Source organism: Hylobates moloch, unplaced genomic scaffold (genome assembly GCF_009828535.3).
Source record: "Hylobates moloch isolate HMO894 unplaced genomic scaffold, HMol_V3 SCAFFOLD_17, whole genome shotgun sequence".
Taxonomy (NCBI): Eukaryota; Metazoa; Chordata; class Mammalia; order Primates; family Hylobatidae; genus Hylobates; species Hylobates moloch.
In genome coordinates, this window is record NW_026652292.1 from 83155861 (window position 1) to 83221761 (window position 65901).

At 62.4% G+C, this 65901-nt stretch overlaps 5 protein-coding genes across 8 annotated transcripts in view; 2 read left to right on the plus strand and 3 right to left on the minus strand.

Moving 5' to 3' along the window:
• Positions 1–645: 645 nt before the first annotated feature.
• On the minus strand, positions 646–15080 carry FGFRL1 (fibroblast growth factor receptor like 1). Of its 2 annotated transcripts, XM_032135263.2 has the most exons (7): positions 14847–15080; positions 14237–14334; positions 4723–4995; positions 3478–3558; positions 3098–3382; positions 2490–2843; positions 646–2255 (listed from the first exon to the last, which is right to left on the minus strand). In XM_032135263.2, exons 2-7 carry the CDS (start codon positions 14316–14318, stop codon positions 1816–1818), a joined length of 1515 nt encoding a protein of 504 aa, XP_031991154.1. In that variant the 5' UTR covers positions 14319–14334; positions 14847–15080; the 3' UTR covers positions 646–1815. The 2 variants fall into 2 exon arrangements, with proteins under 2 accessions (XP_031991154.1, XP_031991155.1); XM_032135264.2 differs by lacking the exons at positions 14237–14334; positions 14847–15080 and adding an exon at positions 11553–11629.
• Positions 15081–15332: 252 nt separating this feature from the next.
• Positions 15333–18126, minus strand: LOC116456780 (basic proline-rich protein-like). Its single transcript, XM_058430109.1, has 4 exons — positions 18103–18126; positions 17461–17512; positions 16604–17299; positions 15333–15849 (listed from the first exon to the last, which is right to left on the minus strand). Exons 1-4 carry the CDS (start codon positions 18124–18126, stop codon positions 15608–15610), a joined length of 1014 nt encoding a protein of 337 aa, XP_058286092.1. The 3' UTR covers positions 15333–15607.
• A 1345-nt stretch (positions 18127–19471) lies between these two features.
• Positions 19472–40669, minus strand: IDUA (alpha-L-iduronidase). Of its 2 annotated transcripts, XM_032135266.2 has the most exons (14): positions 40446–40669; positions 39743–39883; positions 27653–27738; positions 27370–27477; positions 26814–26909; positions 26495–26697; positions 26215–26394; positions 25891–26107; positions 25435–25647; positions 25206–25327; positions 24897–25022; positions 24742–24818; positions 24255–24355; positions 19472–24107 (listed from the first exon to the last, which is right to left on the minus strand). In XM_032135266.2, exons 1-14 carry the CDS (start codon positions 40601–40603, stop codon positions 23974–23976), a joined length of 1962 nt encoding a protein of 653 aa, XP_031991157.1. In that variant the 5' UTR covers positions 40604–40669; the 3' UTR covers positions 19472–23973. The 2 variants fall into 2 exon arrangements, with proteins under 2 accessions (XP_031991157.1, XP_058286320.1); XM_058430337.1 differs by lacking the exons at positions 24897–25022; positions 39743–39883; positions 40446–40669 and adding an exon at positions 35743–35929.
• Positions 35952–49019, plus strand: SLC26A1 (solute carrier family 26 member 1). Of its 2 annotated transcripts, none has more exons than XM_032135265.2 (2): positions 35952–36554; positions 37327–40035. In XM_032135265.2, exons 1-2 carry the CDS (start codon positions 35979–35981, stop codon positions 38854–38856), a joined length of 2106 nt encoding a protein of 701 aa, XP_031991156.1. In that variant the 5' UTR covers positions 35952–35978; the 3' UTR covers positions 38857–40035. The 2 variants fall into 2 exon arrangements, with proteins under 2 accessions (XP_031991156.1, XP_058286319.1); XM_058430336.1 differs by lacking the exon at positions 37327–40035 and adding an exon at positions 48484–49019 and having other exon boundaries at positions 35974–36554.
• Positions 49020–53173: 4154 nt separating this feature from the next.
• DGKQ (diacylglycerol kinase theta) overlaps positions 53174–65901 on the plus strand; it is a 14388-nt gene continuing 1660 nt past the window's right edge. Inside the window, 24 exon segments of the mRNA XM_032135284.2 lie at positions 53174–53374; positions 53376–53521; positions 55599–55678; positions 57689–57788; positions 58040–58125; positions 58197–58322; positions 58574–58721; positions 58799–58873; positions 58952–59052; positions 59241–59473; positions 59548–59638; positions 59800–59854; positions 60074–60135; positions 60524–60674; positions 61074–61109; positions 61308–61423; positions 63215–63366; positions 63590–63738; positions 63897–64075; positions 64446–64546; positions 64815–64961; positions 65071–65182; positions 65266–65418; positions 65746–65901. The exon segment at positions 65746–65901 is cut by the window's right edge and continues 1660 nt beyond it. Of these exon segments, the coding sequence (XP_031991175.1) occupies positions 53265–53374; positions 53376–53521; positions 55599–55678; positions 57689–57788; positions 58040–58125; positions 58197–58322; positions 58574–58721; positions 58799–58873; positions 58952–59052; positions 59241–59473; positions 59548–59638; positions 59800–59854; positions 60074–60135; positions 60524–60674; positions 61074–61109; positions 61308–61423; positions 63215–63366; positions 63590–63738; positions 63897–64075; positions 64446–64546; positions 64815–64961; positions 65071–65182; positions 65266–65418; positions 65746–65847 (2811 nt within the window). The 5' untranslated portion in view covers positions 53174–53264 and the 3' untranslated portion in view covers positions 65848–65901.

Here is a 65901-nt window from a genome sequence, read left to right on the forward strand (position 1 = left end):
AGCGAGGGGACATCAGGAGGGTTAGGCTGCTGCTTCTGGAGACCAGGCCTGACACACAGACACAAATGTGAGCACACACGAGCATGCACACGTGCATGCAGACATGGGCAGAAACACCAGCCTGGAGGGAAAGGATGCACTTTCATGTTTAACAAAATAAATTAAATATACGGGGCTTCAGCTCAAACTCTACACAAAATTACAGAGATCTGGGGCCACCACGACAGTGGGGTGGGGGGTGGTGTCTGGCCTGGATGGGGTGCGGGCATCAGCGTGGCTGAAAGACCAGGCAGGTCCCGGGCCCCAGGACAGTCCACAGTCCCTGCAACCCAGCCCTCCTTCCATCATTATTAATATTATCTTCATTTCTTAAATATAAATACCAAGGCCCCTTCTCTCTGTTGGAGGGAGAATGCAGTGTGGGTGAGCCACTTGCCATGGGCTCCAGCCTCTCAGGCTTGGGGCTGCTGTGTCCCCAGCCCCAGGCCACAGCAGTAGGGGACTCCTGGGCACCCAAGGCAGGTGGCAAAAATAGCCACCAAGGCCAGGCGGGGACAGAGGCGGGCAGGGTTGGGGGAGTGACGGTGGAGCAGGGAGAGTCCCTCATCAACTATGAGCCTCACTGCACATGCACTGCAGGCCTCACGGCACACCCTCCCAAAAGCACCTCAGTCCACGTGTCCAGGCAGCATATCAGCGTGTGTGTGTGTCCGGATAGCATATCTGCACGTGTGTGTTTCCAGGCAGCATATCTGTGCGCGTGTATGTGTGTGTCCGGACAGCATATCTGATCTGCGTGTGTGTGCGTCTGTGACTAGACAACGTATCTGCATGTGTGTGTGTCCAGGCAGCATATCTGCACGTGTGCGCGTGTGTCCAGGCAGCATATCTGCGCGTGTGTATGTGTGTGTCCAGACAGCATATCTGATCTGCACGTGTGTGTGTCTGTGACTAGACAACGTATCTGCGTGTGTCCGGGCAGCATATCTGCGCGTGTGTGTGCGTGTGTCCGGACAGCATATATGCAAGTGTGTGTGTGTGTGTGTGTCCGGACAGCACATCTGTGCACGTGTGTGCGTGTGTCCAGACAGCATATCTGCATGTGTGTGTGTCCAGGCAGCATATCTGTGCATGTGTGTGCATGTGTCAAGGCAGCATTCTTTGTGTGTGTGTGTGTGTGTGTGTGTGTGTGTGTATCCAGGCAGCATATCTGCATGTGCGTGTGTACGGACAGCATATCTGCGCACGTGTGTGTGTGTCTGTCAAGGCAGCATATCTGCATGTGTGTGTCCAGGCAGCATATCTGCGCGCGTGTGTGTGCGTCTGGACAGCATATCTGCGTGTGTGTGCATGTGTGCGGACAGCATATCTGCGTGTGGGTCCAGGCAGCATATCTGCGCATGTGTGTGCATGTCCAGGAAGCATATCTGTGTGTGTGTGTGTGTTCAGGCAGCATGTCCTTGTATGTTCTGGCACGTCTATGTGCATGTGCATGTGTTTGGGCAGCTTATCTGTGTGTCCAGGCAGCATATCTGCACATGTGTATGCATGCATATGCGTTCAGGGAGCATGTCTGCATGTGCCTGTGTTCAGGCAGTGTGTGTGTGTGCATGTGTGTGCATACATGCATCCAGGCAGCGTGTGTGTGTGTGTGTGTGTGTGTGTGTGTCCAGGGGCTATGCCTCACACAGAGTGCCCGGGGTGCTGGCCATTCCTCCTCGCCATGAGTCCCCCGCCTTCATCTGCAGCCCCGTCCCCCATTCTCCCAGTTTGCCTGTCTGGCCGGCCCCGTGCCCACCACAGAGGCGGTGCCCTCTAGCACTGATAGTGGATGTGCTGGTGGACCTTGCCCTCCACGTGTGAGTGTGTGTGTGAGTGTGTGTGTGTGTGCGTGTGGATGTCTGTGTAGAGTTTGGGGTACAACTTAGGGCCAGCAACTGGGCCTGGGCCCAGCAAGTGCTGGGGGGCTGCCGGAGACCCATGCTCCTCACACAGCCCCACACCAGGGCCAGCGCTGAGGGCGGCCAACGAGGGAAGGTCCTTGTCTCCATTGCGGTCGCGGGCTGTCCCTGGCTGGCGGTGCCCAGGCACGGGAGGGGCAGGAGCGGGGGTGCACGGCTTCTTGGCCTGGCAAAGCCACAGGAGCACGGTGCCCAGGATGAAGACGGCGCCAGCTGGGATGCCGATGACCACAGGCCACGGCAGGCTAGTGGCTGAGGACGAGGCGGCCACGGGTGGCCCTGGCGGTTTTGGGTCTGCAAGAGCGAGAGGAAAGGAGGTAGGGAGGGGAACGCCGGCACAAAGACCAGGAGAGCACCCCAGACCCATCCCGGGGGCTGTGGAGACGGTGCCCCTGGGCTGCCCTCCCTCGGCAGATGACCTGGCCCCACGGCCCGGGAGGGAAGGGTGAGGCCCCACCCAGTGGGTGGGACGCTGGGCCCAGGGGGCGGGTCCGGGCACCAGCATGGTGTGGCGTGGCGGCCGCGCACCTGGCAGCACGGTTAGGAAGGCGCTGCGGAAGCTGTAGCCCATGGTGTTGGCGCCGAGGCAGATGTACATGCCCGCATCGTCCTGGCGGGCGCGGGTGATGAGCAGCTTATTGAGGTAGGAGCCGTCGGGCCGCGACCACACATCGCCCGTGGGCAGCACCACGAACTTCTGGCCGCCCACGTCGATGGTGGAGTTGTGGCGGCCCTCGGCGCCGTACTCCACGCGCTTCAGCCACTGGATCACCGGCTTCACGTCGCTGCGCACCTTGCACTGGAAGGATGTGGTCCCCCCGAAGTCCACTGTCGTGTTCACGGGGTGCGTGCCTGTGAGCACGGGCTTGGAGCGGGTCCGCTCTGTGGGAACGTGGCACGCGGGCATGGCTCCCGGGCTGTGCGGACTCTACCCCACCAGCACCCCCCTGGCCCACCAGCACCCCAGCCCACCAGCACCCCCCTGGCCCACCAGCACCCCCCTGGCCCACCAGCACCCCGGCCCACCAGCACCCCCCTGGCCCACCAGCACCCCCCGGCCCACCAGCACCCCCGGCCCACCAGCACCCCCGGCCCACCAGCACCCCCCGCCTGCCAGTGCCCGGGGCCACACTCACGGATCACATCCACCTTGTACGTGGCGTTGATGGCGCCTGCGCGGTTCGACACGCGGCAGGTGTATTTGCCGCTGTCCTCTGGCCGCAGGTTCTTCAGGCTCAGCGTCCACTTCTTCTTCCTGGGCTCGGCGGCCTCTGGGTGCATCAAGGCCTGGTCGTCCTTCATCCACGTGATGTCGGGCCGAGGGTGCCCACTGGCCACACACTTGAGCCGCACGGAGCTGCCCACAGGCCGTGCGATCACCCGGCGCCTCATCTTGGAGGGCTGTGTGAAGCGTGGTCGTGCTGTGGGGTGGGGTGGCGTGGAGGTCAGACGACGGGGAAGCAGCCGAGGGGCCAGGACAGACGGACGCCCCCCACCCCCGGCACCCCCTGCTCACCCCACTGCTGGCCAGCGGGGTCCTCTTGACCCCCAGAGGAGCTATCGGGCCCCAGGCTCTCCTTCCCTGGGCTAATGTCATCTGCAGAGAAACGGAGGTGCACAGGGAAGGAAGGTGAGGGGGTCCCTGAGGAGCTCCCCCAACTCCCCCGTGGTCTCTAGCGCCCCCAGCCCCATCCGGGACAGCCCTGGACACCCAGGCAGGGGGCCGTGCCACACACCCACAGCCCAGAATCCCAGGGACAGCTGGGCAAGGGCCGCTGGCCCACACTGGGCGCAGGTGACCCTGATGGGCATGGGTGGGGCTGGAGGGCCGGCCCCCACTCTGGCTCCGGGGGGTCTGCAGGCCCCGGGGGAGGAGGGAGCCGGGCCCAGCCAGCAGCTGCAGTAACCCTAGCCCACATCAAGGGGCCGAGGGCTGGTGAACAGACGAGACTCTCATACCACCCGGTCATCGTCCCCTTTGAAAGGACTGTGGGGTGGGGGTGGGGGGACAGCCAGTTTTCCCATTCCACACAATGCCGAGGGGCAGGGCGTGCTGTGGAATGTCCCCTCCATCCACCCTGTGACAGCCGCGCCTCCACTGAGCCCAGGACCAGGCTGTCTCAGGCCGCACCCCTAGACCCTGCGGGGGCCTGGGCCAGGCTCCTGTATTCAGAAAACGGGCACATGTATCCTAAAACTTAAAGTATAATTAAAAAAAAAAAAAGAAAAAGAAATGGGCCAGCCTAGCTCCCAGGAGCTCCACCCGAGGGCCCCACACCCAGGAGCCCAGCGGAGCAGGCGGGGTGCCGGGTCCCTAGGTATGGAGGGTGTGTCTCTGGACACCTGTCCAAGCCCAGCACCCGGGCCCCAGGCGCAGAAGAGAACAGAAAGGCCACGCATCCCGGCGGCTCCTCTGAACCACGAAACCCGAGCCTCAAAGTCACAGCCGACGGCCGGCACACCCTGCCAAGGCCTCGGGCCCCAGCCCTTCTGTGGGACCACTGCCTGCGGCTCCCGCCCTCCGCCCTCCGCCGGGAGGAAGGCCCCGAGGCTGGAGCCTGACGGGGACAGGAATGGGACAGGACACCTGGGGGATGGTGGCAGAGGTGCAGCCAGCTGAGGTTGGGCAGGGCACCGAAGGAAGGCTTTCTGCTGGGGGCTGGCTGACTCTCAGGCCCCAGGTGTGTCCCCGTCCGCCCTCCTGCATGCCCCTGCCTGGCTCCAACCCAGCCCATGACCTCTGACTGCAGCAGCGACGAACCCAGCACGACGAGGGTGTAGTTGACGCTCAGGCTGCCGAAGCCATTGGTGGCCTTGCACACGTACACGCCGGCATCCTCCTGCTCCACCTGCTTCACCTTCAGCCCCTGGGGCAGCACGCGGAAGCGGCTCCAGCCGCTGTGGATGGTTCGGCCGTCCTTGGTCCACATGGTCAGTGGCGGTGGGTCCCCCTCCACCGGGCACTGCAGCCGCACAGTACGGCCCAGCCGGGCCACCTGCCGCGGGACCACCTTGTCCGCCATCCTTGGGGGGCCTGCGGGTGGAAGAGGAACAGACAGTGAGGAGGGGCTTGGGGTCCGGAGCCGAGGGGGGTCAAAAGGGGACCCACGGCCCAGCACAGACCTCAGGCCTGAGCTCCACCTGGGTCGCCTGCCCAAGACGAGCAGAGGGGCTGAGGCGCAGTGCCCCCGACCCAGGCCTCAGCTGCCCACATGCACCAAAGCCCTGAGCGCTGGCCCACCAAACACCACGCCAGCAGCCTCTCATGGCTGGGGCGGCCCCGTGGCCCCAGAGGCTGGCTCTTTGAGACACGACAGGGGAGCAGGGTCCCCAGAGGATGCAAAACAGCTGTGCTTGGTAGCCCTCGAAAACCACCAACCAAAAGGGCAGGGTCTCCTTCTGGTCATACAGGAAGCAGCCGTACACCCTAGGTCAGAGGGAACAGTGGCCCCCCAAGGACAAGGGCAGCAGGGGGATGGGGGGCCTGGTGGGTCCCAAAGAGGCCCCAGGCCCCTCACCTAACTCCCACCCAACCATCAGCCCAGGGCCCAGCCGGGCCTGGGCATGGGCCAGCGACCCCACAGCTATCCACACGCAACCGAGCACGGCGGGCGGCCTGAGCATGTGCAATGTGTGGATGAGAGTCTGTGCGGCACCCATGTCTCTGTCAGCATCAGACCTGAGTTCAGGGACCACAGATGCTCAGGTCTGTTTGCCCACCCCCAAGGGCCGTACCCTGCCAGGCACCTTAGCCTTGAGGGGGCATGACCCCAAGGCCCTGGGGTCAGAGGGCAAGCCTCTGGAGAGACGTAGCTCGGGCTGGCCGTGGGCACTGCCGGCTCCTGTCTGGGGGGCAGCCCCAAGGCTGCACCTGGCAGCTAGTATGTCCTCCCACCGCCTGTGAAACCCACAGGAGCAGAAAGGCTGCAGCTCCACATGGCCACCTGCACTGTCCCACCCTACGTGGAGAAACCAATGCCTCCTTTCCTGGCAGAAAGGAACCCACCCCGTCCCCTGCCTGGGTCCCTACCCCGCCCCCTGCCTGGGTCCCCACCCCGCCCCCTGCCTGGGTCCCCACCCCGCCCCCTGCCCGCTCCGGGTCCCCTCCCCACCCCATCCCCTGCCTGGGTCCCCACCACACCCCGTCCCCTGCCTGGGTCCCCACCACACCCCCTGCCTGGGTCCCCACCACACTCCGCCCCCTGCCTGGGTCCCCACCACACCCCGTCCCCTGCCTGGGTGCCTCTGGGCTGGAAGGCAGGGCCGGGGTCCTGTGTGTGTGACCAGCCCCAGTGGGCAGTGCCTAGCCGGCCGGGAAGATGAACCTAGAACACACAGACCCTGCAGGCCTCAGAAACTCGGGGCACCGCAGGGCCTGCACCTGGATGGAGCTCCTGGGAAAGGAAGGCCCTGCGTGCCCCACTCCCCACGTGCTGCTCTCAAGTCCTGCCGCGGCAACTGCAGCCCACTCACTGCTCTCCACATCTGAGAGGCGGCCGCGGGCACCCCACAGTTCCCAGGGCATCTCTCGCCAGCCCATGGGTGACAGTGTCCATCCCTCACGGCAGCCACTGCTGTCTGGGAGCGTCCAGGCTGCGTGCAGACACACCAAGAGGTAGCAGCTGCTCCAAGCCATCTCGACGGGGCCTGGGGCCGCGTGTTCCTCTAACACGCAGTTAACAATGGCCCCGTGACGTCTCCCACCGGCGTCTTCAGACACTCAGGGAGCAGGTCCCATTCTGACCCCCAACTCTGGGGACAGGGACCCTCACAGAGAATCCCTATCACCTCTCTGGAGGCCTCCCAATCGGTGCTGATAGCACAGGGGGTGTGGCCCAGGGCCTCTGGGTTCTGAGCCCACAGGCATCATCGGCCACTGGGGCTGGGAGTGGAGACAGGGCACCTCCCTGCTGTGACCAGAAACACAAAGGGTGGGCTGAGGCTCTGGAGGGAGGGATTCTTCCCAGCCCTGGCCCACCCGGCCCACCCCAGTCCCTGGCCTCTCTGAGAAAACATGTGGGGGTCTCTTCTCTGACCCACATCTCTCCCTCAACTCAGGACCCTCCCACCCTGGCCATGGGCCCCAGCCCTGAAGCCCCTCCTTCCCTACCCTCCCTGCAGCTCCCAGGAGGGGAAACGAGACGGCGGCTGTGGGGGGCTGCCAACCCACCTCCCCCCTAGTGTGGTTCTCTAAGCTGCCCAGGGCTGGGGGCAGCTCTGGCGAATTTGTCCCAGGGAGGAAGTGGCTGCAGGGCCCGCAGCACAGGGGCCTCCTGACCCCTTCCCAGCCTGCCCAGGTCCCAGACCCACCCCAGGTTGACCCCACCAGCACCTGTCGCTGCCTGAAATCCCACCACCCACAGGGCCTCCCGGGACCAAGGGGGAGTGGCCAAGGCCCCTGCCCAGCCCCTGTGGCCCACAGCCTGCAGGGGTGCCCGGGCCTCCTGGCTGGCTACCTGGGCGCAGGCCTCACATCTGCATGTTCATGCGTGCACACAAGTGTTCACCCACACGACCGTCCAGAAGAAGCAAGACAGCAAGTGTCTGGCCCTGTCCTGGGTGGGGGCACACTGACCCAGCCCCCGACATCTGGGGAGGGAGCCCACCTCAGAGGGTGAAAGCCCCAGCTGCACTTCGGGAAGGTTTCCCAGCCCCCACCCTGCCCCAGGCAGACACAAACAAGGCTTGGGGAGGTAAGGGTCCCCACAGGCATGCGGGAGGCGCCAGATGACAGCCACAGACAGGGAGGCGGGACCCCTACCCGTGGTCACCGCTGAGAAAAGCGGCAGAGACAAATGACCGCCGGACGGCCGGAAGCGTGGCCCCCAGGGCCGGCCTGCAAGCGCTGTAGGCACGGGCAGAGGCAGCCAAGCCAGAGGAGCCAGCCTTATCCTAAAGCAAACAGCCTCCCTCCCTCCCCCTCGCCAGGCCTATCCCACCCCCACCTGGGCTTCCTGGACCGCCTGCTGTTGGATGCCCAAGACCCCCCGCAGGAGGGCCTGCCCGGGAGGAAGCCCAGCCCCCCAGATTCCTGGGAAATGAGTGCACCAGAACAGCGGCCAGGGTGACATGCCACCTGGACGGTCGTCCAACCCACGCAGCCTATGGGGAAACTGAGGCAGGACCTGAGGGCACAGGCACCTGGTGGGAAGACCGGCCGCCTCGCACCGCAGCCAGGAAGAAACACAGGGAGATGACAGCAGCGCCGTGCCACCTCCAGGGCCGTGCACTCTGCCAAGACGCCCCCCAGCCTCCTCCTCCAGCACAGCCCCTGCCCTGCACACACACTTAGCCACAGCCAAGAGGCCCCCAGCACAGGCAGGACACCAAGGGCCACATGGGAGCCAGACATGGGGGTAAACTGAGTCTGAGACAGGGCCTCACTGCTGTCAGGTGTGGAGGACTAGACTCGGAGGCGGTGGGCCAAGAAGGGGGATGCCGCCAACCCCGCCCGCCGCCCCCCCTACCCCTGCCCAGCTGTAAAAAACACAACTAGGGAAGGAGGAGGAGCAAGGGCTCCCACAGCAGCAAGGCCCAGAGGCTGCTCTGCCTACACGCTTTGTCACACACACTATCCCCAGACACAGAGGCTCCTCTTTCCCAGGCCCAGGGAGGATGGAGGTGGGCAGGGCCTGGGATAGAGGGGAGGAAGCTGCAGTCTGGAGGTACAGAGGCAGGACCCCCATGCGGCCTGCCCTTCCCCGTCTTCACAGGCCCTCAGATCAGCTCCCCACACCTGCCCTTCTGAAGTGCCCTCTCCAACACCCCTCACCCCGTAGCTCCTCGGGGACTCTGCTATCTCTTCTGGAAGGGCCCATCCTGGCCACGTGGTCTAAACCCACACCCAAGCCCCTCTCCCATGCTCGTGGTGTCCCAAGGCCTGGCATACAGCAGACACTCAGTGGACATTCGTAGGGAGAATGGTGTGGGCGTGGGGGTGGGGGCCGGCCAGGGCAGGTACAGAGGATGCAGGGCCGGGGCTGCCCGGCTTCCCTCCTGTGGCCAGGCGGCTCGTCCCCATGGGGCCTGGCTCCTACAGGGAGCAAGGAGGGGGTGCTTCCCCAGAACACAGCCCTCAGCACAGGGAGAGACGCCCAGGTGGGGACACATGTGCAGCGTCATGACCCCTCTGTCAGGAGAAGACACGAGCTAGGACCTGGAAACGGCCTCCTCCAACTTTCCAGTGCAGCCGGCACCTCCCAGGATGCCTCTACAGCCCAGCCAGCGGTATCCACCCCTCTACAGAGCCCAGGGCAGCGCTGGCCCAGGTTGGACAGGACTCCTGACCCAGTGGGGACGACGTCGGCTTCCCAAGGAAGGAGCACTCACCGCGGCAGGGGCAGATGCTGGCTGACAACACGGCAGGGTGGGGCGTCTGTGGGGACAGACCGAGCCAGTGTGCGCCGAGGAGGGAGGGGCAGATGGAGCTGACTGCTGAGGGGCTGGCCGTGTGGCCCCCTCAACCCCAGCCCTGACCGGACACCCCTGAGTTCCCACATGGAGGGGCTGGACCAAGAGTGGCCTGGCAGCCGAACGGGGCCAGAGTGGAGCGAGGATGCCTGGGAACTGGGGGGCCCTGCACGACCCCGAGTTTCCAGCTGGAGGAATTCTCTGGCCTGGTCCAGGACCTGGCCACGGAGTGGGGGTGGCCAGGCCCCAAGTCCTCCTGGAGAAGCCGAGTGGCCTGGGGGAAGGGGGCTCACCTTGACCAGAAGGGAGGGGAGGGGAATCAGGACACACTGTGCCAAGCCCCTAGGGGGGTGCGGAGCCGATCCAGGTGCTGAGCCTGGGGGGTGCAGAGCCCATCCAGGTGCTGAGCCTTCTGCAGCTGGCAGACCCCCCACCTGGTTACCAAGAGGAGACACAGTGCCCCCACCACAGATGGCCACTATGTGGCTGTGCCAGGCCCCCAGGGGCACCCAGGGCAGGAGTGAGAAGGAAACCCCAGAGTCAGTGCAAGGGTCCGGTCCCCTCCTCAGGAAGCCAAGTGCAAGAGCGGCCGCCCCCAGGAGCCAGAGCACAGGTGACCGCCACACAGCCTGCTGCCCATCAGGTGCCAGGGCCAGGCTCTGCCCCAGCCCCGGGACGCTCAGGCACACACATGTGCACCCACATACACAGTCCCAGGGTACACACAGTCACCGGCTAGCCAGGCGGCCCTCGGGGAGCAGACCCACAGGATGTGCGGGGGAACTGGGGGCCTGCAGCACACGTGGCTACCCCACAGGCTGTGCCCCAGCAAGCTGGACGCAGCATGTGGCCCACCACACTGCCCAGCCCTGGAAGCCTTCAGGGGGAACCTTCTGCAACCCCAGCCCCAGGGCGATGCTCCCCCTTCTCGACACACCAGGGCACACAGCGGGCGCCAGAGCATCATCAGGCAGTGCCACGCCCTGGAGAGAGCCTTGCACGGCACTAAAACAGACAAAGATTCCTCCGCACCCATCCCAGTCCAGACCTCACCAGTCCCACCCAGCTTCATGCGGCCCCCACCCCCACCTCAAAACCCCAGCCTGCCTGGCTGCAGCCCCCAGGCCTCCCCTGCCAGAACTCCCCAGAGGGGCTCTGCCTGCAGACCTTGGCAGCCCTTCCCCACTTCAGAAGCAACAACAAGAATATTTCCTGAGCCCAGAACCCCCGAGGCCAGAGATCGGGGTGAGCTGATGCTCTGTCCCCTGCCAGGGCTCTTGGCCTCCAGGTGGGGCTGCCCCAACCACCGAGCAGCCCAGGCACACCGGGCACCACCACCAGGCCAGGAGCCCTTGCTCCCACTCACATGGCGGACTTCTCAAGGACAGGGCTGGGGACAGGAGGGCACCGGGCCTGTCCACTGCAGCTCCCCAGGCCCCTGCAGGCCACAGGGCACAGCCGCCCAGCCCCTCCGGGACACACAGTGATGCCTGTGTCAGGCACCCTGGGGCGTGGTACTGCGTTCCACACCAAGCCCTGTAGTCCCCACTGGGAACAGGGCAGGAAGGTTACAGGGAGTGTAGAGGGCCTTGAAGCCACTGGCTGGTGGGCCTGGACAAGGAACCCAAGCTCTCCATGGGGTCACCAGGCTGTCCTGGGGCTCACAATCTTAGAAGCCCAGAGGGTGTCACCGTGCCCAGCGGGCCCCACACCGCACACAAGGGCAGCAGCCCGGCTCCCTCTTCCCTGTCACTGTTCAGCCAATGTTCACTCCTCAGCCCCTTAACAGCACCAGGCAAGAAGAAAAGAGACTGGGCTTTCTGCCAAGATGGGCGGCACCCCCCTGCCCCACACAGGGACAATGTCCTGGAGGGAGACCCCCACCCACGCTGACTTGCTCCAAGGGGACTGGTACCCACCTCTCCTGCTAGGTCTGCCCTGGCCCGTGAAGCCCCTCCTCTCCCATCCCCTGCTTCACCCCTACCCCAGCCATCCTGGATCGTGGCTCTGGGGCTGTGGCCCACCTTGGAGCCGCCTGCAGAGGGCAGCCAGGCACCCTGGGGCTTGATCAGCAGCTTCAGGGATGGCTGCCAGGGAGAGTGGCAGGCAGGCAGGGAGCGCAGCCCTGGAGGGGGCCTCTGGGGAGAGGGGTGTGGGCACACTTTTCCCTCCTATGCTGACCCGCTGAGGCTGTCACCTGGACACACCAGGCCTGGAGTCACCGGCGGAGGACCAGATGGGGCAAAGGAGTCCACCCTGGGCCAAGCAGCAAGCCCGGGCTGCACAGAGGGCCAGCATGCAGCAGCCGAGGGTCCAGCCTGCGGGCACAGCCCGCCTCTCCCAGCACGGCCGCGGTTCCTGAGCCAGGGCTGGGCAAGCCAGGGGCTGGAGGCCACGGCTGGGGAAAAACCAACATTTCCCCTCGACAGGGCCGCAGCGCGGGGCCTGCGGCTGAAAGGGAGCCTGGAGGCCCATTGATTCCCGCACAATGGATAAAGGCGTCTGCGGTCGGCGTTTCCAGGCCCAGCCAAAGGCGACTTTGTTCACGGCTCCCTCCCTCCCCCCAAGGGGACAGTGATTTATTTTCCCTTCCAGGAGTGGGGCCCCGAGATGGAAACGGGGCGGCTGGCCCGATTCCCCACCTTGCAGGGGCTGGGCCCAGCTCCCACACGTCCACCTCAGCCCGCTGCACACGGGCCAGCCACTGCCCGGAAGAGCCTGGGGCGAGGGAGGAAGGCCCTGAGGCCTGGTTGGGGGCCGAGGTCAGCACCGTGCACCCACGGCTATTGCTTCCCCGAGTACACCCTTCAGACTCCTGCTCCCACAGGGAGCCGACACTGACCACGCTACCCGCCCAGGCATGGGGCACCCCTGGACAGGCACCCCGCCCACCTGGGTCAGGGCTCAGCTTGCCCACCGCAGCTGGCCGGGCGCAGAGGACAGGGGAATGGCCTCCTAGGCAGGCCGCTCCGAGCTGGTCCCCAAGGCCATGCTTGCAAAAGTTCAAAGGTGGCACTTCTCAGAAACCCCTGCAACGACTTCCTTCAGAGTTATTTGTGAAAGGCATTTCATCCGGAACCTCTCAAGTTCCCACTGTGAGAAATGAAATGGAAAGGGAGACAGCCAATTCCTATCTTTTTTCAAATTGGAAAAAAAAAAAAAGGCAGTTTAAGACAAATCCACCAAGATTGTGAAACTTTGGGAAAAGAGGAACTTTTAAAATATGATCTGAGTCTAGCGATGTGCCGATTCCAGAACTTATGACCCAGCGGGAAATGGCTTTTCAAAAATAACCCAAGCCCTCTGCATGCTGGTCCTTGGCTTAACGAAGGTGCACAGTGGGCTGTTCAGAGCAGGAGAAACACACTTGGATGGACCTCGCACCCTAGTCCACGCTAGAAAAATCAGCACAGTCTGGCAGAACCTCCTCCCCACCTCCACCCACACCACAGAGGCCCCTGCCCTTGGGAAGCGGCTTGATCCCAGCTCCCCAGTGCCGCCAGGGCCTTTGCCACGCAAAGCCAGGGCTGGATATCCTCGGCCCCAAGGCCGCAGCTGAGGAGGACGAAGGCGAAGGGGGTGGCCGCTGGGGCGTCTCCACAAAGAGGCAGGCTCTGCCGCCCACTGCCATGGCTGACCCCGGCCATCCACCAGTCAGCTTCAGCCCCAGCCAAGGACCATGGCAGGACAGAAGCCACCAGAGCCTCCCTGGCCGAGTGGCCAGAGGACAGGCAGGTGTAGGGATGGGGGAGGCCAAACAGATCAAAGAGAATACAAGTCCAGGCCGCTGGCCGCGGTGGGGGCTCGCCCAGTATGGCCTGAGTGCCCACACAGCCCAGGACGCTGCCGGGCCCTCAGAGCAGCCGCCCAGCCAGGCCCATGTGGGCAGGCGGGGGGGTGGGGGGGGGGTGCTGTGGCATAAGGCCCACCTGGCCACCGCCCGCCACCCAGCACCCGAACGTGCCCATATAAGGCCAGGTTGGATGCGGCGCACTTGCTGGGCGGCAGGGGAGGGGTGCGAAGCCTCAGGACTGGTGGACACAGCGCTGACAATCCTGAGTGGTCAACACGCCCAAAGGGCCGGCCTGGCCACAGGTCCCGCCTAGCCATGGGGGCAGCCAGCGCTGTGCCCGGATTCTGGAACATGGCGGGCATGAGTCTGCGGGCACACGTCACCCATCGGCTCCGGATGCCCTTGCTGGGGCTGGGACCCAGGGCATGGCTGCCACTTAGATGTCGGTGGCGTGAGGACGTACCAGGCCAGCACAGTGGGTGCCCAGAGGCACGCAGTCCTGGGGTGCGTCACGGCTCTGAGAACTTGTCCACACAACCGCCCTGCACTGCCTGCCTAGGGCTGGGCAGGCCCAGGGCAGACGGCTAGGTCGGCTGGGGGACTGGGGGTCAGTTTCAGTCCCAGACACCAAGTATATCACCAATATCTCCCATAGCCCATCCTGCCTTCTGTGGGGGTCTCTGCAGGTTCCCAGAGTCCTTATCGGGTCCACTGTGGCCACAAACCGCCCACTCCCCGGGAATCCACAGGTGATTAGCTGCCCTGGACTGCAGGAACCAGTATGAAAGTGTTTGCGAGACCAGGAAGCTGTCCTGTGGGGCCAGGGCTAGAGCCCACCTGGCCAGCAAGCACGCGTGGGAGGAATCCCTCCAGCCAGCTAGGGGAACCCCGGTGGGTGCTGCGGACAGCCCATGGGTGAGGGGGCCCTGGAAGGAAAAGGGCCTGGTGAGCGGGGCGGCAGGGGCGGGGCATGGCGCGTGCCAGGCGGGCACTGTGGCAGGGTTCAGGGCCGGGCGGGAAGGGGGCGGCGCTGGCGGAGGCCAGGCTGGCCGGGCTGGGTGCCAGAACTCACCTCGGGCGGCGGCAGCCCGCGGGAAGGCCCCCAGCAGCAGCGGCGGCAGCAGCAGGAGCAGCAACAAGGGGCTCGGCGTCATCTCGGCCTGTCCGGACCTGGGGACATTGGGGGCGCCGTCAATAACGCGTGGAACTGGGAGATACCGCCCTCCCCGGTCCCGGGCCAGGGGGATCAGGGGTCTGGCCCCCCCTCCCCACAGGCCCTCCCCGCCCGCCCTCCAGGCGGAGGAAGCCGCGGCGGGGAGAAGCTGTGGGTATCAAAGGCAGACAAAGGGTTTACACTAATTACCGAGCTCCCCCGCCGCCCCCCCTCTCCAAACACCGTCTGGATTCCTGGCGCTTGTAACTCCGGCCCTGCCCGCAGGACACACAACACCCAGCGCCCCGCAGATAATCGCCTGCGCCATTAGCAGACAAATTTGCGCTGGGGGGCCCACGTGGGGCGCGGGGGCGGGGGCGGGGCAGGCCGGGGGCCCGCGGGAGCGGCGGCGGCGCGCGTGACCGGTGCCCAGCGGGGGCTCCGAACCCGCCCCTCCTGGCCCCCGCCCCGGACCCCCGCCCTCCCCCGTCTGCCCACCTGGGGTCGCGGCCGCGCGCGGGGGGCTCACCTCGGCAGGGGTCTCAGCGGGCGAGCGGGCGGCGGGGTCAGGGCCGGGCCCGCGGCGTGCACTCCGCGGTCATCGCCGCCCCGGGCGCCGCATCCCGCCGCCCCGCGCCCCCGGGCCCGGCCTCGGGGCGGGGCGGCGCTACCTGGGCGCGGGCGGCTCGGGCCGGGTCGGGGTCCGGGCTCGGGCGCTCGGGGCGCGGGGTCCCGGACCGGGCAGGCGGCGGGGGGCGAGTCCGCGGGGCCGGGGGCCGGGGCCGGGATCCCGGGGCGGCGGGGCGAGGGGCCCGGGGCGCCGCGCCGCGAGGCGTCCTTCCCTGCGGGGCTTTGTCAACTCTCCCGGAGCGAGCGCCGAGCCCGGACCCCGACCCGCCCCCGGCACAACTTCCGGCCAATCCGCGCGCGCCGGCCCGCCCCGTGCCCCGCCCCGCCGCCAAACTTTTCCCCAATCCGCGCGCGCACACCGCCCCCGCCCCGCCGGGCTCCGGGCCTTAACCCTAGCGGTGCGGACGTCCCGGCGGGCGGGCGGCTTCCCCGGGTCCGGCCCCGCCCCCGCCCCGCCCCCGGCCCCGCCCACGCGCCCTTGGTCCCCGCAGGCTCCTAGGACCGGCCAAGAGCCGCCGCGCCCTCCCCACACCTGCGCCCGCGCGCGCCCGGGTCGGGTCCTCAACTCTCGGGGCACCTCCGCGACCCCCAAGGCAGGCTCCGGCCCTGCCCGCGGCAGTCTGACCTCTGCGCAGCCCCGTGTCCAGCCCAGACCGCTCTCTAGTTGCTCAGAAGGGGGCGGACGGGACGGCCGTGGGCGCTTCGAGGCTTCCAGGTCTGCGCCCCGGGGGGTCTTCGGGAACAGAAGGGAGAAGCAGGGCCTCGCCCAGCCGGAGCTGCTGGGGACGGGGTGGGGGGCGACGGCCGCGGCGATGCAGGCAGGGGTCCTCCCCGGGGCGTTCGGGTTACCTGGTGCACTTGGCCAAAGGTATGTTCCCACCTGAGGCCTCCCCGCCTCTCACCTGCTAGTGACGGGAATGACAAGAACATTAATCATCATAATATACTTCAACATGCGATTTAATCTCCGCTACCGGGCAGGCGGCCCCAGAAGCAGATGAAGAAACGGAGGCGTAGAGAAGACAGCGTCCAGCTCTTCGCGGCTCTTCCTCCACACGCCTCGCCTGCCATCCCTGCCCAGGGCCCAGCACGCAGGGCTCCCAGGCCGCACCTCCAGCTGCCCCATGGCCTCCCCTCATCCTGCCTCCCAGTCCTGCAACACAAACCTCACGGCCTGCCCACATCCCGCCTCACACTCTCGACTCCGCGGAGTCACCATCCCAGCACCTCCTCCATCCCCCAGAGCAGCCTCTCCTTCTGGGGCCAGAAGCCCCCTCTTCCAGGAAGCCCTCCCAGGAAAGGCTGAAACTAGAGAGGCCTGGCAGCCGGTGTCCCCAGGCCGAGAGCTAGGCGGGGCGTGGGGGGCGCCAGCTGTCAGGGTGTGGGACTCCTCAAGACCCGAACTACCCGGCCGTCCCAAGCTGCTGGTTCCCAGCCCAGCGTCCTCCACCCCAAATCCCGCGTCTGGGCCAGCGTGGGCGTCGTGAGGGCGGATGGAGGTGCGCTCGGCCCGCCCGTCCTGCCCCCGCTGGCGCAGCCGCCGCTGTGCACCCGGGGAAAGGTCCAAGGACCGCCGCGTGGTCCTCCCCGCGGAAGAACGTCCTGCGCCCCCGCCGCGGCCCTGTCCCACAAGGAGCCAGCAGCGCCGGGGCCCACCTGCCGCCCTCCCGGCCGGCGCTGCGGTCACGGACAGGTGGGTGGGGCGGTCCCACGCCCATGGGAGAGCGAAGCTGAACTTCCCGGACGGCTGGCGAGGAGACAGCGCTCCCACAGGTGTGCGCGCTGCAGGACACAGGTGCTTGGAAAGGGAACAGGTGTGCAGAAAGGTGGCTGCGAGCGTGCAAAGTATAAGAAGGGACCGGACAGGCCGGCAGGTGCCGGCGGCCGAACGAGGCGGGCAGTGGGAGGGGCACGGGCAGCGTCGCGGCCCCTGGCGGGCGGGGCCGGGACGGGGTCGGGACCAGGGGTGGAGCGGCAGACGGGGCGGGGCGGGGCCCGAGGCGGGCGGGGGCGGGGCGGGGGTGGGAGGAGCAGGGCCTGGCCGGGCGGAGGCGGGGCCGGGGTGGGCGGGGCGAGGCGGGGGCGGGGCCGGGCTTCCCGCGCGGGCACGCGCTGCCCTCTGGCGGTGGCGGCGGCGCGGCAGCTCCCGAGGCGTTTTCCCTCCTCTCCTCTCCCCGCCCCGCCCCGCCCGCCACGTCCCAGCCCGCGGCCGGCCCGGGCCCCGTCCCCCGGAAGGCCCCCGCCCCTCGCCCACCCCCGGAACAGGGACTGGGCTCTCCCCGCTCCCACGGCCCTTCGGGGGAGGCGGCGCGGAGCGCGGAGCCGAGGGGCCGGCGCAAGCACGTGCTGCCCCTTAAAAGTGAAACCCGGGGCGGTCAGCCACCCTCGGGGTCTCAGGCCCCATCCTCAGCCAACCCCATGGGGTGACCACGGGGAGACAGGCTCTTGTAGCCACCTGCCCAGCCCCGGTGATCCCCACGCTTGCAGGTTCGCTAGCACGGATCCTCGCTTGCCGGATCCTCGCTTGCCGGCGACAGCACCTGCCCCGGGGCAGGAGAGGCGGTACTGGGGGAGAGCAGGGCAGGCCTCACAGAGGCTGCATCTCAGGGACAGCAGGTATAGGGACTGACAGGGACAGGCGAGTGGAGGAGGCTTGGCAGAGAATGGAGATGAAGTAACAGTGACTTATACACTCTCAGTTGCAGCAACCAAAAAAACAAATAGATGTGAAAACAGCACTCAAGGCACTGGGCTCACGAAACCGAGGACCGTGGTGCTGGAGAGAGGGGAAGCGACCCGGCTTGGGTCTGTCGAGGACTGTCCCGCCCACTGCCCAGGCCAGTGCAGAGAGAGGGAACCCAGGCAGCCACCAGCGTCTCCCTCAACTGGGAAGACAGAGGTGGCCAGGCAGAGGCTGGAGTTCACAGGTGCTCCAGAGTGCTGGAGAGGAGGGGGCTGCACTGAGAAGCCCAGACACCCACAGAGGGTCTGCCTGGAGGCTTCAGCTAAGCACAGATCAGTGCAGGAATGTGAAGAAAACACTCAAGGCTAGGGAAAGACCCACCCAGGATCAGAGCCCACGCAGGGCTGGGAATAGTGCCTGTGCCCGGCAGCCAGAGTGGGGAAGCATCATTAGAGCAGGAAGAAGTTCTCACCTTGTAGTAGGGAAGCATCAACATGAGACTAAATACAGTTCAGGTCCCACCAAACAGCACTCAATAACAAGACCCAGGGCCAGAGGTGGGGGCTCACACCTGTAGTCCCAGAACTTTGGGAAGCCAAGGCAGGCAGACCAGTTGAGCCCAGGAGGTCGAGACTAGCCTGGGCAACATGGTGAAACCCCATCTCTACAAAAATCCAAAAAGTCGCCAGATGTGGTGGTGCGTGCCTGTGGCTCTAGCTACTGAGGAGGCTGAGGTGGGAGAATCACTTGAGCCCAGGGGGCCGAGACTGCAGTGAGCCAAGATCACACCACTACACTCCAGCCCGTGCGACAGAGTGAGACCCTGCCTGAAAAAAAAGGACCACAGTTTCCAAGTAACTTAATCACATCCGAGAAACAAATGCAAAGATATGTCTAGGTCTACAAAAATATTCAGCAGCAAACAAGGTAGAATACAAAATGTTGAATATCTGGGAAAAAACAACAACATCTTTGCATTTTTATTAAAAAAACCAGGCATGAAAGAAGCAGGACATTATGACTCATATGGAGAGATGGGAAAAATCAATCAAAATTGACGGGAGGCCAGGCACAGTGGCTCACACCTGTAATCGCAGCACTCTGGGAGGCCGAATCACTTCAGACCAGAAGTTCACAACCAGCCTGGCCAACACGGTGAAAACCCATCTCTACTAAAAATATAAAAACTAGCCGGGCGTGGTGGGGCATGCCTGTAATCCCAGCTACTCGGGAGGCTGAGGCAGGAGAATCGCTTGAATCCGGGAGGCAGAGGTTGCAGTGACTGACCTGGAAATGACAAAGGTGACAGGGCAAGCAGAGGAGAGCACACACATGCTTATGCTGTGACCACGTTCCATATGTTCAAGATGCCAGAGAAAAGGAAAGACAGTATGTCACGTAAAGACGGGAAAAAAAGCCTCAAATCGAACTTCTGGGGACGAAAAGTAGTGTCAGAGAAATAACACACGAGATGGGATTAATGGAACGCTGCAAAAGAAAGGATCAGTGTGGCTGGGCGCCGTGGCTCACACCTATAATCCCAGCACTTTGGGAGACTGAGGCAGGTGGATCACCTGAGGTCAGGAGTTCAAGACCAGTCTGGCCAACATGGTGAAACCCCGTCTCTACTAAAAATACAAAACTTAGCTGGGCGTGGTGGTGTGTTCCTGTAGGCCCAGCTACTGGGGAGGCTGAGGCAGCAGAATCACTTGAACCCGAGAGGCAGAGGTTGCAGTGAGCCCAGATCACACCACTGCACTCCAGCCTGGGTGACAGAGCAAGACTCCGTTTCAAAAAAAGGATCAGTGAACTTGAAAACACAGCAATACAAACTGTCCAAATGAAACGGAGAAAAATGACTAGAAAAATGGAGAGAGCATCAGTGAACTGTGGTTCACCTTCAAGTGGTGAAATATGGGTATAATTGGAGTCCCCAAAGGAGAGGAGACAGAGGTTGGGAAATAATAAAGCTGTTTTTTGATCGAGCAGAGTGAATCACCTGCAGGAGTGTCTAAGGTGTCCCTCAAGCAGAAGGAAGGTCATACCCAATGGGAAACTGAATCTACACAAAGAAATGAGGAACACCAGAAACGGCAACTAAATGAGTGAGTATAAAGAGTGTTTTTCTGAGTCAGAGTCTCACTCTGTCGCCCAGGCTGGACTGCAGTGGCACGATCTCGGCTCACTGCAACCTCCGCCTCCCAGGTTCAAGCGATTCTCCTGCTACAGCCTCCCAAGTAGCTGGGATTACAGGCATGTGCCAGCACACCTGGCTAAGTTTTGTATTTTTAGTAGAGGCGGGGTTTCACCATGTTGGCCAGGCTGGTCTTGAACTCCTGACCTCAGGTGATCCACTTGCCTTGATAATCATCTGATTAACGTAAAAATAATGTATTGTGCGGTTTATAGCATATGAAAAATCAAAATATGTAACAACAATAGCACAATGGCTGAGAGGGAAAAATGGAAATGTAATGTTGTAAGGTTGACTATATATGAGGTTATATGATACCACCTGAAGTTAGTCGCAAGTTAAAAATGTATAGTAGGCGGGGTGCAGTGTCTCACGCCTGTAATCCCAGCACTTTGGGAGGCTGAGGCGGATGGATCATGAGGTCAGGAGTTTGAGACCAGCCTGGACAATATAGTGAAACCCCATCTCTACTAAAAACACAAAAATTAGCCGGGCGTGGTGGCGTACGCCTGTAGTCCCAGCTACTCAGGGGGCTGAGGCAGAAGAATTGCTTGAACCTGGGAGGCAGAGGTTGCAGTGGGCCACTGTACTCTAGCCTGGGTGACAGAGTGAGATTCTGTCTCAAAAAGAAAAAAGAGGCCGGACACAGTGGCTCACGCCTGTAATCCCAGCACTCTGGAGGCTGAGGCGGGCGGATCACGAGGTCAGGAGATCGAGACCATCCTGTCTAACACAGTGAAACACCCGTCTCTACTAAAAATACAAAAAATTAGCTGGGCGTGGTGGCAGGCGCCTGTAGTCCCAGCTACTCGGGAGGCTGAGGCAGGAGAATTGCTTGAATCTGGGAGGCAGAGGTTGCAGTGAGCTGAGATCGCGCCACTGCCCTCCAGCCTGGGCAACAGAGCAAGACTCCATCTCAAAAAAAAAAAAAAAAAAAAAGTATAGTATAAATCTGAAAGCAACCATTAAAATAAAGAATTACAGCTAATAAGACAACAAAGGACACAAATAGAATTTAAAAATTAACCCCCCCAAAAAAGCAGAGAAAGAGGGAGAAGAAAAAATGAGATGAGTCAAAGACAGCTAGCAAGATGGTAGATCTAAACCCCATGACATTGATAATCATATTAAATGCAAACATTCTGAACATCCCACCTAAAAGGTAGAGATTTTCGGATTGGGTAAAAAAGCAATACCCATCTCTACGCTGCCTAGAAGAAACACACATCAAATATAAAGACACAATTATGTTAAAAGGATAGGGAAGGATGTACCACACTGACACTACTCAACAGAAATCTGGCCAGGCGCGGTGGGATGCCCATGTAGTCCCAGCTACTTGGGAGGCTGAGATGGAAGGACCACTTAAGCCCAGAAGTTCATGTCCAGAATGGGCAGCATAGTGACAGACCTTGTCTCTAATAAAAAGACAGAGGAGGCCGGGCGCCATGGCTCACGCCTGCAATCCCAGCACTTTGGGAGACCAAGGCAGGCAGATCACTTGAGGTCAAGAGTTTGAGATCAGCCTGGCCAACATGGGGAAATCCCATTTCTACTAAAAATACAAAAATTAGCCATGTGTGGTGACACACGCCTGTAATCCCAGCGACGCTGGAGACTGAGGCAGGAGAATTGCTTGAATCTGGGAGGCAGAGGGTGCAGTGAGCCGAGATTGCACCACTGCACTCCAGCCTGGGGGACAGAGCAAGACTCAGGCTCAAAAAAAAAAAAACAAAAACGCACACACACACAAAACTACATCATGATCAAGGGAGGTTCATGAAGAGATGCAAAGCTGATTTGTCAATGAGCTGACCTAGGGTTGTTCACCCAGCACAATGAGACCGACGTCCACACCGAGGTTTGCAGCAGGCGGCAGGAGAGTGCTTCCTTGCAGGCGCCAAGGAAGGAGGACCAGGGCAGCTCGTACTTAAGTGCTGGCCTCTCGGATAGCGTGCAGGCAAGGGTTTTTAAAGACAGGTGTAAATTTCAGGAAAATAGAATTCACAGGCAAGATTGTAAACCAAAACACAGAGGTTATACATTGGTTTTGGCCTAAAAGGGAGGGATATCTTGAAGGAGTGAGGGGTATTCCAGGTCATAAGTAGATTCAAAGATTTTCTGGGGCTGGGCATGGCAGCTCACGCCTGTAATCTCAGCACTTTGGGAGGCTGAGGTGGTTGGATCACAACGTCGGGAGTTCGAGACCAGCCTGGCCAATACAGTAGAGCCCTGCTCTACTAAAAATACAAAAATTAGCCAGGTGTTGTGGCGTGCGCCTGTAATCCCAGCTGCTTGGGAGACTGAGGCATGAGAATCACTTGAACCCAGGAGGCGGAGGCTGCAGTGAGCTGAGATTGCACCACTTCAGCCTGGGCAACTGAACGAGACCCTGTCTTACCAAATTAAAAAAAAAAAAGGCCAGGCGCGGTGGCTCACGCCTGTAATCCCAGCACTCTGGGAGGCCGAGGCGGGCGGATCACAAGGTCAGGAGATTGAGACCATCCTGGCTAACACGGTGAAACCCCGTCTCTACTAAAAGTACAAAAAAAAATTACTGGGCGTGGTGGTGGGCACCTGTATTCCCAGCTACTCGGGAGGCTGAGGCAGGAGAATGGCGTGAACCCAGGAGGCGGAGCTTCCAGTGAGCCGAGATCACGCCACTGCACTCCAGCCTGGGCGACGGAGTGAGACTCTTATCTCAGAGGCTGTGTGTGAGCTGATGGCCAGTGCGGGCTTCTCTGGCTCTTGGCACGGCCTCAAGCCTGACCCATTCACAGCGAGGGCCAAAGTGACCCCATGAGCAAGACCGGAGGGTGGGGACGCGTCGGTAAGCTGGTGGGGACGCGTCGGTAAGCTGGTGGCCGCCAGGGAAGGAGATGGCGACGGAACCTCATGGGGAAGGAGACAGATGCAGCTTTGCCGTTCAGCCAAGACTGGTGCCAGCGCCGTGGGGCCTCAGAACCCCCTGCTGTCACCTTGCCTCCAGAGGAGGGTCTGTCGTACCACCCTGGTGACCAGGCTCACACCAGGAATCCCAGCTGAGGGGGATACTTGGAGTATATGTGGCTATTTTTGCCAAAAGCCACAACACCCAAGTCCAGGAGTGAGGGGAGGATCCCTCGTGGGGTCTCTGTCCCACTCCAGCACCTTGGAGGCCCACTTTGGTTGGGGCAGGCAGGGTACATGGGCTTTGGGAGGTGCAGTGAAGCCAGTGGGCTCACCCCCTGCCCCCACCAGAGCCCCTGACAGCCTCCAGGGAAACGTGTGGGGTCTCTGTGCCCCAGCCCTCTGGCTGCCAGCCAAGGGTGGCCCTGGGAGGATGCTGGAGCGAGGGAAGAGACTGGGGCCTTGGTTCCCGGGGTCCTGCGCAGAGCACCTACAGGCTGGCCACACCCCTGGGTAGAAGGTCCCTGCTCCTTGCCAGGACGCCCAGCCCTGCCTGGACTGCTGAGTGCCCTGGGGGCTCCCCCGTGGCTTCCTGGCACCCTGCCTCCATCTCTGTAAACAGTCATCAAATTGTCCTCATCTGGCCCTGCCATGTCTCAAATCCGGAGCCAGGACAATCCGTGGTGGGGAGACACAGACCATGGTGGACACTACTGTTTCCTTCTGCTGGCCACCACCTGGGTCGCACAGGCGTGCCCCCATCCCACCCTCCACCGTGCTAGGGTACAGCAGTCTTCCCTCATGCAGCCTTAGCTCCCCACTCTGCAGAACAAGTAAGAAAGCAAGGGACCGGCATGCCGCCTCACCAGGGGTGATCCCGGAAACCCCTGGGTGGGCGGGGCCGAGCTGGCTCCCCAGCCTGACCCAGGGGCTCAACACGCTTCCGGTCCAGGCTTGGGAGTGGTCTGAGTGGGAGCGAGGGGGAAAGAGGCCTCGCTCCAGCTGGGTCCTCATCAGCCACCGGGGTTTACCCTTGGAGGCTGCCCTGGAATGTGCCCAGGGCCAAGCCACAGAGCCTCAGCCGGAGACTGATGTGTGCAAAGCCACTTTAAAAGGGGCGTTGGTACCAAGATATAAAAGAAAATAATAAAATATAAAAATATATTGCAAAGGGGGTGATGGGAGGGCAGCGTGGGCACAGTGCAGCCCCAGCTCGCTGACTGCCGGTGGAGGTGCAGCCCACTGGGGCTCAGCACAGGCTCATGGATTGCCCGGGGGTGGGGGCCCTCTTGGCGCAGGGACCTCCAGGTACGGCACAGGGTTCGAGAAGGGGCCTGGTCGGGCCCAGTAATCCAGGGCTCGAACTCGGTAGGAGCCAGAGACAGCACCTGTGTCTGGAGACAAGCAGACACGTGTGCCAACCGGAACCTGCCCCCACCCGAAAGCCCCCTGACCCCAGGCTTCTCGAGGCCCCCACCCAGTACTGCCCTGAGGCCCAAGAATGGGGTGGCTGAGTCCAGGGTAGCGGGTGGTGGGCGCACCTGGGCTGAACACAAAGAGGTTGAAGGTCGATGGCTTCCTGCTGACCGGGGTGTACGCCTTACCGTCCTGAGAGAACTGGATCTCGTATGTCCACAGGCACCTGGGGAGGTCAGGCCAAGACCAAGGCTGGGGTCAAGACAGTCCTCAAAGGTGGGGGCAGGCAGGGCAGGGCCGGGTGGATCCACAGCCCCATTCCCTCAAGCCCCTCGGAGGCACCTCCCCAGCGCCCGGGCACTCTTCCTGCCCAGACAGGAGAGGGCTGGAGCCCGAATGTCCATTTCATGTCCTCTAGGAGAACCCACACCCCACTGGCAAGGCCTGGCGCGTGGCCCACAGTGTGTGGGGTGAAGGGCAGGGACGCACAGCTGCGAGGGAGGGAGCTGGTGGGCCACGGCAAGTGGCCCGAATGACCGCATGGCTGAAGGGGTCGGGACCCAGGGAGGTGCCTAGGACCAGGCAGCGGGAGGGGCGGCCCCACTCACGCACTTGGAGCCCACGTGTTCATCCGACCAGACCAGAACCAGCTGCCCTTGGGTCAGGGGCAGGGCGCGGAGCCGCGTGACCTGGGGGAGGGAGGGGCTGTGATGGGGTCGGGGAGGCGGAGTCCGGGCCGCGGCGCGGGTTAGGGGACTGCCACTTGCCTGCCCGGGCAGCATCTCGGGGCGCGCGCACACGTGCACCAGCAAAAGCGACGGCAGCCGCAGCGCGGGGCGCAGGGTCAGGCGGCCGCTGGCGGGTAAGGGGCGCGGTGCCGCGGCCACCGGGTCCTGGGCGCAGTGGCGGGTCCTCAGGGTTCTCCAGGGGGGCTGAGGACGCTCGGCCCGACCTCAGGGCGAACGCCCCCGGCCCACCGCTCCGCCTCCCACCCACACCGCCTCGGGGCCCCCGCCTTTGGTCCCCACCCCGCCGGGACCCCGGCCCGGCCCCTCGCCCCTCCACGGCCCACCCACCTCGGCCGCGCGCATGCGCCGGAACTGCTCAGCCGAAGGGAAGACGGGCCGGCCCAGGCGCCGCCACTCGCCGTCCGGGCTACAGAGCCGGTTGTCCAGGTAGCGCGTGACGTAGACCAGGCCTGCGGGGCCGGACACTCACGCCTCGGCTCCCCGGGCCGCCCCCTCCAGGGCCCGCCCCCTCCAGAGCCCCAGCGGGACCAGAGCCCTCCCTGGGACCCCGGCTCACCCGGGCCGGGGGGCACCCCGCGCAGCCGCAGGGTCACCGCGACGCTGCCGTTGGGGTGGGCGCGGGTGTCGTCGCTCGCGTAGATCAGCACCGCGGCACGCCAGGCGTCGGCCGGGCCCTGGGGGCGGTGGGCGCTGGCCAGGACTCCCACCGTGTGGTTGCTGTCCAGGACCGTCCCGGCCCGCGACACCTCGGCCCAGAGCTGCTCCTCATCTGCGGGGCGGGAGGCCGTCGCCGCGTGGGTCCGTTGCCCCGCCGCCCCCCGACCCAGGGCCGGGGCTCCCACCACTCGCTCCCCCTCCCCTTGGTGAAGGAGTCCCCAGGCCCCGCCACGCAGAGGCGCACCCCGGGAAGCGCGCGGCTGGAGGAAGTGCGCTCCCCGCAGCGGGACCTTCGCAGGAGCCGCTCCCCAGCCTGGAGGGCCCTGGCCGGCCCACCCCAGCGGCCCCGGCTCACCCAGCAGCGCCAGCAGCCCCATGGCGGTGAGCACCGGCTTGCGCAGCAGCTGCACGTGCGGCGGGCGGGTGTTGTTGACCTGGAAGCGCGCGGTGAGCGTGCGCTGCGCGAAGGGGTGCGGGTGGTAGCTCAAGAAGGCGTTGTCGTTGCTCAGAAGCGCGTAGGGGAAGGCGGAACTGGTGTTGGCCAGTAGCAGGTTCTGATGCTGCGCGATGACCTGCGGGTGTCCAGGGCGGCTGGGACCGCGTGGCGCGGCCACCGCTCGCCTGTCCCGTCCCAGGAGGAAGGTGGCTGGGGGGCGCGCAGGGCGTTGGGCCGGCCCACCTTCACCACCATGGCCGCGTAGGTCACGTCGGCCCTCCACGGCTGCGGCAGGGACCAGCCCACCAGCGGGTCCGCCTCGTCGTTGTAGATGGGGGTGTCCGCGAACTTGGGGAAGAGCTGCCGGATCTGCTGCGCGACGGCCTTCTCCTGCTCCAGGATGGAGATGGAGCTGCGCGCACCCTGCGGGCGGGGCCGCCTCAGCACCACCAGGGTCAGCACGGCCCGGGGCACCGCGGCTGAGGGCGCAGAACCCCGGGGCGGACGGAGGGGCAGGGCGCACCTTCCTGTGGAGGGAGATGTAGTCCAGCCGCACGCCCGCCTCCCCGGTGAAGAAGTTGGTACCGTCGTGGCAGTGGCGCAGGAGGCCCCAGCTCAGCGGGGATCGCGGTGGGGTGTGGAAGGAGTCGCCGGGGCCTCCCAGCCGCAGGGCGGGGCTGGCGGCGCGCAGACCCTCCGAGCAGGCATCGTAGTAGTTCAGGAAGCCTGGGCCGGGGGGAGCGCTGCGTCTACACCTACCCTGGGGACCAGCGGCTTAGCCTCCGCTCCTGCTTTCCTCTGCCCCCTCTCAGCCGGGCAGGACCCCAGGAAGCGGTGCACACCTTGCATGGTCATGGAGACGTTGTCAAAGTCGTGGTGGTCTGGCTCGTTCCACGTCTCGAAGTTCCACTTGGAAACATGCGCCAGTCCGTACCTACCTGCAGAGGAGCCTTGCTGTCCCCCCAGCACAGGTGAATCTTGCCTCAGTGACTCCCACGGAGGGTGCAAGGTGATGAAGGGCGTCTGACTCAAGATGAACCCCATCTCCACGCAGGCCAGCCTCCCGCCCCACATCAGGAAGCCCTGGCTCAAAGGGGTCCAAGACCTGGGCGGCAGCCTGGGTGATAGGGGTGCAGCCTGCCCAGGAGTACCCCCCATCCCGGGGGCCCAGGGCCTTCACCCACCCACCAAGCCCAGGAGTACCCCCCAGCCTGGGGCCCCAGGGCCTGCACCGACCACCAACGTATCCCTTGTCCCCCCCATCCCCCCAAGGGTCTGGTCCTGCCCACCAATATATCTCCTGACCAGGCAGCAGCCTGCTTGATAGGGGTACAACCTGCCCAGGAGTACCCCCGCCCCGGCCAGGGCCCCAGGGCCCCAGGGCCTGCGCTTGCCCACCGATGTATCTCCTGGCCAGGCTGGAGACCAAGTCCTTCCACTCAAACACCTGCTGCTTGTCCTCAAAGTCGGTGAAGTGGCCCGAAGCACTGCCCATCAGCTCAAACCCTGGAACACAGGAGGGCTGCCCCACCGCCCACCGCACACGACACCCATGCTCTGCCAGGCCTGTGCTCCGGCACCAAGGCCAGCCCTGAATGGACATCCAAGGACCCGGAGGGGCTGGGTGAGGGAGAGGGTGGGCAGGGCAAGGGGGTGCAGGAGGGCAGAGCCCACAGCTCACCTGGGAGGAGCTGATTCTCCCTGAGAAGGTCCAGGTACCCGTCCAGGTGGGTGAAGTTGTAGCTCAGGCCCCGTCCAGTGGACCCCCTGCAGAAGGACGGCCAGCATCAGGAAGCAGGATGCCCACACAGCTCCGTGCTCCAGGCTGGAACCGTGGCCACAACAGAGCGTGTGGGAGCCTGCAAGGTGCCACACGGGACTTGGGTGCTGACTTCCCGAGGGGCCCTTCCCCTTGGAAAATAATCAACCCTATGAAAGCCTAGTGTGAACTATGCTATCTGTATATGGAGACTCCCCAACCCTACACCATCAAGAGATGGAAGACTTGGGGTGGGGGTTCGGAATGGCCCTGAGGCTCAGTGGGACGAGGCAGGCAGGTCCCGAGCAGCCGTGGCCAGGGGTCAGGAGCCAGGCAGGACCTGGTGGACACCCCACCCTGGTTCTCTGCACCTCCTGGAGGCCCAGGAGTGCCCCATTTCCCCTCCCACACCCCAAGAGGCAACATGGGTGGGCAGGAAAGGGAGAAGGGGGCCGCCCTGCCACTGCACTTGCAGATGGGGCTGAATTCCCACAAGGCCTGCATTCCAAGGGGACAGGCGTCATAAGGGAATGGGAATCTTTGGTGAAGGGGATACAACAGGGAGTGAGGAGCCTGATGGTCAGCAAGGGACCTCTCTGAGGAGACATCTAAGGCTACCATGCAATGGGACCAGCCAGCAGGAAGACGTCCAGGCAGCAGATGGCATCGCCAGTGCAAAGGCTCTGGGACAGAATAAGGGTGGATATCATGGGATATGAGGCTCCATGGGGGTCTGGAAGTGACTGCTTTGAGGATGGGACCCTGACCCAGAGCGCAACAGGGATCCCTTTCAGGGTTCTGAGCTGAGCAGTGCCAGGGCATTTTTCTTTTTTCTTTTTCTGAGAGGGAGTCTTGCTCTGTTGCCCAGCCTGGAGTGCAGTGGTGCGATCTCGGCTCACTGCAAGCTTCCCCTCCTGGGTTCACGCCATTCTGCCTCAGCCTCCCAAGTAGCTGGGACTATAGGCGCCCACCACCACGCCCGGCTAATTTTTTTTTGTATTTTTAGTAGAGACGGGGTTTCACTGTGTTAGCCAGGATGGTCTCCATCTCCTGACCTCGTGTTCCGCCCACCTCAGCCTCCAGCGTGTTTTTCAAGGATCTCTCTGGCAGCTCACTGGAGTCAGGGTGGGAGCTGGAAGACTGGCTGGGGGCCGTGGGGGTCGCCCACAGAGGTATGGTGCCCAGACTGGATGGTGACTGTGCAGGCTGTGAGCAGAGGGACTGATGAGGTTTGAGGTGAGATGGGGGTTGGGGGGTCGTCCAGGGCAACTGTGGATTTCAACTTGGGCAGCTGCGCGGGTGGATGAGCTTGGAGTGAGACTGGTCTTGGTTTTGGCCATGTGGAGTTGGACATCTGAGGGTGAACTGAGTGAGGAGGCTGGTGTGCAAGGGTCTGGGGTTGTGGGTGATACTTCTGGCCTGAGGGAAGGGGAATGGGGTGAATGGAATAGCAGCCGGCCTTGAGCCTGGAGTGAGAAGCAGAGACCAGGCTGGCCAGGATCTGAGGGCTTCCTGCGGACGCCACGCAGGTCAGCACAGCTGCGCGTGGGGCAGTGCACCTCCTGTGGCAGCTGGCTTTGTGCCACATCTGCAGTGGTGGAGGATGGGGTTACCACCATGGACCGGAATCTGGCCCTATACAGCTCCCTGTCTGTCAATCTCCCCATGCCACTGCACCCCCAGCTCCACAGCAAAGGTCTGGACACCTCAGCACCTCCCTTCTGGTCCTCCCATGGTGTACAAGATCAAGGCAGAGCCTTGGCGGGAGTCTACAGCCTTCAGGTGTGGGCTCCTGCTCCGCCCCGCCTCTGCCGGTCCCCACCTGCTCCTGTACCCAGGGCTGGGCGCCCAGCAGGAGCAGCAGGAGTCCCTGAGGTCCACCCCACCCGGCCCCTACCACCTCCCCTCCCCTCCATCCAAAGGACACACTGGTAGCAAAGAAGTATAACTTAAGAAGCACTTGGATAAGAATTAAATGCCCAGAAGGTGCATTCCAAAGTCCCACGGAGTTGGAGTAGCAGGGCACGGCGACCTGGAGGAAAGTGAAGGCCCAGCTGGGCTTCAGGTTTTCTCTGCAGAACCCCAAGGCGATAGCCCGGCAGCCCGTGACCCTAGCGGGGGGGAGCCCCAGCATCAGAGATGTCCCTGGCCTGACACCCAAGGCGCCTCTTGAGTGTCATCTGGCAGGGCCAGCCTCGCAGCGAGGGCAGCCCGGGACAGGGATCCCCGCTCCCAGGGGCGACCCCAGGCCCAGGAACCCCAGAGTCAGTCCACAGGCCCCAGGGCCCATCCTCCGCCTGGCCCCCATTGGGAGGGGCCTTGAGAGACCGACGCTGGGGAGGGCACTGGGCCGGCGAGATGGAGCGCGCAGCCCACCCCCAGGGCCGGAGACGCAGACAAGCCACCGCCCAGCCCGGAACGGAAGCCGCGGGGGCGCGTCAGCCCTGCCAGACCCCGCGCGGGGTGTCGCTGGGGCCGCGGCGGCGCACAACGGGCTCATTCACCGCGCGGCCGCGGCTGGGCGGCCGCCCGGGTCCCCACGTCCCCGCCCCTGGGCCCGAGCGCGTGCGCCGCGAAGACAGCGCGGCTGCCGGGCCTGGTGAGTGCGCGGGGCGGGGCCGCGCGTGCATGGGGGTTCGCAAGCGGTGGGGGGAGACCGCGCGGGGTGGGGAGCAGGGCCGCGCGCTCCTGAGGGTGGGGGTGGGAGTGCGGGGCAGGGGCGGAGGCCGGGCTCGCTGGGCTGGGGGCGCGGGGCGGGTACAGACCTGCCTCTTGGGAGAACCTGCATCTGTGGCCGGGACGAAGGGGATGAAGGGGACGCAGGTGCTAGAGGGTGCAGGCCGGGGCCTCCTCTTCTCCAGACCTCGGAGCTCGCCCACCCGCGGGAGGGTCTCTGGGAATAAACTCGGGTCCCATCCCAAAGCCCTATCGGCCAGGCTTTTTTCCACGGGTGGGAGGCAAGGATACAAGATCTCCTTTCCCAGTAAATGGATTCCGATGTAACACGGCTGATTTAAAGACAAAACGAAGTAAGCGTGTGACACAAGACTGGCCAGGGGTTCAGGCGGGAGGGGGGTTCAGGCATGTCCCAGTTGCTGGGGCCCCCACGCCCCCTGTCCTGCGTGGGCCAAGCGGGGAAGGAAGGAGGTGTTGGCAGCCCTGTGCCCGCACAGGCTCGGGGTAGAATGGGCTACCCATTCTCTCTGGCCAGCAAGGCCCCGGACCCCTGGGCACTCAGCCTTTGGGCCTGGTCACAGGGCAGCACCAGCCACTGCCTCAATGCTCAGAGAAACTGAGGCAGAGACACGTGGGAGGGGGCAGGTCAGGCCCCAAGGGTCGTACAAGGATGACCTCATCTGCTTTAGACACCCAGCCTAGGTAGGGACTAAAAGGGCATAAGGCCCAATGCCTGCAGAAGACCCCTGAGGCCAGGCCCCTGCAGTGCGGCTGAGGCTGTTCCTGAACTGTGCTCACCTGCCTAAAACCTCACCTCGGGTCCCCATGAGCCAACCTCTGGAAACCTCCACCACCCTTCCTGAGGAGGGAAGGGCCACCTCCCACTCCAGGTTTTTCTGTGGCCCCAGGTGGCACTGCCCACCCTACCCTGCAGGCAGGCGTCTGCACCAAGTGCCCCATCCCTGCTGTAGCACCCAGGTCCTCCCTGCCTCCTTTAGGGAGACCTTGAGGGAACAAGCCCAGCCCCCTGGGTCTCCCCAGTTCTCCAACAACTCTGCTGGTGGCTGCACCCACAGGAGCCCTTATCTGTCCCAGGGAGGGGCCTGAGGCCCTGCGTGACTGCCTTACCCCACCCACTGGCCAACCACTTTTTACAGCACAGCTCCCAACTGCTGGGCAAACAGCTGCTTCCCAGGGACCACTGGGGCCCAGGTTGGGCTGGGGTGGGAGCAAGGGCTCAGACTCGGAGGACAGGGCAGGGGCTTCGAGGAGAAATCAGACTTGGAGAGGGCATCCCAGGTGGACGCTATGGGGGTACGAGACCCTGGAGCGTTCAGCCCCGCCCACATCTCACACTCAGGATGTCTCCTACTCTCTGGCCACCCCAACTACATTCCACTCCCATTTCACCTCCAAATGGGGGTACTGCAGCCCAGTCTTCCCTGGGCTCACCCAGGGCTGTGGGGAACTAGCAGGGCTTAGCAGACAGCTTCCACAAGGAGGTACCTTTGGTGGGGTGAGTGTCCAGGGTCTCCTCCCTCCGGGGCTCTGCCCCATCAATGTCAGTGTCCTCGTCCTGGGGGAATGGAACCCCGGCACATCAGCCGGTTCTGCAAGACCCTCGGCATCAATCCCACGTGGACAGGAGAAGTAGAGCCTGTGGCTTCTGTTCCCAGGATAGAGTCAGGCTGCCCAAGGTGCCAGGGCCAGCTTGGCCTTCCAGTCCCACCTGAGGGACCCACCGCAGCCTCCTGGCCTCCCTTGGGATGGGAGAGCACTGAGGGCTGCAGCCCCTTGTTACAGTCACCCTCCGGCCACAGGTGCCCAGTGCAGGCTCCCACCCAGTACTCACTGTCAAAGTTGGGGAGGGACCTGAGGTTCCCAAGGAATTTTTTTTTTTTTTTTTTTTTTGAGACAGAACGGCCGGGCGCGGTGGCTCACACCTGTAATCCCAGCACTTTGGGAGGCTGAGGCGGGTGGATCACAAGGTCAGGAGTTCAAGACCAGCCTGACCAACATAGTGAAACCCTGTCTGTACTAAAAATACAAAAATTAGCCGGGCGTGGTGGCGCACGCCTGTAGTCCCAACTACTCAGGCGGCTGAGGCAGGAGAATTGCTTGAACCCGGGAGGCAGAGGCTGCAGTGAGCCGAGATTGCGCCACTGCACTCCAGCCTGGGCAACAGAGGGCAGAGCGAGACTCCGTCTCAAAAAAAAAAAAAAAAAAAAGACTTGCAGGCTGGACTGAAGTGGTACAATCATATCTCACTGCAGCCTGGACCTCCAGGGCTCAAGCGACCCTCCTACCTTAGCTTCCCAAAGTGCTGGGCCAATGATAGCGTTTGTTTTTGAGACAGGCTCTTGTTCTGTGGCCTAGGATAGGGTGCAGTGGTGCAATCATACCTCACGGCAGCCTCAAACTCCTGGGCTCAAGCCATGCTCCTGCCTGAGCCGCTTGAGTAGCTGGGATACAGGCACACACCACCACACCCAGCTAATTTTGTACTTTTAATTTTTGTAAAGGTTGGGGGGCGGGGGTCGGCTGGGTGCAGTGGCTCAAGCCTGTAATCTCAGCACTTTGGGAGGCCGAGGTGGGCGGATCACGACTTCAGGAGATCAGCACCATCCTGGCTAACACGGTGAAACCCCGTCTCCACTAAAAATACAAAAAATTAGCCGGGCGTGGTGGTGGGCGCCTGTAGTCCCAGCTACTCCGGAAGCTGAGGCAAGAGAATCACTTGAACCCGGGAGGCAGAGCTTGCAGTGAGCCAAGATCATGCCACTGTACTCCAGCCTGGGCAACAGAGCGAGACTCCGTCTCAAAAAAAAAAAAAAAATTAGCCAGGCATGGTGGCGGGCGCCTGTAGTCCCAGCTACTCAGGAGGCTGAGGCAGGAGAATGGCGTGAACCCAGGAGGCGGAGCTTCCAGTGAGCCGAGATCACACCACTGCATTCCAGCCTGGGTGACAGAGCGAGACTCCGCCTAAAAAAAAAAAAAAAAAAAAAAGAAAAAGAAAAAGGTGGGGGGGGCGTCTCACTATGTTGACCAGGCTGGTCTTGAACTCCTGGCCTTAAGCGATCCTCCTGTCTAGGCCTCCTAAAGTGTTGGAATTACAGGAGTGAACCACCGTGCCTGGCTAATAATTCCTTTTAAAAAGCAGCTTACCCTCATTTTCACGTGTGGGCCTAATTTAGTTCACTTTAAAAAATCATTTGTCTTCACCCCAGCCCTATGAGGCAGGCACTGCTGGTCCCAGCCTGTGGTAGAGGGGAGGGCAGAGGAGCCGTGAGGGTGACCAGGCACAGTGGGTCGGCGCTGGGTCCGGGCAGACCAGGACTCCTGGCCAGTCGTGGCACCTTGACCCGGGCAGCCCTTGCCCCGGGGCGGTGAGCACCACACACAGGGCTTACGCGAGCACATACGCACATGCACACACCGGCAGCCTTGTGCTGAGCTGGCTGTCGGCCTCCGCCCTGCTCCAGCTTGGACCAGGCCCGCTCCTTGCAGGACCCGGAGGGTGTCCGGCAACTGGACACGGAGACCAACCCTCCCTCAGCCCCACCTGGGTTTGAAGGCTGCTGCGCTCGACCCCAGACCCCAGAGCTGAAGGTTTGCCTGTGCTCAGCCCTTGAGCCCCCGCCTCCCGCTGTTCCTACGCACCTCCAGGCAGGGCTGCAGAGCCACAGCTGCAGCCGCTCCTGGGAGGCTGGGAGCTCATCGGAGGCCCACACAGCTCTAACTACTACAAGCCCCTGATTACAGTTCAACTCCCGGATTAGCCGATCAGGTAACATGGCTGAAGAAACCCGTGACTCAGCAGTCTGTAGGTAAATAATTTAACTACAGAGTCCAGTGCACAGACCACTGCCTGCAGGTCGGCGCCAGAGCCACCACCGCCACTCTCCCCGCTGCTTGCGGGAGCGAGGGCCTTGCCGTCCTCGGTGCTCTTGCCAGCCCCTCGTCATCCCAGGGCCCTCGGCGCCTGTGAGGACTCTCTCAGGTAAGAATCATCCTGGGCCCAGATCTCAGCCGCAGCAGAGTGGGGCGTGGGAGCCGAGGCCGGAAATGCCCTGGACTCGTGGTTTCTTAGGGGCACCCTCAGGCTCAAGGCAGGTGGCCCTGCTGTCCCCATTCCACACACCTGGACCCCAGGGGCTTGGGGTGGGCTTCAGGTCGTCCAGGGACCCAGTGTGGTGGGGTCTTCCAGGGACGGGGACACAACTCTTGCAATGTTGCCTGAGGGCCAGGACCCACGCTCTGTGCCCCAGGGGTGCTGTGCCCAGCCTGCATGTGTCAACCTACCAGGCTGGGCTCACTCCCCCAACACACCCACCAGGAGACTGCAGCTCCCACACCCTGGGCCAGCGTGCAAACAGCAGGCTCAGCCCAGGCTCCAGGGTGTCCTGGGAGCAGTCTTTGCCTAACATCGCTGAGAAGAATGTTTAAAGTGAAAGTACATTGGACCCTGCAAACAGGACAGACCCAAGGCCTCACATGAGACCCGTCAGGCCTCTAAGCACCGCCTCCCTAACGCCAGTGTTTTCTGAGTCAAGGGAAACGTCAGGTGCCCTTCCGGCTCTGCCGGCCCAGGGTGGCTGTGTGCAGCGGGCTGGGTCCTCTCAGTGCTGCCTGGGGACAGTGTGTCATGGCCGTTCCACAGTGAGCTGGTGCAGCCTGGGAAAAAGGGCGCCTCACGTCCCAGAACTGTCTGGGCAGGGGAGACAGACGCCAGTCACCCTCCTCCCCTCCTAGCTGGCTCTGATGGGGCCCCCGTCTAGTTATATTCTCAGAATTCTGTCCCAAGGCCAGGCGGATGGGCTAGGCTAGTGTCTTAGAGCGCTGCTCCCCCAGCAGACTTGGGGTCCCAGCACCCACAAAGCTTGGCAGGGACATAGGAGGCCCCTTCCTGAGACTTGTGCCAGCCCGAGGACCCACAGGGCAGGTGACAGGGGTGGGTGATGTCTCCAGGAGAGCAGGCGATGGTTTGGATGGGGGAGAAAGGGCTCTGGTGTGGGCATGGGGTGGACAGCAGGACCGTTCGCCAACCTGGGGAGCCAGGGAGGTGGACGCGGAGCAGCTGCACTCAGGCTTGCCTGCACCTGCGTCCAGTGACTGTGGCATTCTGACCCGAGGCACGTGTGCGTGGCAGCAGCCCAGCCTGTTCCCTCCCTGTTGGGGAGGTGAGCTTCAGGAGGCTACAGGGTGGGTTTCAGCCACGAACTGCAGAGCCAATGGGCCGGAGCTGAGCCTGGACAGGGTCCCGCCATGCCGCCCCTCAGCACTGCTGGCCTCAGCACACCCCGTGGCATGGGCTTGGTGTCAGAATCCCATCTCACCCCACGCTGGATTCTGGAGCCAGAAGGGCCCGGCGTCCATCCATACCGGGCAGAGGGCTGGGACCTGCGCTGCCGGGAGAAGGCCCAGCACCAATCCCCGGCCCTGGGTGGGCGAGGGGTCCGCCCCAAGGGCCCGTTGCTGCCTGGGACCTTGTCGTTTGGCCCTGGATCTGGGGGCTCCTGTGACCATGCCCTCTTCTCAGCTGCAGGTCGGCCACAGGACCTAACACAGCAGGATGGACGAGTCCCCTGAGCCTCTGCAGCAGGGCAGAGGGCCGGTGCTGGTCCGACGGCAGCGCCCAGCACCCCAGGGTCTGCGCGAGATGCTGAAGGCCAGGCTGTGGCGGAGCTGTTCGTGCAGCGTGCTGTGCGCCCGGGCGCTGGTGCAGGACCTGCTCCCCGCCACGCGCTGGCTGCGTCAGTACCGCCCGCGGGAGTACCTGGCAGGCGACGTCATGTCTGGGCTGGTCATCGGCATCATCCTGGTGCCACAGGCCATCGCCTACTCATTGCTGGCCGGGCTGCAGCCCATCTACAGCCTGTATACGTCCTTCTTCGCCAACCTCATCTACTTCCTCATGGGCACCTCACAGCACGTCTCCGTGGGCATCTTCAGCCTGCTTTGCCTCATGGTGGGGCAGGTGGTGGACCGGGAGCTCCAGCTGGCTGGCTTTGACCCCTCCCAGGACGGCCTGCAGCCGGGGGCCAACGGCAGCATCCTCAACAGCTCGGCTGCCATGCTGGACTGCGGGCGTGACTGCTACGCCATCCGCGTCGCCACCGCCCTCACGCTGATGACCGGGCTTTACCAGGTGAGGAGCCCTGCTTGGGCACAGGGAGGGGCCCAGGGCACCCCCCTTAGGTGCTGGCCATCCACGAGGGCAAGGCTGGGAGCAAGCACAGGGTTGGCAGAGGAGGTGCTGGCCCAGGACAGCAAGGCTTGGGCAGAGCTGGGGCATGCTGGGGCATCCCAGGGCGAGGCACCAACGCAGAGGGGTTGTGGGTGCAGGAGGGGAGGGGCACAGGGAGCCAGCCCGGTGGGCCACGGTGGGGACCAGCAGGCCAGGTGTGGCTGTGGCTCAGTGGTGCCGGACTGAGGCCATGTGGCCTCCCAGGCCTTCTGTCCTAGGTGGGGTGGGGGATGGCCTCCCCACCCCCGAAGGTCTCCTGCTTTGTCCTGTCCACCATGGCCTGTCCACCTTGGCCCCCGTTGGCTCCACATCTGCATGGGGGGCAGTGGGCACCATGTGTAGAAAGCAGGAGGAAGGGGCTGCCTTCTGATACCAGAGGTCTTAATTCTGAAATAAAACAGGCTGCTGCACGTGACAAGGGTTAGATGTGTCTATGGCCAACTGTGTGCATGTGTGACACTCTTGTGGATGTCACAAGTGTCTGCAGGCGTGAGCACGCGTGGAGCCAGAACGCAGGCCCGTGTGAGGAGTCTGATTTGGAACACAGGGGGCTGCAACACAGAACTGTCAGGTCCTGTGCCATGACCACCACCCGTTGGGCCACGCCAGGTGCTGGTGAGGGGCACGTGGCTCCCGCCAGGCGCCTGCTGGCCTGACTGCACTCCGTCCACAGGTCCTCATGGGCGTCCTCCGGCTGGGCTTCGTGTCCACCTACCTCTCACAGCCACTGCTCGACGGCTTTGCTATGGGGGCCTCCGTGACCATCCTGACCTCGCAGCTCAAACACCTGCTGGGCGTGCGGATCCCACGGCACCAGGGGCCTGGCATGGTGGTCCTCACATGGCTGAGCCTGCTGCGTAGCGCCGGGCAGGCCAACGTGTGCGACGTGGTCACCAGCACGGTGTGCCTGGCGGTGCTGCTAGCCGCGAAGGAGCTCTCAGACCGCTACCGACACCGCCTGAGGGTGCCGCTGCCCACGGAGCTGCTGGTCATCGTGGTGGCCACACTCGTGTCCCACTTCGGGCAGCTCCACAAGCGCTTCGGCTCGAGTGTGGCTGGCGACATCCCCACGGGTTTCATGCCCCCTCAGGTCCCGGAGCCCAGGCTGATGCAGCGTGTGGCCTTGGATGCCGTGGCCCTGGCCCTCGTGGGCGCAGCCTTCTCCGTCTCGCTGGCAGAGATGTTCGCCCGCAGTCACGGCTACTCTGTGCGTGCCAACCAGGAGCTGCTGGCTGTGGGCTGCTGCAACGTGCTACCCGCCTTCCTCCACTGCTTTGCCACCAGCGCCGCCCTGGCCAAGAGCCTGGTGAAGACAGCCACTGGCTGCCGGACACAGCTGTCCAGCGTGGTCAGCGCCACCGTGGTGCTGCTGGTGCTGCTGGCGCTGGCACCGCTGTTCCACGACCTACAGCGAAGCGTGCTGGCCTGCGTCATCGTGGTCAGCCTGCGGGGGGCCCTGCGCAAGGTGTGGGACCTCCCGCGGCTGTGGCGGATGAGCCCGGCCGACGCGCTGATCTGGGCGGGCACCGCGGCCACCTGTATGCTGGTCAGCACAGAGGCCGGGCTGCTGGCTGGCGTCATCCTCTCGCTGTTCAGCCTGGCCGGCCGCACCCAACGCCCACACACCGCCCTGCTGGCCCGCATCGGGGACTCGGCCTTCTACGAGGATGCCACAGAGTTCGAGGGCCTCGTCCCCGAGCCCGGCGTGCGGGTGTTCCGCTTTGGGGGGCCGCTGTACTATGCCAACAAGGACTTCTTCCTGCGGTCACTCTACAGCCTCACGGGGCTGGACGCAGGGTGCGTGGCTGCCAGGAGGAAGGAGGGGGGCTCAGAGAGGGGGGTCGGTGAGGGAGGCCCTGCCCAGGGCGAGGTCCTGGGCCCGGTTAGCAGCAGGGCTGCGCTGGTGCCCGCGGCGGCCGGCTTCCACACAGTGGTCATCGACTGCGCGCCGCTGCTGTTCCTGGACACAGCTGGTGTGACCACGCTGCAGGACCTGCGCCAAGACTACAGGGCCCTGGGCATCAGCCTGCTGCTAGCCTGCTGCAACCCCCCTGTGAGAGACATTCTGAGCAGAGGAGGCTTCCTCGGGGAGGGCTCCAGGGACATGGCTGAGGAGGAGCAGCTGTTCCTCAGTGTGCACGACGCCGTGCAGACGGCACGAGCCCGCCACAGGGAGCTGGAGGCCACTGATGCCCATCTGTAGCAGGACCAGGCCTGCCCAGCAGCCTCTGCTCCCTCTTGGGGGCCCACGGCAGACGTCTGCAAGCCACCGGGGACCCTTCCCAGGGAGGAGCCGCCCAAGAGCTAGCTGCACTCTTGCGCCACAGCTGCCCTGGGGAAACCAGGGAAGCCCAATTGGGAAAGGAGGCCCTCTGATCACACGCAGGACCCAAACACTCAGAAATCAAGAAGCTCTGCCTCCGAGACAGGCTGGCCCACAGGGCCGGCTGGGCCCCGATGCGCCGTCCCTCGGCTCAGAAGGGATGGGCCTGGCCTGACGTTCGCGGTTGACGTCTTATTTGAACAAGGGTCCCCCGCCATCATGCAGCCTCCAAGGTGCCAAGAGGACTTCCTATGCTCAGGCCTGCCCGGTGCCCACCCTGCTGGTAGGAGCCAGAGGCTCCGGCCAAATGCATGAGGGTCTCTGTGTTTCCAGAAGGCCCCACACACCCAAGTGCCCCTCACACCTCGTGCCTCCCCCTCGCAGGGTGGCCACCTGCACCAGCGTCAGGGCCCAGGGTGCTGTGACCAGTAAGACCTCAGCTCAGCCCTCAGGTGCAGTGGCCCTGCCCAGCCCGGCCAGCAAACACACACAGGGATGCTCATGGGCGCACGAGGAGCCAGGTGCGGCGCAGCCAACCCTGAGCCTCCAGGGAGACCTGCAGGAAGCTCACCGTGCCCCATGCAGGGGCTCCCCCCCGCACACAGCCCTCACCCCAACACAGCCAGCAAGGACACACTCTCCCCAACAGGGTGCTTCGGCGGAAAGTGGGGGAACAAGGGGTCTTCCGAGCAGCCTCCAGCCCTGCCCCTCCCATCTGTGCCTCTGTAAGGGGCTCTGGGACGCCCAGGCCCTGCCCGTCGCCCACCTGGTGGTGACAAGCTCCAGCAGCCAGTGGGTCCGGACCTGCTCGATGCCGCGGTGAGGGACGGCGCCCACATAGGCGAGGTTGAGCTGCTGGTCCCAGCTGAGGAGGTACTGGTCAGCCTGGCTGTGTGGCAGCGGGGGGCTGGGGAGAACAAAGGGGCAGCTCAGTCCCGAGCCTCAGCATGGCTGGCAGCGCGGCTGACACACACGTTCAAGCCCAGGACTGCCCGGGCGCGGGATCCAGGCGCTGCGCGTGCGTTCAGTGACCAATAAAATGACCCTTAGGGCCAGGAATGTCGGGAGGTCCCATCTTCATGGGGAACCGGAGCAGCAGTAAGACGAGGGGCCAACGCCGGCCCTGGCCTTGGCCCTGCCAGGCGGGCGGGTACCTCAGCTCTAGGTGGAGGGAATGGGACAGGCAGGCCAGGTCCCGCTGCAGGGCCGTCCACTCCCAGGGGAGACTCCTGGTTTACCTCAAAGAGCAGGATCCTGGGCATCGGCCTGGGCTGCAGGGGGCGGCCCAGACTCACGCCCCGGCGCCCACTCAGCTGGAGAGCCCACCCCCAAACACGGCGGGGGGCGGGCCCGGGAGAGCCAGGGCCTCCGGTCTCTGAAGCTCTCACAGTGCGCAGTCAGGGGGCGCCCGAGTTCTCCCCGTGCGGCCAGGGGGTCCGGGGCCGCGGGCGGGCGCGCGGCGCGCTCACCAGAAGCCTGTGCTCCTCCAGAAGCGCCGCAGGGGCCACAGCGCGCGGGCCGCGTCCACCCGCACCAGGTGCGGGGCCTCGGTCGGGGCCACCGGGGGCGCGGCCAGGAGCGAGGCCAGGAGCGCGAGCAGCGCGGCGCGGGGGCTTAGAGGACGCATGGCCGGGCGCGATCGGGTACTGCGGGGCTTCGGGCTGCCCTGCGGGTTCCGCCTCCGGGTCGGAGTCTGGGCGCGCACCCCACGTGACCGCCGCCGCGGGGCGGGGCCTTGGTGAGGGGGGCGCTGGCCGGGTGGGAGGGGCTGGGGAGACTCGGGGAGCCCGGCGGGGCTTGGAGCCCCGCTTCCTTGCAGGCTTCAGGGGTTGCTCTGAGGACCGATGACTTGGAAAGTGCTCAGAAGAACGCTTGGCCCATTGCTGCTATGTGAGTTGAGCCATTACTGTCTTGTTTTTCTGTTTTTGTGAGTTTTTGAGACAGAGTCTTGCTTTGTCGCCCAGGCTGAGGTGCAGTGGCGCGATCTCAGCTCACTGCAACCTCTATCTCTGGGGCTCCGGCGATCTTCTCACCCCAACCTCCTGAGTAAAGCGTGCGCTTTAGCAGGAAGGAGAATTACCCCGGAAGAGCACACTGGGCCCTCCTTACGCTTGGCTTCGGATCCATGGATTCAGCCATGCAGACTGAACATTTAAGCCAAAGCAATACAAAATAATACACATTTTAAAACAATACAGTATAACAGCTATTTACAGAGCATTTACATTGTTTTAGGGATTATAAGTAATCTTGATTTAAAGTACACAGTCGGATGTGCGTAGGTCATGTGCAAATACTACGCCGTTTTATATCAAGTACCTGAGCACCTGCAAATGTTGGTATCTGTGAGGGTCCTGGAATCCACACTCCAAGGATACCATGGGACAACTGTAGTCCGGTATGCATGTGTGAATCCAAGCAAACATTGTATAAAAATAATAATGGAAAGAACAGGCTGGGTGCGGTGGCTCACAGCTGCAGTCCCAGCACTTTGGAATTGCAGGCCAACACGGGAGGATCACTTGAGGCCTGGAGTTTGAAATCGGCCTGGGCAACGTACCAAGACCCTATCTGTACAAAAAAAAAAAATTTAGCCAGATGCGATGGTACATGGCTGTGAGGCCCAGCTACCCACGAAATTGAAGTGGGAGATTGCTTAAGCTTAGGAGTTCAAGGCTGAGACCAGCCGTGATCACACCACTACATTCCAGCCTGGTTGACAAAATGAGACCCCATCTCTAAAAAAAGAAAAGAAAAAAGAACAGTCTACTAATAAAACGAAAATCCTGGACAATAATCCTCTGTAAGTTGGGAGAAGGATAATTAGAGTTACAGTGTTGTGGGTCTTTTTATTTTGGGGAGAGGGGTTAAAATATTGCTTAACATTAGGTCTTCTTATGTTGAAACTGCATTAAAAGTGATTAGCCATTTAAAAGTGAAATAGTGTGTATATATTCCAAATTAGCAAGGAGGAAAAACATAATACAAAAAAATAAAATTCAATAAAAAACTAAAAGGTAAGAAAGGGAGGGAAAGGCGAGAAAAACCATGCCAGTACAGAACCGTCTCCAGGAACAGCGAGGTAAGACCCTCAGTCCAACGACCCCAGAGAAAACAACTAAAATGGTAGATAAACCGCTTTAAAAACAATTCCTCAAAGCGTCACAGAACTGAAAAAAACAGCAAGGAACCACCAGCCCTACACCGTGGCGCAGGACACGCACTGGAAACTGAATTGTTTCAGACCAGCCGCCTCCTGAGAGCAACCATCAGCACTGGAGAGCGCTGCACGGAACCGTCCAGGGCACCGGGAGCTCTGAGGCCGCGGGGCTCTGCAGGGCCAAGCCGGGACGGGGCGGGGCCAGCTTTGGGGCCGCGACTCCACACCCCTGCAGCGTATCCCAGCCACACAAGACATGGCGACACGCTGCCGCGTTCCTCAAACTGTGGCCGCAGGACAAAAGTCGAGGCTCAGGCAGGGGGGCCTGCTAAAGACTTTGGGCTTTTCTTGGGACCCCAAAGTTCTATCCCCTAAAAGCAAAGGTGAACCAGAAACAGAATTGTCTTTGCTGGGACTGAAGCCAGCCTTAAATCACCTCAAGCCCTGAGAGAATTAAGGTGAGCCGCTCACCTGGACACCTGCGGACAGAAAAGTACACCTTCCCTGGAGGAAGGTGAAACAAAACAAAAACAGACAGAAGTCCTCACTGCACGGTGCTGGAATGGATCCGGGTCAGGAAAAATTATAAAGTGCCTGATGGGGACATTCACATTTGGAATATGCCTTGTATATTGTGCAACAAAATTCTGCCAGTGATAAACTCCAGAATTTTTTCTTGTTTTGTTTTTTTAGACGAAGTCTCACTCTGTCGCCCAGGCTGGAGTGCAGTGGTGCGATCTCAGCTCATTGCAACCTCTGCCTCAGCCTCCTGAGTAGCTGGGATTACAGGCATGAGCCACCGCACCCAGCTAATTTTTGTATTTTCAGTAGAGACAGGGTTTCACCATCTTGGCCAGGCTGGTCTCTACCTCCTGACCTCAAATGATCCACCTGCCTCGGCCTCCCAAAGTGCTGGGATTATAGGCGTGAGCCACTGCGACGGCCAAACGCCGGAATTATTAAATGAATCAATGACTGCATCACAGTTGTGAATGGAGACTTTTTGTTCATTTGTGATCCATGCTGAAGTGTTTAGAGGTGAAGAATCATTAGATTTGTAACCAAAATTGCTCTGGAAGTTAAAGCAAAAACAATAATTTAGATTACATACAGAGACTGAGATAAAAGCAAAGGTAGCAAAATATTAACAATTGGTGAACTTGGGTGAAAACTATGTACTGTTATTGCAACTTTTCTGTGAGTTTGAAATTTTTCAAAACGAAAACATTGAAAAAATATTAAAACCTCATGAAACAGTAAAAATTTATTGAATGATACACTTGAACTTGCTTCATTTTATTGTATGTAAATCATATCTCAATAAAGCTGATAACATAACGAATTGGTTTAACAGCACATTAAATCCAACTAGGCTGAGCAAGGTGGCTCATGCCTATAATCCCAGCACTTTGGTAGGCTGAGGCGGGCGGATCACCTGAGGTCAGGAGTTCGAGACCAGCCTGGCCAACATGGTGAAACCCTATCTCTACCAAAAATACAGAAATTAGCCGGGCGTGGTGGCATGCGTCTGTAATCCCAGCTACTCAGGAGGCTGAGGCAGGAGAATTTTGCTTGAACCCAGAAGGCGGAGGTTGCAGTGAGCAGAGATCACACCACTGCACTCCAGCCTGGGCGACAGAGTGAGACCCTGTCTGGGGAAAAAAAAAAATCCAACTAAAGAGAGAATTAAAGAACTGGAAGATAGGTTGTAAAAAAAAATGCATCTTCAAACACGGAGAGAAAAATAACGGACACTCCGGAACAGACGTGGTAAAAAAAAAGGTCTAACAGTGTAATTGGATTCCCAGCCAGAAATAATGGGGTGAACGGGGCAGAAACGGTATTTGAAGGGGTAGTAGCTGATAGTTTGTTTTTTTGTTTGTTTTTTTTTTTGAGATGGAGTCTCGCTCTGTCGCCCAGGCTGGAGTGCAATGGCGCAATCTCAGCTCACTGCAAGCTCCGCCTCCCAGGTTCAAGCGATTTTCCTGCCTCAGCCTCCCCAGTAGCTGGGATTACAGGTGCCTGCCACCATGCCCAGCTAATTCTTTGTATTTTTAGTAGAGATGGGGTTTCACCATGTTGGCCAGGCTGGTCTCAAACTCCTGACCTCAGGCAATCCACCCGCCTCAGCCTCGCAAAGTGCTGGGATTACAGGCATCAGCGAAGGTCACCTGAGGTCAGGAGTTTGAGACCAGCCTGGCCAACATGGTGAAACCCCATTTCCACAAAAATACAAAAAAAATTAGCCGGGTGTGGTGGCGCATCCCTGTAATCCCAGCTACTTGAGAGGCTGCGGCAGGAGAATTGCTTTAACCCGGGAGGCAGAGGCTGCAGTGAGCCAAGATGGCGTCACTGCACTCCAGCCAGGGCAACAGAGCAATAACCTGTTTCAAAAAGAAAAGACAATATTAATCGGTGTTCTTCAAGTAGCAGGAAGGGTGTCCCAAATCCCAGCTCAGAGGTGCAGGAAGAAGTGAAGAAGGCAGGGGGGAAGGGAAAACTTTCTCTGTCTCTCTGAAGTTTCACTCAATTGGTACACAGATTTCTTGGATTGTAGTTTTATGTGACACAGGAGCTTTCAGAGCAAAGACCTAAAGGCACAGGGGAAACTGCATTTTTATACTCAGGTTCTGTGAATCTGGAAATAGGATTGGACGAAAGGTTAAGACCTGACAAGCTAACAGACTCCCGGGGGGCCCAGCGAGGCCCGTTTGCTTCGGTTCCTGGAGGCCTGTCTCTGCAGCTCTCCTTCCTGCTGGGTGGGGTCACAACGCCCCGGAATAGGGGTCTGACCACCTGCAGTCAAACAAGGCAGGCCAGAGAATTCCTTTATGGCCAGTTTTTACACAGAAAGACAGAGGAAAGTTATTAGAGTCATACTTTTAGGTTTATGGCTGGCTTTGGGGAAAAGGGGTTCGGGTTTCTACGACCTGCCTGGGACAATGAGGGGCCAGAGACAGGAGGCAGGAGAAGGCCTGGCTTCCAAGGCCTTCACTCCGGGTGTCACTTTCTGAGCCCCAACAAAAGCAACAGAAAGGGTATCTTGTGTATAAACCTAATGAATCGGAACGCATAAAACAATCGTGTTACAGGGTTTCACATATTTCTGGGGAATTAGGATTTATAGCAAGAGCGGCACAGGTGCTGTGAGGGTAAAGTGAAGTGAGAGGGGAGGAAGCCTCCCGAAGCCGCCCTCCGTCCTGTCCAGGCCTGTGCCTGTCGCCTCACGTGGCGAGTGCCTGCAGGCGTGGTTCCGTGAAGCATCCAAGACGTGGAGATGATTCTGGTTATCCAGGCGGGCCCTGAGTGTAATCCCAGTGTTCCTATACAGGGGAGACGGAGGGGGATTTGACACAGAGGAGGCTGTAACGGCCCCAGGAGAGATTGAAAGATTGTTCTAAAACATGTCCCCAGGGTTTGTTTCAGTGTGGTGTGGGGAGACACACGGACCCGGCCATGACAGGCCAGGAGGAAGGCCTTGCTGTGTGTAGAGACATGTGCGATTGTGATTTAGATTTTGCGGCTCTGTGAGGCAAGAGATTCACACAGGTCTCTACCCTGCAGGGGACACCTTTTGGGTAATGGCCCAATGGCTTATAATAAACGTGGGGAAGAGGCCACTGGTCGGCGGAGGCACTCAGGGCTGAGACCATGCCTGGCACGTTGCTTCCAGGTCCGCCTTTCACCGGGGGCATCCGGGCAGGGGTGGAGCAGCAGCCGTCCACTGGGCTCCCCGGGCAGCGTGGCCAGCAGCACCGTACCCTCACGCATGCCCCCATTTCTCTGCGCTCAGAGGGTCCCACAGGGCTTTCCAGGCAGCCCAGGGGTCTACGGGAGGTGACCTCCTCCCACACTTGGCATCCGGCAAGCCACCGAGGACAGGGGAAGCCGCCCCCTCCCACAGGTGGAAGACAGCAAGGGGCAGCTTTGCCTCCATCCTGCCTAGAGAGGCCTCTCTGAGGCCAAGCTGAGCTTGTGGGGTGCTGGTCCTGTGACCCAGTGCACACAGGCAGCTGGGGATGGGGCCAGAGGTTCAGGGTCTGTGACAGCCTCTGTCCCAGGAGAGCCTGGGGTCAGCCAGTCACTTGTGGTTTTAAGAGTGGACGGCACTGGGCCCGGCGTGGTGGCTCACGCCTGTAATCCCAGCACCTTGGGAGGCCAAGATGGGCAGATCACGAGGTCAGGAGATTGAGACCATCCTGGCTAACATGGTGAAAACTCGTCTCTACTAAAAATACAAAAAATTAGCCGGGCATGGTGGCGGGTGCCTGTAGTCTCAGCTACTCGGGAGGCTGAGGCAGGAGCATGGCGTGAACCCGGGAGGTGCACCAAGCTTGCAGCGAGCTGAGATCACGCCACTGCACTCCAGCCTGGGCGACAGAGCGAGACTCCATCTCAAAAAGAGTGGACAGCACAAGGCCAAGCTCTCCCTGGTTCTCACATCAGAAGCCGCTGGGCAGCTTATGGCTGTCAGCAGTGGCTGAGAGACGCCAGTCGGCTAAGAAGAGGCTGCCAGTGCCTCTGCAGTGGAGTCTCTGAGGGCACTAACGAGAGTGCCTGCAGATTTTAATTTGTTTTGTTTTTAGACAGGGGCTTGCTCTGTCCCCCAGGCTGGAGTGCAGTGGCATGATCACGACTCCCTGCAGCCTCGACCTCCCAGGCTCAAGCAGGCCTCCCACCTCAGTCTCCTGAGTACCTGCGGAGGTCCCGGTGCAGCCTGGAAAAGGTGGGCTGTGTCCTTGGAGGTGGTGGTGAACTGCGGTTCCCAGGTGGCTGAACAGGCCCTGAGTGGAGCAGAGGCCGCGTGTGCGTGGCGCACGCTGGCCGGTTGCTGACTGGGGAGTCGCTGGTTGAGACCCTGCTGGGTGCAGGGTGTGGGGCCTAAGGGGCGACGGCAGCCTCGAGATCGTGAAAACCCACTGTGAGGCACCCGTAATTTTTTCCTGGTAAAAGAACAGGCAAAATTAGGCCTTTGTTTTCTCTGCTTGTATCTAGGCAGTTACTGTTTTTCCTTTCTCCCCACCCCCATCCCTTCTTTCTGTTTAGGCTTTGATCTGCCCTAAACCCTGGTTTTCAGTTTCTATCTCTGGCTGATAAGAGGGAAGGAGGGGAGGGAAGCTGCCCCCCAGGATGGCCCCTGTGTGCTGCGTAATCCCTCCTTCTTTTTTTTCTTAAACAAAATCTTGGTTTTCGTCTTAAAAATCTGGCTTATATCTCAAGGTGTGTAGAATTTTTTTCTCTTTACTTCCTGTCCGTCCTGACTATATTTTTTTTTTTTTTTGAGACGGAGTCTTGCTCTGTCACCCAGGCTGGAGTGCAGTGGCGCAATCTTGGCTCACTGCAAGCTCCGCCTCCCGGGTTCACGCCATTCTCCTGCCTCAGCCTCTCCGAGTAGCTGGGACTACAGGCGCCCGCCACCACGCCCGGCTAATTTTTTTGTATTTTTAATAGAGACGGGGTTTCACCGTGGTCTCGATCTCCTGACCTCGTGATCCGCCCGCCTCGGCCTCCCAAAGTGCTGGGATTACAGGCATGAGCCACCGCACCCGGCCTATTTTCTGTATTCTTAATGCACTGGCCTTGGGGGTCTTGATCCTGGAGAGATCACCCCTCCCAGAGCCCACAGGTGCCTCCTTGTCACACTCACACCAAGCCAGTGTCCCTGCCCTCAGTCACCCCAGGGCGAGGTACTGGCCAACCAGGGGCTGCCGAGCCCAGGGCCCAGGGAAGTCGCCCCAACTCCAACCCCGTCCTGATCTCACCTGGCAGTGTCCACCCTGCCTCATTTGCCCTTCCTGCAGAGCCCCCATGAACTGGGTCTCCCCACCACTCCATGGCCCTGTGTGCTGTGCCCCCTTCTCTTGGGAAATGTAATGTATCTTCTTTGCAGGAAGTTATCTCCATGTCTGCCACCTCACCGCACCTGACTAAAACTAAGCCCAGGTACAAATTTTAGAACAAAGGCTATCAGATATCAGCTCTGGAAGCTAGAAGGGGCCAGTAGCTTTGCCTCGGGAGGGAATGTGGTGCTGCCAACATGCGGACTTGCAGAGGGCTTGTGCCAGGCTGGTCCACGTCATGGCACTGGCACAGCAGGTCCACACAGTGGGACGGATTCACGGGAAGCTGGTAGATCCCCTTCCAAGGGCAGCACACAGTTTTATAAAAGTTGCTAAGCCAAAATTCCTTAACCACAGGGCTCCCACCCCATCTCTGCTTCCTCTCTTGCTGGGCTGGCACTGGAGAGGCAGTGGGCACTTTGGGGCCTGGCAGGGGGACGTTTAGCTGTGGAGACGTCGGCGGGGTCAGCGGCCTCCACCATGCCCTTCCCGGCCACTTCCTTCCAGACGTCCTGGGGTAGAAACAGCTTCCAGCAACACCCATGGCAATTAACACAGAGGAGTGACTCACAGGAACTTCTGGAAGAGGAGGAAAGATTTTGCTGATTTAACAGGAAATACCTACATCAACGAGAGAATGTGGGACCCTCACACCAGCCTCAGGAGAAGCTGGTGGATACGGCCCATTCCAGAGGGCGCCTTGGGTCAGCACCTGGGGAAAAAAGGCAGCACCTGAACCTGGCCAGCCTGCAGAGGAGAGAAGCCTGAGCAAGTTTTATCCAAATTTCACAACAGGCTTCACCATGTGGATCATGTAACCAGTCATCAGTACATTTCTGTAAAGCAAATCACACTTTAAAAAACCAGCCATGCTAGTGGGCCTGAGGATTACCTTTCAGCTTCCTCTTTTCTCTTTGGAAAATGATATTGCAAAATTGTAAAAAGAGACAATAAAAAAGTGGATGAGAGGGTATCCTAGCAAGCTGTTATGAATAAAAAATCTCGGTATTTTCTGGATTTTGTGGTGCTTGTGCTATTAGTCAAGTTTTAAGAAATGCTTAATTTATTATTTCTTCTTGCATCTAATTTTATTTTATTCTTTTTATTTTATTTTTTTTGAGACAGAGTCTCGCACTGTCCCCCAGGCTGGAATGCAGCGGCACAATCTTGGCTCACTGCAACCTCTGCCTCCCGGGTTCAAGCGATTCTCCTGCCTCAGCCTCCCAAGTAGCTGGGATTACAGGTGCCCACCAGCATGCCCAGCTAATTTTTTGTATTTTTAGTAGAGACAGGGTTTCACCACGTTGGCCAGGCTGGTCTCGAACTCCTGACCTTGTGATTCACCTGCCTCGGCCTCCCAAAGTGCTGGGATTACAGGTGTGAGCCACCACGCCCGGTCTTATTTTTTTCTTTTTTTGAGACAGAGGTCTTGCTGTTACCCAGGCTGGAGTGCGGTGGTGCAATCTCAGCTCACTGCATCCTCCACCTTCTGGGTTCAAGTGTTTCATCTGTCTCAGCCTCCCAAGTAGCTGGAATTACAGGCACACACCACCACGCCCGGCTAATTTTTATATTTTTAGTAGAGACGGGGTTTAGCCATGTTGGCCAGGCTGGTCTCCAACTCCTGACCTCAGGCCATCCGCCTGCCTCCACCTCCAAAGTGTTGGGATTACAGGCGTGAGCCACTGTGCCCGGCCAGCATCTAATTTTATAATAGTTATTTTGCATTTCTTTGTTGTTTTTCTTTTCTATTTTTCTGTCTTTTTTTTTTTTTTTTTTTTTTTTTTGAGATGGAGTTTCGCTCTTGTTGCCCAGGCTGGAGTGCAGTGGCACGATCGTGGCTCACTGCAACCTCCACTCCCCAAGTTCAAGCGATTCTCCTGCCTCAGCCTCCTAAGTAGCTGGGATTAGAGGCACGTGCCACCATGCCCGGCTAATTTTGTATTTTTAGTAGAGACAGGGTTTCTCCATGTTGGTGAGGCTGGTCTCAAACTCCCGACTGCTGATGGGGATCTATTTAAGAAGAAATGCAGACCGGGCATGGTGGCTCATGCCTGTAATCCCAACACTTTGGAAGGCTGAGGCAGGTGGATCACGAGGTCAGGAGTTCGAGACTAGCCTGACTAACATGGAGAAACCCCATCTCTACTAAAAATACAAAATTAGCCAGGTGTGGAGGCACGTGCCTGTAGTCCCAGCTACTCGGGAGGCTGAGGCAGGAGAATCGCTTGAACCCGGGAGGCGGAGGTCGCAGTGAGCCGAGATCGCACCACTGCACTCCAGCCTGGGCAACAAGAGCAAGACTCCGTCTAAAAAAAAAAAAAACATCCCCATTGGCTTCAGGCTGCCTGAAACCTGTACAAGCTCCAGCCCTGTGCTTACTTGGTTCTCTGCCTTGTGGCAGAGGTTCCCAGAGCTGTGGGGAAAAGCACCCCCAACAAGCAGCTGGACCCCACCTCACACGACACCCCCAGATCAGTCTTGGCTGGCTCACAGATGTAAATGTAAAAGGTAAAAAGACTCCCTCCCAATATGGAAACCTCTTTAAGACCTCAGGGGAGGCAGGTGCTTAAACAGGACATACGCCTTGTGAAAGGGAAGGCTTGGTCAGTCGGATGGCAGGAAAACTAGGACCCCTAAGAACCGTTGCATGGAGGGTCTAGGCACATGTGACATGCACCAGCTAGCCCCCTGGCTCACAGGTCCTGCATCTGCAAATACACCAGCTTGCTAAATGTGTTTAAGCCCCAGAATCAATACCCACTGTGCTTCGGCAGTTACTCATGGACAGGCTCAGAGTGAAGAAGTCTAAGATCTGGTTGCAGGGCTGGCTCCTCCGAGGCTGCGAGGCAGAACCGGTCCCAACCTCTCCCCAGATCCCCGTGGCGGCCGGCAGCCCTCGGTGATCCTTGTGGCCTGAGAAAGCACCGCCCTGACCTCCGCCTTCATCTTCGCACGGCCTCTCCCTGCGTACCTGTCTCCAGAGCCCCTTTCCATAAGGGCGCCTTGTGCTGGGGTGAGGCCTCCCCTTGTGACCGCACCTTAACCTGACTTTCTCCGTAAAGACTGTCTCCAAACAAGTCACATTCTGAGGTGCTGGGGGTTGGAACGTCAACATAGAATTTTGGGGGGACAGTTTTACCCATAAGTATGGTTAGACTTCAGCGTCCTGGTTTCCTCAGGGAGTGGTGGGGGGAGAGGCCCTCACCAGAACCAAACATGCCAGTATCCCCATCTCTACTTCCCATCCTCCAGAGCAGTAAGAAACATGTTTCCTGTGGTTTAAGCCTCCAGTCTGTGGTCTTCTGTCACGGCAGCCCACGCTGACCAAGACAGACAGGAAAGGGAGGAGGCCTCCACAGGCCTGGAGACGTGGAGGGGTCTGCACAGAAGAAGCTGTCCCCCTGGCAGACAAGCTCCGTTGCGGCAGGTGCTGTGGTCCAGGCTGGGATTCAAAGTGTTAAGGCCCCTTCAGCGAGAAGCTGCTGGTGGATTTGGAAGGCATTCTAGGAAGTCCGTGGAGGGTCTGATGGAAGCATGGTTTGCCCGCCATTTTAATTAACGTGTGCGTCAGAAAGCACAAAGTTCTGGCAGAAATGGTAGATGAGGGTTTTTCTTTTTAAGACGTTTTCGATGCTCTCCACTGTCTCCTAAATGGAGAAAGGTATGTCCTTAAACACTGTTTTTCCTGAGAAGTCAGCTGCAGTTTGCACCATGGGGAGTGGGCTCAGTGAGACACCACCTCCTCATGGGCAACAAGGCTGGGTCCTAGCTCTCCCAGCGCCCAGGCACAGGGGGTCTAGGGGCCTGGCTGAGGGCAGGCTCGGGGTGGGGTCTGGCACAGGAAACAGGGAATGCAGGGGTGGTGACTCTGGGCCTCCCAGCACAGGCGGGCGTCAGGAAAGGACTTCTGCAGAGCACCTGCCACAGGGCCTCTGCTCTGGCTCTCCGCCTGGACGCCTTCCTGCTGCCCCCAGGCAGCCCTCATTCTTCAGGGTGCTGTCTGTCCCAGAGCACAGCTCCTGGAGGGTGGAGGTCCCCTGAAGCTTTGGCTGCACTCCCTTTACCCTGGGGTCCACCCAGGGTCCTGCCGCAGCAGCTCAACCAACAGCTTCTAGACAAACAATCCTCCCCGGTTGAGGACGGAGTCTCCCCCCTCACCATCTCAGGGGCCTGCCCCTCCCTCCTCAGGCTGGGTCCCCAGCTCACCCTCCATTCCTGGAATCCCCTGTGGCCTGGGTGCCCCCACCAGCATAGCCCCCAGGACAGGTTTCCCGGCTCCTTCCCTCCACAGTCCACAGCCCCCAGCCCCTTTCAGGCGTCTCCCCGACAGGCCCTTCCCTGCTCTTCCTGCCCCCTGGGACCGCCTGCTGCGATGGCCCTGGAGCCCCGCCCTCTGCAGGTCCCTGCTCGGTGGCCTGGGGTGGGGTCCCCGGCTGCGCAGACTCCTGTCCACAGTTAGGCCCACGGGGGCAGGGACCCAGACTGCTGCCAGCGGCTGGGAGGGGTGACCCGCGTGCACGCGGCTCTCAAAGGCCACCAGCGTCACCTGAACAAGACCCGTGGCGCGCACGGCGCAGGAGAGCTGGGCGCTCGGCGTGCGGCCCAGGTGTGGGTCGCGAGGGGACAGCCCCGGGCCGCAGGCGGGTCCCCCGTTGCAGTGAGGACAGCGGTCGGGCGCCGGGGGTCCTGGGCCTCGGGAAGGGCCAAGTCTGCGTGTGCGAAGACCCCACGGACGGAGCCGCCCAAGCACCGCAAACCGCGCTGTCCGGGACCCACTGTGGGAGGCCCGCGGCGCTGCCCCTCGCCGGGGCGTCCTGCGCGGCCGGGGGCCTCGGACAGCATCCGCTTCTCGCGTGGGAGGCGCCTATCTGCGCAGCCGCGGGCCGGGGCCCCACAGGTACAACGCCGCGCGTGCGGCGTCCGGAGGCCGCGTGCGGGGAAGTCTGGGCCAGCTGCGGTCAAACCGAGCCCACGCGGACCAGTTCCCCACGGCGGGTTCGCGAGGGGCCTCCGCGCTCAGGCCCCGCCCCGCCCGATCACAGGGCCCGCCCCCAGCCCCGCCCCCAGCCCCGCCTATCGACAGGGCACGGCTGCGACCCTCAGCAGGCCCCGCCCCACCAGCCCCCAGATCCGCCTACCAGCAGCGCACGGCCCCGCCCCGCGGCTCGCGCCTGCGCAGTGGGGCGGGCGCAGTCGGAAGCCGGGCTGTGCGGCGCGGGCAGTGGAGCGGCGGCTCCTGTACCCCCAGCGCGGACCCAAAGGGGCTCGGGCCGCTCGGGCCGGGAATGGCGGCGGCGGCCGAGCCCGGGGCCCGCGCCTGGCTGGGCGGCGGCTCCTCGCGCCCTGGCAGCCCGGCCTGCAGCCCCGTGCTGGGCGCAGGAGGCCGCGCGCGCCCGACCGGGGCCGGAGCGGGCGGGCGCCAGAGCCCCGGGCCCCGCCGCCGCGCCGGGACACAGCTTCCGGAAGGTGACGCTCACCAAGCCCACCTTCTGCCACCTCTGCTCCGACTTCATCTGGGGGCTGGCCGGCTTCCTGTGCGACGGTGAGCACCCGGGCCCGATGCCCACCCGGCTGCAGCCCTGCCTCTGCCCCGTGGGCGGGAGCCTGAGCGGAGGTGGCACCGGCGCTTTCGCGGTGGGGGGCGGGGTCCCAGCCCTGCTCGCGGGACCTGCCTCCGTGGGGCTGCCGGGGCCTGTGCGCCGTGGGGCCGCTCCAGGCTGCGGGCTTCCTCACCTGGGAGGTGCGGGCAGCGTCTCCATAGTGCCGTGCGATGGCTGCGACCCAGGGGCTGTGCCTGATGCGAAGCGGACCTCCGCTGGGGTCCCCATGGCCGGCTTCCTCTGCCAGTGGCTGGGGCAGCAGGTGTGGCCAAGTAGAGCTGGCCTGGGCCCCTGGCCCTAGCCGTTTTCATGCTGTGGCCCAGAGTCCCAGCCTCCTGGAGAGCCAGGCCGGGCCCTGCCGTCCCCGTGCGCGTGCCCCAGCCCTGCTCCACCCAGCTGCCCCGCCCTTGCTGGGGTGAGGACAGCCCTTCCCTGCTCTGGGCCCGGGTGCTCCCAGGGCTGGCTCTCATCTTCCCCCGCGGCAAGCAGGCGGGCCCTGGGGACCACAGCCCAGCCTCTGGAGGGAGCGAGGGACAGGACCGGAGTCCTGGACGTTTGACACTTACTGTGTCCTGGCCAGGGACGCCGAGGTGGGAGGGGCTAAGGAGCGTCTGCTCTGCTCAGGGATTCAGGCCTTTGCTCTGGGGATAGGGGTCCACTCGGGCCAGGGTCCGCAGAGGAGACTGTCCCCTCACACGGGGATGTCGTCTGTGGTGGAAACGGCATGGTTGTTCCGACCCCCAGGGCTGCACAAGGTGGCCTGGCCCGCCAGCTTCTTCGTCACATCAGAGCATGGCACAGCCATGCCTGCTGCCTGGGGATGCCAGGGGCTTCCCCAGAGGTGGGGAGTGTGCATGTGTGGCTGAGGCAGCTCCCAGCTTGAGGCCAGACTCCGGGTCCCCTCCCTGTTCGGAGGGGGCACAAGGGCCCTCCTGGGCAGCACCCGTGGAAGAGGGGCCAGCAGCGGTATGGGAAGGAGGGCGCCCTCCCCGCCAGGAGACCCAAGCGTGGGGCGTGGGGTGAGCAGGCCCTGTCTCCATGGCAGAGGAGGGACCTGGGCGCTGCCCGTCCCCCCTTCTCTCGGTGGACCCTGGCCTGCTTCCAGAGCTTTTCTCTTAAGCTGCCAGGAGGAGCTTCTCTTGGTCCCATCTGGAGACTGGGGTGGCTGGGGCTGCAGCAGGTAAAGGGCAGCACCAGCGGGGCCTTCTGGAAGAGCTCCCTGTCCCAGCTGGGCTGCCTGGGGCTCCATGGCACAACCTTCACCCGGGGCTGTCTTGGCAGGTGTGTCACTGGGTGCCCTACCCGCTCCCAGCCCTGGCAGCCTTTGCCCCAGCCCAGGGCTCCTGCCCTCCCTTCTGCCCCAGCCCCACCCTCGTGTCTTTCACTGCTGGCGTGTGGTGCTTGCTCCTCTTATGCCCTCCTGAGCACCCCGCCGGCTGAGGTGCTCCCTGGGTCCTGTGCACACGGCCAGAGCTCCTTGGGCGGCTTAGGGCTCTCCACTCCCTGGCGGCTCCTGCCTGCCAGAGCCCTCACCTGCCTTGGGTGGCTCTAGGTCTCAGGCACGGTGCACAGCATGTACCAGGGACAATTAGGGGTATGCGTAGTTTCGGGGGAGTGAGACACAGGTGTCCTTGGTAAAGCCAATCTGCCGAAGGCCGAGAAGCCCCTGCCTCCTGACGAGCCTGGTGAGCCCAGGGCGGCGCCTTGAGAGGCCCAACTGCAGAGGCAGGAGGAGAGCTGGGCCCCCATGTGAAGGGGAGGGGCTACTCTCTGGATGAGAAGACACACTCATTGACACTCATTGTCCTCCAGGATGGTCAGGACCACCCAGGTTCTTGCTCCTGGGCTGCAGGCTGTCTCCAGGGAGTGGGGTGGGGTGGTGGGGGAACTCGGAGGACCACAGGGCCCCTGGTACAGCATGGTGGGTATGGCAGTCGTTGCCCTGGGGCCTCTAACTTCCTGGGTAGGACAGCCATTGGGTAGGACAGGGGCCAACTCACGCAGCGCTTATGCCCACAGTCTGCAATTTCATGTCTCATGAGAAGTGCCTGAAGCACGTGAGGATCCCGTGCACGAGTATGGCGCCCAGCCTGGTCCGGGTGAGTGTGGGGCTGGGTGTTGCACCTGCAAGAGGCTGGGGGATGTGTCAGCTCTCGTGGGGTCGAGGCACTGAGAACCTTCATGTGAGACGTTAGTGATACCCGCAGTTGAAAGGCAAAGGTCAGATACTGCTCAAGATTAAAAGGCTCAGCACCCTGCATGGATCTGCAGGGAATGATGATGAGAAAAGCCAGTCTCCAAGGTCGCAAATAGCAAGATCCTGTCCACAGGACATGCTCAAAATGATGAAACTAAAGGGAGCACAGATGTAGAGAGGTTTCCAGGAGGAGAAGTGGGCGTGGCTGTGACATGCAGCGTGAGGGCTCCTGGGGGAATGGAGATTTCGGCATCTGGCGTGACCTTAGTTTGTAAGATCAGACACTTAGGGGAGCTGACAGAGGCTTCAGGGGGTCTGTCCAATTTCCTCACAGCTGTGTGAACCCACAAGCATCTCAAGGAAGCTTGAATAAAAAGCAAAGGCAGGAAGCCTGGGTGCCTGAGGATGTCTTGGCCACCAGCCTCCCTCTAAGGGCTCTGGGTGGGGCAGGGAGGTGACTGGCCCAGGTCACTGCAGGGCACAGGGGACTTCCCTTCTCTGGTGACAGTGGTGACAGCAGGGACATGTAGGAAGGGCCAGGCTTATTCCTCCCTCAGCTGTCAGCCTCGCCGTCTTCAGACTGAGGCACCCCAAGTCCGCATTCCCTGATGCTCTCAGACTGCAGGTGGGGCGCAGGCCACGAGGCAGGCCCGGGTGTGCAGCAGGATGGGAAGCCAGGCCAGCAGGTGCACCTGCCACTGGTGGGCATCCGGCTGCGCCGTCCCCTCTAATGTCTGACGCCCTGTTCCTAATGATGCAGTTCCCCGGGTATGAGCAGGAGGCCTGAGGACGGTGGCCCTGGTGGTGGCCGGCACCCTGGTGACTCCACACTGGCTTGGGCGGCCCCTCCTCATGTGGACGGCCCGAGGCTGCAGCTTTTTAAAATTGATTTTAATGTCTTTTATACTTTGCTAAATTGGGAAAATATAAGTATGTATTTCAACTATATGCATGATAGGAAATTTAGAAGATGTATTTAACGGCTGGGCCCGGTGGCTCATGCCTGTAATCCCAGCACTTTGGGAGGCCAAGGCAGGTGGATCACGAGGTCACAAGATGGAGACCATCCTGGCTAACACGGTGAAACCCCTTCTCTACTAAACAAAATATAAAAATTAGCCGGGTGTGGTGGCGGGCGCCTGTAGTCCCAGCTACTTAGGAGGCTGAGGCAGGAGAATGGCGTGAACCCTGGAGGCGGAGCTTGCAGTGAGCTGAGATTGCGCCACTGCACTCCAGCCTGGGGGACAGAGCAAGACTCCTTCTCAAAAAAAAAAAAAAAAAAAAAAAAAAGATATGTTTAACAAAATAAAAGTCACCCACCATCCTGGCATGCTCACAGCTGCTATTCTGGAACACGGTCTTTCTGTGTACACTTTTATTGGGTGTAGTTTAAGTTTGGGGATAAGGGCAAGAGTCGGGAGTGAAGAGTTGGTCTTTCTCCTTCCCTTCTCGTGGAAATGCAGCAGCCCAGCCCTCTCCAGCACAGAAACGTTGGTCCACATTGGCATCGGGTCTGGGCAGGCCCCCACCACCTCAGGACACCCACGGGGACACCCACGATTGTCTCCCAGAGGGCAGTCCCTGTGTGCTGGGATCTTCCTGGCTCCGAGGAGACAGAGCCTCGCCTGCCCCAAGGAGGGAAGGGGTGGCAGGCGGGCCTCACTCCCCTGCGCTAGGCAGGGCTGCTGGGGGAGGCCACAGCCTGCTCCCTGCTTTTGACCAGCCAGGCTGTCCCCAGGACCCGGGGTGTGGTTGTTCCTGGGGCCTCCAGGTAGCACAGCCGGCTTGGGCCGGGCAGTTCCCAGCAGGAGCGTGAGCTGCAGAGTTGCGCAGGTGAAGAGGGAGGAGGGGTGGCCGGCAGCCTGTGGCCCTTACCAAGAGCGCTGGGGTGAGGCTGCGTCTGCCCCGCCAGGTTCCTGTGGCCCACTGCTTCGGCCCCCCGGGACTCCACAAGCGCAAGTTCTGTGCTGTCTGCCGCAAGGTCCTGGAGGCGCCCGCGCTCCACTGCGAAGGTACCTGGAGCCTGCCTGGCTCCCTACCCAGTGTCCTGGTCTCTGCTGCCCAGGGTGGCCCAGCCCACCCCTGTTGTGCAGCTTGTCAGGGGTGATGGGGGAGGCCGAGGGCTGTCCGCCTGGCAGGCCACAGAACAGTTAAAGGATGCGGGGTGGTGCTAGGTGGTGGGGATGGGGCCAGACCCAAGCGCCAGCAGAGGCAGGGGTCCTCCGGGGCGCGGCAGACACCTCTAACCCTGCCTGCCCACCAGTGTGTGAGCTGCACCTCCACCCAGACTGTGTGCCCTTCGCCTGCAGTGACTGCCGCCAGTGCCACCAGGATGGGCACCAGGACCACGTGAGTGCACCGGCCCCAGGGAGCCCTGGGGGGTGGGGCGGGCCCAGCTGCTGACTGCCCCCGCTCCGCAGGACACCCATCACCACCACTGGCGGGAGGGGAACCTGCCCTCGGGAGCCCGCTGCGAGGTCTGCAGGAAGACGTGCGGCTCCTCTGACGTGCTGGCCGGCGTGCGCTGCGAGTGGTGCGGGGTCCAGGTGTGCGCTGGGAGGTGGAGGAGTTGGAGGGGCGGGGCAGGAGAAGCACGGGGTCCAGGTGGGCGCTGGAAGGTAGAGGGGGCGGGGCGGGAGAGGCGCGGGTTCCAGGTGGGTGCTTGGGGGCGGGCGGCAGGAAAGACCTGCGGTCCGGGCTGGGTCTGCGGCGTGTGGGGTCTTTCTCTGGACCTGGCGCACCTGGTGCCCCCGCACCCTGGCTCCGACCCCCGAGCTCAGGCCCTTGTCCCCCCCAGGCGCACTCCGTCTGCTCGGCGGCTCTGGCTCCCGAGTGTGGCTTCGGGCGTCTGCGCTCCCTGGTCCTGCCCCCCGCGTGCGTGCGCCTTCTGCCCGATGGCTTCAGCAAGACGCAGAGCTTCCGCATCGTGGAGGCCGCGGAGCCGGGTGAGGTGCGGGCCGGCCGGGGCGCCCTGGGCTGGGGGCTGCGCACTGAGTGAGGGGTCCGTGTGCCCGACCCGCAGGCGAGGGTGGCGACGGCGCCGACGGGAGCGCTGCGGTGGGTCCAGGCAGAGAGACACAGGCAACTGCGGAGTCCGGTAAGTGCCCGCCTCATTCTCCCCAACTCCCCTGAGGTCCCCCGGGTGCCCGGGACTCACGGAGCTTCCCCGACCCAGGGAAGCAAACGCTGAAGATCTTTGATGGCGACGACGCGGTGAGGAGAAGCCAGTTCCGCCTAATCACTGTGTCCCGCCTGGCCGGTCCCGAGGAGGTGCTGGTAAGGGGGAGGCTGGGGGAGGTGTCTGAGCCCCCACCCCCCACCGCGTGTCCCCGCATCTGGCGCCCCTGACCTGGTTCCCGCAACCTGGCGCCTCTCACCCACCTGGCTTCCCCTCCACGACCCGCCCCCCACTGAACCCCGCCTGACCCCTCGCAACTTGGCCCCCCTAACCTGGCGCCCTGCAGGAGGCCGCACTGCGGGCCCACCACATCCCCGAGGACCCTGGCCACCTGGAGCTGTGCCGGCTGCCCCCTTCCTCTCAGGCCTGTGGCACCTGGGCTGGGGGCAAGGCCGGGAGTGCTGTGATCTCGGAGGAGGGCAGAAGCCCCGGGTCCGGCGAAGCCACGCCAGAGGCCTGGGTCATCCGGGCTGTGCCGCGGGCCCAGGAGGTCCTGAAGATCTACCCCGGCTGGCTCAAGTGAGACTGGGCCCGAGGCTCAGGGTCTGCTGGGCGGGGTGGGGGGAGCTCCAGCTCAGGCTGCGTCCCCACAGGGTGGGCATGGCCTACGTGTCCGTGCGAGTGACCCCGAAGAGCACGGCCCGCTCTGTGGTGCTGGAGGTCCTGCCGCTGCTTGGCCGCCAGGTGTGTACCCTGCGCCTGCTCCCTATCCTGGCCAGACTTGATGGGGGGTCACTGTCCCCAGGAGGCCAGGCCACCATCCTAGCCCAGGCGTGGCTGTCCCCGTGGGTGTCCTGAGGTGGTGGGGGCCTGCCCAGACCCGATGCCAAGCTCTACCCCAACAGGCCGAGGGTCCTGAGAGCTTCCAGCTGGTGGAGGTGGCGATGGGCTGCAGGCACGGTGAGTAGATGGCCCACGCTGGGCATGGCGGTCCCTGCACCTTTTGAGTTTGTACCTGCTGCCCAGGCTCTCCTGCAGGGTGGTGCCGGACATCAAGGCCGGGCTCTGCCCTCCTGACCAGCTCCACCTGCATCCCCACGGGCCCTGGGGGCTCAGGGCAGCTGCTTCCAAGGTGGGCAAGGAGCCTGGTGCTGACGGCCTGTGCCCTCACCTCTGCAGTCCAGCGGACAGTGCTGATGGATGAACAGCCCCTGCTGGACCGGCTACAGGACATCCGGCAGGTCAGTGGGTGTGGACGCCGGCCCCCAGGGAACCAGCAGCCCTCAGCCCCAGCCTCTGCCCCACGGGGTGGGTGTGCCCCAGACGCCAAGTTCTCCTTGGCTAGGCAGCGGCTGTCGTGGCTGACAGGGCAGTGCCCTCTGTCATAAGCTACTTGGTCCCTGCAGGGAGACCTTGAGCTGCAGAACTCCCCGAGATCCTCGAGGGGAATGGACAGGGGTTGTCCACAGCAAGGAAGCCTCTGTGGCCCTTTTCCTCATTTTCATGTTGACTTAATTCCTGGGAGTGTTCCTGACGCCCTGTCTTGCTGTTTTGCGGGTGAGGAGGCAGAGGGCCTGGTGCGGTGGTGCCGTTCTCCCCGGCCCAGCGTCCCCGCCCGTCTCCCTGCAGATGTCCGTGCGGCAGGTGAGCCAGACGCGGTTCTACGTGGCGGAGAGCAGGGATGTAGCCCCGCACGTCTCCCTGTTTGTTGGCGGCCTGCCTCCCAGCCTGTCCCCCGAGGAGTACAGCAGCCTGCTGCATGAGGCCGTGGCTACCGAAGGTGTGACCACCGTGGCTGGCCGTGGGCTGCTGGCTGGGGGCAGGGTCGAGCGGCAGGCAGTGGGGCTGCAGTGCTGAGGCCAGCTGCTGCCTCTCCTTGAGCCACCAAGGCCTGAGCTCCGGGTCCAACCCACGTCTCTTCCTCCAAGAGGCTCTGGAGCCTCCCGTCCTCTGTGGCCCTTCCCTGTGGTGCTCAGCCTCTGCCTCTCCCGCTCCCTCTGGGGGGCCTTGTACCTCCAGGGAGCTGGGAGTCCTGCTCCTGGAGTGGGGCAGGGGTACTTCCTGGGGAGGCTGCCTTTGGGGTGAGATGTCACCCCTGAACAGGCGGAGGGGCTGTCCCTGGCCCCAGTGCTGTGTGTCCTTCACCTCCCACCGCCCTGACCACAGCCTGCCTTTGCAGCCACCGTGGTGTCCGTGAGTCACGTCTACTCCCAAGGTGAGCCGCCCTGAGGGACATGGTCACATGAGGCCCAGGGGTGTTCCTGGGGTGAAGTGGGCCAGCCTGGCCCTCACGTAGCACCTGACCTTTCCCTTGGGCAGCCCTGGGCTGGGGAAATGTCCTGGTTTGGTTCCTGCCCTGACACCGTGGGGGCCATGGGACAGGCTCCCCCTGAGTCCCGGGCCCCTGCCACAGGCGCGGTAGTGCTGGACGTCGCCTGCTTCGCGGAGGCCGAGCGGCTGTACGTGCTGCTGAAGGACATGACTGTGCAGGGCCGGCTGCTCACTGCCCTGGTGCTCCCCGACCTGCTGGTGAGTGCGGGGTCGAGCCGGCTCTTCACACACCCCAGGGGGTGGCCAGGGGAGGTCTGGGTCTGCAGGTGCACAGGCCCCACAGCCAGACTCGCTGTTTTCATCTGGCATCACTTCGTCGAATTCAATGGGGGCTCGTAGGTGCCACCTTGTTTGTGCCTCACAATAGCAGGAAGGACTCTGTTGCCCGTTTTACAGCAAGGGGCCTGAGGTCAGAGGGTCAGCGCTCATCCGAGGCTGCCCAGTGGGTGATACCAGCTCCGTGGGGCACCGTGGGGCCAGGCCCAGCTTCCACGCTGCACCTGAGGCCTCCACCCAGTAGGGAGGCCCACAGGACGCAGCTCCTGGATGTGCCGGGTCCCGCTGCGGCTGCCTCGCCAAGGGCCAGAGCGTGTTTGTGACCAGCTGTCAGCATCCTAGGCATGGCCCTCCCGGTACAGCCTCAGCCTCACTCCCCCTGCCCGGGAGGCCTTAGGGCCTCTGCTCTCTGCCTGGAGCTCCCCAGGCCAGTCAGTGCAGCTCCCAAACTTTGGACGCTGCCCTTAAGACCCACAGTGTCCAGAAGAGGGGACACCTGGCAACAGGGCAGGGCCGAGGGAAAGAGGGGTCTGGCCCATGGAGGGGCCGGAGCCTGGGACTCCACGCTGCACACCGTGCCTTCACAGTGGCCTCTTGTCCTCAGCCCATCCAGCCCCCAAAGGGTCCCATGAGGACCTCCCAGGTGTCCATGGCTGCTCTGCCTCTGAACCCTGACCCTCGACCCTGACCCCAGTCCAGGCGAAGCAGAACTCGAGCAGAATGAGTTGTCTGTGGCTGGGACGGGTGATGCCTGTGGCTCCCTCCTGTGCCTCCTACACCTGGTCTTGCCCGGCTCAGGACAGGGTGGCCAACCCCCCTGTCCCGAGGATGCAGCCCCTGCCCCAGGTCCACTTACTGTGTGGGCGGAGCCAGGTGTGGGGCCGACACGCGCTTTCTCTCTCCCGTCAGCTGCCTGCCCTGGGGTGAGTGGTAAGTGGTGACCGCAGGCGGCTCTGCCTGCCAAGTGGGTCACGAAGCCCCGAGTGTGTCCTTGCCCCCAGCCACGGCCGGCCCCTGTGCCGCTGTCCACCCTGTGTCTGCACCCGGCCTGTGTGTCTCCTGTTGCCCAGCCTTCCCCGCTGTGGGGGCCCCAGCCTCCTGTCATAGGGTCCCCAGCCTCCTGTCGTAGGGACCCCAGCCCTGAGCCCGCTGTGTCTAGATCCCTGGGTACTGTTTCTTGGGGTTTTGTGTGGGGAGATGGGCTCTGTCCTGTGGCCGAGGGATGCCGCGTGCCACCTTGTGAGTTACGAGCTTTTCTCGGCTGCTGTGTAGGTGGGTGGGGACCTGGGAGCCGCCATCCTCCAAAGGTGTGCACCAGAGGCCCCCCAGGGGACAAGCCTTGGTCTCCCTGGCAAGGAGTGCCACGCAGAGTCCCAGTGGATTTCCAGCCTAGACTCATGGGCTGCATGGCCCAGGCGGGGGTGGTCTGTTCACACGCAGCTCAGTGGGCAGGTCTGAGGCCTTCGTGCTGGGAGCTCCAGGCAGCCAGCCAGCTGGCCTCAGTGCCGCCCTGCTGGCCGACAGTGAGATGGGGTGACCACGCAGCTCATGTGTGAGGCCTCGTGTGTGAGGGTGCTGGCCACGCCTTCCTGGGGAGGGGGCTGGTCCAGGCCAGGTGGGCTCAGGGTTGGGGGCTGGGCACTGCCTGGCAACTCCAGCAGTGGGGACACCCCACCTTGGGTCCCCATCCTAACCCAGGCCCCTGTCTGTCAGCACGCGAAGCTGCCCCCAGACAGCTGTCCCCTCCTCGTGTTCGTGAACCCCAAGAGTGGAGGCCTCAAGGGCCGAGACCTGCTCTGCAGCTTCCGGAAGCTACTGAACCCTCACCAGGTCTTCGACCTGACCAACGGGGGTCCTCTTCCTGGGTGAGTCCAGCGGGACCCCTGGTCCAGGGCAGCAGCAGGGGCGGGAAGGGCCCCAGGAGGCTGCCACAGCTGTCTCGGCCGGCAGGAGCTCCATGGGGATCCCGTGCTGGGACCTCGAAGTCCTCCACGTGGCCAGGACGGGCATTTGAAAAGGAAGAGGCAGCCTGGGTGGGGGATGGGCTGTGCCCACAGCTGGTGGAGGACACTTCCTGTCTCCCGCTAGGCTCCACCTGTTCTCCCAGGTGCCCTGCTTCCGGGTGCTGGTGTGTGGTGGCGATGGCACCGTGGGCTGGGTGCTCGGCGCCCTGGAGGAGACACGGTACCGGCTGGCCTGCCCGGAGCCTTCTGTGGCCATCCTGCCCCTGGGCACAGGTGGGGTCAGCCATGCAGCCGAGGAGGGGGCCTCAGGGACTGCCCCTTCCTGCGCAGCTTTCGCTGAGGCCTGGCCTGGCTGTCCCCGGGGTGGGGTCTGCACCCGGCTGATGGGCAGGTGGGTGTGGACAGATGCTCCGTGTCTGCCTGTGTCCCAGGGAATGACCTCGGTCGAGTCCTCCGCTGGGGGGCGGGCTACAGCGGCGAGGACCCGTTCTCCGTCCTGCTGTCCGTGGACGAGGCCGACGCCGTGCTCATGGACCGCTGGACCATCCTGCTGGATGCCCACGAGGCTGGCAGTGCAGAGAACGGCACGGCAGACGCAGAGCCCCCCAAGGTACAGGGCAGCCCGGCGTGGGGTGCCCTTCAGGCTCCCGCATATGACCTTGCCACACGCGTCACAATGGGCGTCCTCTTCCCAGTCACGCTCGGGTGTACGCGCCCGCATCATCCCCTCTGCAAAGCGGGCAGTTGAGGGAGGCACAGAAAGTGGCTACTGCTGGGGATTGTGCCGAGCCAGCTGGCGACAGAGCCTGGCCAGGACCTGCCCATGCTGCCCTCTCCTGGGTGCTGGGCTTGTTGCTGGGGTGGCCCTTGCTCTTGTCTCTGCCCGCTGGCAGGAGGCAAGGAACTAGACCTGCCGTTGGGGAGCTCAGGGGGCCTGGTGAGGGCGGCCGGGTCCTGGGAGATGAACGCCCTGTCCCCAGATCGTGCAGATGAGTAACTACTGTGGCATTGGCATTGATGCGGAGCTGAGCCTGGACTTCCACCAGGCACGGGAAGAGGAGCCTGGCAAGTTCACAAGCAGGTACCGGGGCCGCAGGGGCTGCCACCTGGTGATGCCATACCTCCCTCAGGTCCCCCAGCAGGTACCGGGGCCGCAGGGGCTGCCACCTGGTGACGGCATACCTCCCTCAGGTCCCCCAGCAGGTACCAGGGCCGCAGGGGCTGCCACCTGGTGACAGCATACCTCCCTCAGGTCCCCCAGCAGGGATAGGCAGAGGGGCCGGAACCCAGAGGCTGCCTAAGGCGGGGTAGGGCTTCCCCGGTGATGGGCGACCTGCCCTGTCCTGCAGGCTGCACAACAAGGGTGTGTACGTACGGGTGGGGCTGCAGAAGATCAGTCACTCTCGGAGCCTGCACAAGCAGATCCGGCTGCAGGTGGAGCGGCAGGAGGTGGAGCTGCCCAGTATCGAAGGCCTCATCTTCATCAACATCCCCAGGTGCTCGCGGGTGGGGCTCCCCAGAGGCTCTGCCCGGCGGGGCCACGGGCAGGCTCAGCCCTCGTCCTGCCTGCACCTACACCTCTGTGCCCGCTCTCTTACGTGGCAGCTGGGGCTCGGGGGCCGACCTGTGGGGCTCCGACAGCGACACCAGGTTTGAGAAGCCGCGCATGGACGACGGGCTGCTGGAGGTGGTGGGCGTGACGGGCGTCGTGCACATGGTGAGCCGCCGGCCGGGTGGGCGGGCGAGTCCAGGGTGGCGTCCCTGGTCCCCACTGAGCCCAGCTGGCCTCTCCCGCCCCAGGGCCAGGTCCAGGGTGGGCTGCGCTCCGGAATCCGGATTGCCCAGGGTTCCTACTTCCGAGTCACGCTCCTCAAGCCCACCCCGGTGCAGGTGGATGGGGAGCCCTGGGTCCAGGCCCCAGGACACATGATCATCTCAGCTGCTGGCCCTAAGGTACGTGGGGTGAAGCTGGAGAGTCAGGGGAGGTGGGCCGGGCTGGGCCGGCCATGGGAGTGGCTGGTGGTACCCAGGTGGTGCTGGCATGGCCGGCTGCGGCCAGGGTCTTCCTTGACTCCGGGAGGGTGCCTGCCTCAGGAGGGCTGTGCCAGCGGTCAGGCGGGCCAAAGGTGGCACAGGGAGCAGCCAGACGGGTCCCTCCCCTTGCGTGAAATGGGGCTGAGATGGCATCAGCTGCCCGGGGCCCCAGGACTGGGGGCTGCCCGTGTACCATTCTTTCATCGGCCATGTCACCCTGGTCCTCTGCCCCCTGCCCTGGGACAGGTCCACATGCTGAGGAAGGCCAAGCAGAAGCCGAGGAGGGCCGGGACCACCAGGGATGCCCGGGCGGACGCTGCACCTGCCCTTGAGGGCGATCCTAGGTAGGGGTGGCTGGGGCAGCCCAGGGGCTCGAGCCGTCTCTGCCCCCGCCAGCCTTGT

Coding starts and splice junctions, on each gene's coding strand:
- FGFRL1 (XM_032135263.2), bottom strand. CDS start 14,318: ATGACGCCGAGCCCCTTGTTGCTGCTCCTGCTGCTGCCGCCGCTGCTG. Junction 4,996..14,236: donor GCGGGCTGCCGCCGCCCGAG/GTGAGTTCTGGC, acceptor TTCCACCCGCAG/GCCCCCCAAGGATGGCGGAC. Junction 2,844..3,097: donor GTACAAGGTGGATGTGATCC/GTGAGTGTGGCC, acceptor ACGTTCCCACAG/AGCGGACCCGCTCCAAGCCC.
- LOC116456780 (XM_058430109.1), bottom strand. CDS start 18,126: ATGTTGATGCTTCCCTACTACAAG. Junction 17,300..17,460: donor CGCCGGCAAGCGAGGATCCG/GCAAGCGAGGAT, acceptor TTCACTTTTAAG/GGGCAGCACGTGCTTGCGCC. Junction 15,850..16,603: donor GCCGGCCGGGAGGGCGGCAG/GTGGGCCCCGGC, acceptor CGTCACTAGCAG/GTGAGAGGCGGGGAGGCCTC.
- SLC26A1 (XM_032135265.2), top strand. CDS start 35,979: ATGGACGAGTCCCCTGAGCCTCTGCAGCAGGGCAGAGGGCCGGTGCTG. Junction 36,555..37,326: donor TGATGACCGGGCTTTACCAG/GTGAGGAGCCCT, acceptor CTCCGTCCACAG/GTCCTCATGGGCGTCCTCCG.
- IDUA (XM_032135266.2), bottom strand. CDS start 40,603: ATGCGTCCTCTAAGCCCCCGCGCCGCGCTGCTCGCGCTCCTGGCCTCG. Junction 27,478..27,652: donor GGAGAATCAGCTCCTCCCAG/GTGAGCTGTGGG, acceptor CCTGTGTTCCAG/GGTTTGAGCTGATGGGCAGT. Junction 26,395..26,494: donor ACATCTCCCTCCACAGGAAG/GTGCGCCCTGCC, acceptor CCCCGCCCGCAG/GGTGCGCGCAGCTCCATCTC.